At 36.0% G+C, this 72,089-nt stretch overlaps 5 protein-coding genes across 10 annotated transcripts in view; 2 read left to right on the plus strand and 3 right to left on the minus strand.

Annotated features, from left to right (window-relative positions):
• The first annotated feature begins 14,239 nt into the window (after nt 1-14,239).
• Nucleotides 14,240-25,761, plus strand: LOC107768748 (putative serine/threonine-protein kinase SIS8). 5 transcript variants are annotated; one of them, XM_016587892.2, is made up of 15 exons: nt 14,240-14,914; nt 15,200-15,528; nt 17,115-17,552; nt 18,401-18,501; nt 19,480-20,468; nt 20,578-20,796; nt 20,894-20,934; nt 21,559-21,627; nt 23,078-23,178; nt 23,376-23,454; nt 23,552-23,650; nt 23,742-23,810; nt 24,788-24,837; nt 24,963-25,139; nt 25,353-25,761. In XM_016587892.2, the coding sequence occupies exons 2-15, from the start codon at nt 15,283-15,285 to the stop codon at nt 25,510-25,512; spliced, it is 2,838 nt and encodes a 945-aa protein (XP_016443378.2). In that variant the 5' UTR covers nt 14,240-14,914; nt 15,200-15,282; the 3' UTR covers nt 25,513-25,761. The 5 variants fall into 5 exon arrangements, 3 of the variants coding, with proteins under 3 accessions (XP_016443378.2, XP_016443377.2, XP_016443380.1); XR_012704980.1 differs by having other exon boundaries at nt 14,269-15,528; nt 24,788-24,881; XR_012704979.1 differs by having other exon boundaries at nt 14,269-15,528; nt 24,788-24,871.
• Nucleotides 25,762-26,605: 844 nt separating this feature from the next.
• On the plus strand, nt 26,606-32,261 carry LOC107768746 (uncharacterized). Of its 2 annotated transcripts, none has more exons than XM_016587889.2 (10): nt 26,606-26,756; nt 26,862-26,931; nt 27,450-27,517; nt 27,911-27,972; nt 28,571-28,652; nt 28,771-29,004; nt 30,077-30,205; nt 30,290-30,351; nt 30,434-30,574; nt 31,905-32,261. In XM_016587889.2, the coding sequence occupies exons 1-9, from the start codon at nt 26,706-26,708 to the stop codon at nt 30,552-30,554; spliced, it is 879 nt and encodes a 292-aa protein (XP_016443375.1). In that variant the 5' UTR covers nt 26,606-26,705; the 3' UTR covers nt 30,555-30,574; nt 31,905-32,261. The 2 variants fall into 2 exon arrangements, with proteins under 2 accessions (XP_016443375.1, XP_016443376.1); XM_016587890.2 differs by having other exon boundaries at nt 30,434-30,550.
• A 24,365-nt stretch (nt 32,262-56,626) lies between these two features.
• On the minus strand, nt 56,627-57,399 carry LOC107768745 (calcium-binding allergen Ole e 8-like). The gene has a single exon (XM_016587888.2). The coding sequence runs from the start codon at nt 57,225-57,227 to the stop codon at nt 56,754-56,756; it is 474 nt and encodes a 157-aa protein (XP_016443374.1). The 5' UTR covers nt 57,228-57,399; the 3' UTR covers nt 56,627-56,753.
• A 3,783-nt stretch (nt 57,400-61,182) lies between these two features.
• LOC107768744 (phosphoethanolamine N-methyltransferase-like) lies at nt 61,183-65,992 on the minus strand. The gene is made up of 12 exons (XM_016587887.2): nt 65,622-65,992; nt 65,196-65,311; nt 64,340-64,477; nt 64,028-64,165; nt 63,309-63,452; nt 62,804-62,914; nt 62,570-62,711; nt 62,169-62,449; nt 61,867-62,028; nt 61,711-61,764; nt 61,534-61,608; nt 61,183-61,426 (listed from the first exon to the last, which is right to left on the minus strand). The coding sequence occupies exons 1-12, from the start codon at nt 65,650-65,652 to the stop codon at nt 61,328-61,330; spliced, it is 1,491 nt and encodes a 496-aa protein (XP_016443373.2). The 5' UTR covers nt 65,653-65,992; the 3' UTR covers nt 61,183-61,327.
• A 2,372-nt stretch (nt 65,993-68,364) lies between these two features.
• LOC107768743 (protein C2-DOMAIN ABA-RELATED 4-like) overlaps nt 68,365-72,089 on the minus strand; it is a 3,759-nt gene continuing 34 nt past the window's right edge. Inside the window, exons 1-4 of the mRNA XM_016587886.2 lie at nt 72,000-72,089; nt 70,921-71,282; nt 69,028-69,123; nt 68,365-68,874 (exon numbers count right to left, since the gene is read on the minus strand). The exon at nt 72,000-72,089 is cut by the window's right edge and continues 34 nt beyond it. Coding sequence (XP_016443372.1) covers nt 68,587-68,874; nt 69,028-69,123; nt 70,921-71,031 — 495 coding nt within the window. The 5' untranslated portion in view covers nt 71,032-71,282; nt 72,000-72,089 and the 3' untranslated portion in view covers nt 68,365-68,586. The remainder of the gene's footprint in view (nt 68,875-69,027; nt 69,124-70,920; nt 71,283-71,999) is intronic.

The raw sequence follows: 72,089 nt of genomic DNA on the forward strand, positions 1-72,089 counted from the left end.
TGGGATGCCCTCAAAGGCTTGATGATGTTATGTACGCATATACCTATGCATGGTATGACATTTATATGCATATGCATGGCATTGTAAATATTAATGATTCACATAGTTATTCAGACTTACATGTTGAGTCTTTTACTCAATGTGTCTCTCATGTCTACTGTTTACTGATTTTTATTCATAACATACTCGGTACATTATTTGTACTGACGTCCCTTTTACCTGGGGACGCTGCGTTTCATGCCCGCATGTCCCGATAGACAGGTTGAGAGTACTCCAAGTAGGCTATCAGCTCAGCGGAAGGTGTTGGTGCGCTCCATTTGCTCTGGAGTTGCTTATTTGGTCAGTACGATTAGGACATGTATTGATTGGTATGGCGGGGCTTTGTCCCAACCTTTATGATATTTATGCACTCTTAAAGGCTTGTAGATAGATGTCATGTATACGAATACTTGTATGGCCTTGTCGGCCTGTGTTTTGAGTATATAAAGGATCATGCCGGCCTTATAGGCCCGTACATCATATGTATAAGTCGGTATATCAAGTTGGGTCACCCTATATTGAGTATTCCCTCATGCTTTATTCTAGTCATCTCATGATAGTCTTTCTAGTTCATTTACCTATGATAATATGATACGGAAGATATGTTACGTTGGTACTCGGTTGAGTAAGGCACCGGGTGCCTGTCGCGGCCCATCGGTTTGGTTCGTGACATATAGACAGGATCATACTAATTTGAAAGACACACAAAGCACATATGAGGCACAGTTTGTGGTTGTAACTCTAGAAACAGAGTTTAAGAGCAACATGATTAAACAAAGTTCCAGGACAAAAGTATGGTTCAAAACATCCTAAGGAACTTTAAGCAGTGGTTTGAACAAGGAAATCTAGCAGTGTCATAGACAAGACTAGTAAGATACAGACTTAACATGGAAGCTTCAACATAAGAGCCTAACGAGAATAACTAATTTGCAGGGCTTAACATATGGAATAGTCAGGCAAACTCAGTTTATCAATAAGTGAGCATTCAGATGAGAAGAGGCTGACTTTCAGGTAAATAAAGTAAGCAAGCACTATGTGAAGAGAGGTAAACAAGACATGGATTGAAATTCACCCTAGGAGTCTCAAACGATCAGTGAGCACAAAACATCAAAGAAAAGAGCAAGTATGCATGGGCATTGCAACAATACTGGCATATAGAATTCATATGATCACAAGTTGGTTTCAGGGAATAGCAGGTATGCATAAAAGATTTGGCATAGACATATTTCAGTAGGTCCTAGGCATGCATTAATTTCCTAGGAGATCCTAAGTCATGGTTCATGATAAACAAAAGTCTTGTGTAGTCAATTAGGCTTAAATGTGAAGATACTCAATCAGTCAACTTGGTCATCTACAATAGGCAAGCATGGAGGCTAATAATGTCAAGGAAAGCATACTAGGCTAAGCATTTATACAATGTCATCACATAGTTTACAGCAGGATAGCAGGTGATGCATAAGGGATTCAACAAGAAGAAAACAGTTCCGGGCATGCATAATTTGCCAGAAATCCAAACAAAATATGATAAGCATTAATCAGGTTTAACAGCAGACCAAGTAAACATCATGCATCACTTAGCAAAAAGTCAGAATTAGAGCAGGCTTGAAGTGTCATAACATTAAACACCCAAAGAAATGCACACAATCAGAGAGTAATGAGATTACGCGAGTATAACATACTAACCAGTTGCGAACAAACTAAATAAAGGATGAAGAACTCAAAAATCTCACGAATAGCTGTAATTACTGAAGAATAGTGAAACCCCAGTTCCCCAGTGCTTCAGAGTTCACAGGAGTCTCGAAATGGACCCCGAGCAGTGTTTGCACTGGAGGAAGGTTAATGAACAGAATCCGGTGGCCTTGGCTTTCGACTGGCCAAAAATCAAAATTCTGAATTGTATAGAATGGATGATAGTGGGAGAATAGTGGTAGTAGTATTTAAGTAATGAATCCTTAAGCCCAAGAGGGTAACAGGAAATGGGGTTTATATAGTGGTAGAAGTTGAACGAACAAACATAGAAGACAGTCAATTAAGCACAAAATAAAGAAAGAAAATATCACATTGATGGTAGGCTATAATCTTGTATTTTAGTCGTTTATTACATTCCAATTTACAGCACTTTAATTGAGTTTGAGCATTAATTGCTAGTGTTTTGTACTAATTATGTATTTTATGCCTTGTAGAAGTGATTTCGAGCTATGTAGATGTTAGGGAACTAATTCGAGCTAATTAGAGCTTTGAAGTCTGAGTAAAAGCCCAAAAGAATAAGTCGGAATCGTGTTCGGGGATCGAGGATCACTTCTGGGCATCAAAATTTAAGGAAGAATAATCTGCTGAAAAAATACACTGGTATGGCGCACTGGGCGACGCACTGGGTGACGCATCAGTGTAAAAATCTGTCAGAAAATAGCAAACTTCAGAGACTGGATTTTTGGGGTCTGTCAGGAAAAAGCACTAATGCTACGCATCCTGCTATGCACAGTGCGACGCATGAAAAGCAATAAGTTTGCAAGTTTTCCTATTTCGGCTAGGAAAGGGTGATTTCGTTTGGGCCCGACCCTACTTGGTATAAATACATGAAAAACGGTATTTTCTGGATGTTTGACACATCTAATACCTAAGGAGGCTAGAGAAAAGGTGGAGAAGACAAAGCACAAGGAATACATCATTCAATCCTCACTCAAGACAAGAGTTTGGATCGCTTAATGCTTTTTTTTATAGTTGTGATGAATTACTCCATATCTATGGAGTAGTTCTCTTTAGGGATTGATGGATTTGGTGTTTTGATTTTTGTTTGTGGATATCAACTCTAATTTTTATGTATTGAATTGTTTTGGGTGATTTAATTATTACATCTATATTCACATGTTCATGTAATCGAGAGATGCATAACTTGTGATGTTTTTACATCATCTTGTTAGTTGAATTCATTGATTCTTCTTACTAATAGAAAGAGGCTAGTTGAATTATTGTTTAGACCTAGTTAGGAGGATAATCAAAAGAGGTTAGTTGAATTATTGTTTAGACCTAGTTAGGAGGATAATCGAAAGAGGTTATCCTAAAGACCAATCCACTCCGAACTCTTGCATATCTTCACCGAGTTTAAATTGGTTCACATTGTGAGGTTGAGACTTAATCGAGAGAGGAGTTTCTTCTAAACATTTGAACTAATAATTAAGTGAATTTGAGAGACTCACTTGAACATTAGAAGTGAATTAACTAAAGTTAAATCCCAAATAATTATCTTGCACCTATCCAATCAATCCCTATTTTCTCCCATTGATATCTTCTTTGCTTACTTTTGTTTCGATTGTCATTCATCAATTAGATTTAGATTCTTAGTTAATTTTAGTTTTTAATCACATAATTCTCAATTGTTGATCATCTTGGATAGCAACCAAGCTATAAACTACGAAAATACTGTTTAACTCCAATCCCTGTGGATACGATATTATATTATACTATATTCGACTAGCGAGCATATTTAAGTGTGTGTCTTGAGCTCGTCATACGTGCAATCAATAATAGAACCGTAAAAGAAGAATCATAATCCAACCCCCAGTTGGAATCGAACTCAGTGCAAATCGTTCGCAAGCCCCAATCACGACGGAATCAACGAAGATATACCATATACAAGTGAGAAATTTCTCTTCTCCGGTGTGTAGAACCACAATCGCACATAGAATCATAGAATCAAAGCTGGATTTGTGAGAATAGAGCTTGCTATAAGTTTAATGGTAACGAAAGATACCATAAATGAGCGATAGTAGCAGGAAAGGTAAGTATAACCCGCGTATGAACGCGTATAAGGAAAGAATAAGAAAGGATCTCCATGGTCGGGTAGGGTTTAGTGTGAGAGTAGAGAGATGAGAGAATGCAGAGGCAGTTGGGTGGGGGAAATGGTCTCTAGGGTGAAGGATATAAGGAGAGTGAGGGTTTTATTTTAGGTCGTTGATCATCTGAGATCAATGACCAAGATTAAAAGAAGGTGGGACGGGTCGAGAAAATGGGTCCCCATCAGGTCGAAATAAGGGGTCGTTTGGTTTGGGCCAGGAGAGATTGGGCTAAAGTCTGAGGTGTTTGGGCTGCCTATTTGATCCGAAGAAATGGCTTGGTTGGGCCAGCTTTAAAAATAAAAAAATTAAAGAAAAAAATAAATTAACAAAATAGCTAGATAAGTATAAAAAATATTATTTAAGCAAATAAGTACTTTAAAATAATAGCTAAAGGTTGTAAACATGTAAAAAGTTATTTTAGCTCTAAATAAAATAATAAATATAATGAATTGCAAAGTGTAGGCTATTATTGTAAAAATATGTAATTATCATAAAAATACAAATGTAATTATAGAAAATGAAGTAAAATATTATAAAACATACATGTAAGTGTAAAATAATAAATTTGGTTGATTAAGTCATCACAAAATAATTTTAAAGGATAACTAATAAATATTTGAACAATTTAAATGCAAAACAAAATCAATTTTAAAGCCTTAAAAATTATGAAAAATTACTGAAAGTCCTTATATGACTCTTGTAAATTGGTGATGATGCAGAAATGATATTTTGAAAGTATATATGATATTTATAAAAATATGAGGACAAAATTAGGTATCAACAGTCATACCGTTTGCGGGTGATCGACCGCTGAGTTTGTGAGTAGTGGTGAACTTTATGCCATTGACAGAGGCATCGTCACCACCTTCGATGATCATGTTGATGGTACGAGGTGGTGATAGCGGTTTTGGCGGACCATGATGTTCACGCCCTCTAGAGAAGTTGGTCCTCCCCTTATCGCTTAACAATTCTTTGAGGTGCCCTAGCCGTAACATGTTTACGACTTCCTGTCTGAGGGCGATGCAATTTTTGGTTTTGTGCTCGCATTCCTGGTGGAACTCATAGAAGGCGTCAGACTTCCTGGTGTTCGGGTATGATCTCATCTTTGGTGGCCACTTTACTTTCGGTCCGAGTTTCTCTAGAGCGTAGACGATCCTTGTAGGTGACACACAAAAATTGTGAGTACATAATAAGGGAGGCATACCTCTTTCGTTCCGATGAGTTCCCGTCCTTGGCCTAGGCGGGCCTTTTCGTAGCGGAGGGATGGTGCAGCGACCGTCCTGATATATGGTTAATGTCATTCCCTGTTAGGTCGTGGAATTGGATTATCTCTTCTGGCACTGTCTCTTTGATCTTTTCTCGATTCAGCTTATACCGAGGTTAGTCGGTGAGTCGGCCCATTGAGGTCGTCCTCATCTGCTCGGACCTTGGCACAATAAGCATTGTCGATTTCGTCCCAAGTGGTTGGATGATACTTTATCAATTGGCTCAACAGTTTTCTAGTTACTCTTGAACCATCTCTACTCAGCCCATTCTGGAAGGCGCGACCGCCATCCCTTCGGATACGTTTAGCAGAGTCATCCTTACTCGCTTGAACCGAGCGAGGAAGTTCCTTAGTACCTCACCCAAGGATTGCCTGATAGCAAATATGTCGTTTACTCTTGCCTCGGCCTTTTTGGCTCCGGCATGGGCGGTTACGAACTTATCGGCCATTTCTTCGAAAGTTTCTATGGAGCAGGTTGGTAGCTGCGAATACCATGTTAATGCCTCTCCTATGAGGGTTTTGCCAAACTTCTTCAGCAGAATGGAGGATACTTATTCCTTGGCGAGATCGTTGCCTTTCACGGCGATGACGTAGTGAGTCACATGATCTTCAGGATCGGTCGTTCCATCGTACATCATGAGGTAGAGTCGCATTTTGAAGGTATTTGGTATGGCATGCATCATCGTTGTACGACTGCTCTATGAACCTATCGGCGTCCCTTTATGGTAGCAGTTTAGGAGCGCCTGGTATCTTTTCAACCGTTCTTAGTGTTCTTTCATCTTGTCTCGAAATGCCTTATTTTCATTCTCCATTTCTTCCATTCTTTTTAGAATGGCGGCGAGGGCGTTATCACCTGCTCTATCAATAACATTGTAAGTTATACCTATCGTTGGAGGGAGGGGTTGGTTGCAGTGCTCATCTCTTTGTTGTATCGTGAAATTCCTCATGGTTTCTGCAGTCGCGCCTGGAGCGGTTTTGTTGAGGATGCTTGTTAGCAAGTCGGTTATCCATGCTTCGAGGAGTTTTTCACATCTGGGGGTGTCCCTTCCTCTGCAGACGTGGAGGCCCCTTTCCCGTTGGGTTTTGTTATGCTGCAGTGTGGGGGCGGTGATTGCTCTCGCCTAGGGGACGCACTGGGCATCGTGTCTTCACCTACCGTTTCACAGCTTTCGTTGATAACGTTTAAGAGGTTGGTTAGGAAGCTACCTGTTATCCTCGTCTTTTCCTCTCGGTTACCTGCCATGTAGGGTTTTGCACACACAAAGAAGGAAGATCTCGGGATTTTTGACGTTAGTGACTTGGGTCAATTGTTGATCTAGAGAAAACTAAAAATTTAACTAAGAAATCCCCACAGGCGACGCCAAATTGTTTGACCAAACAATGTAGATCTTGGTTTAAATAATTAAATTTATGTAAATAAGGGTTAATCCTAGCTAACAATAATATCCTTAGATGAGATTTTTTAAAGAAGCAATAAATATCGTGTGGATCTGGTCGGATAATGGCAATAACATATAATAAATGTTCTAAAAATCAAGAGCAATAATGTAGCATTCAATTATAATGAATAACAATAAATGTCATTTAAGCAAATAGGAGGGATGATTCCCCTCAATAAATGATGGAATAGGTGGATCTTTTTTTTGACAAAGAAAAGTGATAGACAATCCCTTGATTGTTTGAATTATTTTTGGATCGGGTGGAAAAGTATAAACCAGAATCTTAGTGAAAAGATGATGTTTGTATCTTAGCAAATGAGATCTGATATTCTTTCTCAAGTCAAAGTGTGTGCTTTTACAAATGAGTTTCACATGTCCCCTATCATTGTCTCTTCTCCTATTTATATGGGACATATTTCTAAAAAAACCCTAATAGTACAAGTATAGAGAATATCCACTAGAACATTCTCTTTAATACCCTATCTTGAAAACTAGCCGTTACAACTCTGTCAACGGTACTCGACCTCGACTTCGACCTCGACCTCGACCATTGTTGACCAGTGGCGGAGCCACCTTATAGGAAGGGGTGTCAAATGACACCCCTTCGCAAGAAAAATACACTGTGTAGCTAGGTAAAAAATAAATTATATGTATATATACTATGTATTGACTCCCCTTAATTTCCTGGTATGTTTACTTTTATATATTTTGACACCCCTTAACGAAAATTCTGACTCTGCCACTGTTGTTGACACCTCGACTACAACTCTCGTTGACTCTTCGACCACAAACTTCGCTGCTTCTTGGGGCCATTTAGACGACCGATGACTTGGGGACTCTTCCCTTAATACTATCTTGGCTCAAATATTCTAAAGACAGATTTTGACCCGTACAGAAAGGAGCATAAAAAATTATTTTCTATTTTCTAAACAAACACTAAAAAATATTTTTTGGAAAAAAAATTTTACTCACCAATCAAACGTAGGAAAATAAGTGATAAATTCACTCCAAAATGATACTGATAAAAGTCTTCTGCACAATAAATATTAAATACATGTTCAATTTTTCGGCTGCCATTTTCCAAAATTTCTACTTCCAGTCCTCATTTTTTGTAACATGAGTGGATTTTACAAATACTAATTCTTAAATGGTGAACGTTTATCTCTTCAATACGTAGTACGTAGTTTATCATTGGCTTTGAATTTGTGATCTTGATGTTCAATTGTTGGTCAGGATGAGGGCCTACCGGAAAATACTATATAGTCGAGAAGCAGCTGATGTGGGACGAATTCCAGCCATTATTTGACGAGAAATAAAGGATTAGGATGCTTGCAGCTTAGATTAGAGTTGACCAAAATCTCATATTATAATGGAAATAATTAGCTGGAGAGTAAGTGATCTGCTGTAGTGGTATGACGAGGATGATCAACCCATGACATAAAAATCATTTGCCATTTAATTATCTTAGCTCCTTTTTTTGGTCAATAAAAAATATGTACTAATTAATTTTTTAACCCAACATATACTTTCTAGTCAGTCTCTTATTGTATCTAGTATAAATAAACAATGATGGGATATATTATTGATAAAGCATTTACCACCGAGAATTCAAGATAAGAGAGCACACGTATGGTCAGAATATTTAAAAGGAATTATTTTGAAAATATATTTTAAACCATAACCATAACTACGTAGGGTTGGGTGTCCCCAAACGTGAAATAATGAAAAGGGAGAATGGATGAAGTGAAGGTTAGCATCTGGAGTCCTGTGTGACAAGAGAGTGCCATCGATATTCAAAGGTAAGTTTTATAAAGCGGTGGTTAGACCGGCCATGATGTATGGGGCTGAGTGTTGGCCCGTTAAGAACTCACATATCCAGAAGATGAAAGTAGCAGAAATGAGGATGTTGCTGTGGATGTGCGGGCACACTAGGATAGATAAGATTAGGAATGATATATCCGGGAGAAGGTGCATGTGGCTCCCATTGATGACAAGATGCGGGAAGCGAGGCTTAGATGGTTCGGACATGTTCAGTGGAGAAGCCCAGATGCTCCGGTACGGAGGTGTGAGCAGTTGGTTGTGGATGGTACGAGAAGAGGTAGAGGGCGACCTAAGAAGTATTGGGGAGAGGTGATCAGGCAGGATATGGCGAGGCTCCAGATTTCCGAGGACATGACACTTGATAGGAAGATGTGGAGGTCGAGTATTAGGGTTGTAGGTTAGAAGGTAGTTGAGTCGTGCCTTACTTTGTACCATTGTGGGACTAGCCATGTAGGGTTTTTGTCTAAGATAGCTATTGGCAATGTTGTGGCTTACTATTTCGCTTTTCAGTGCATGTCCTATTTACTAGCTATCGCTTTTGCTTTGCATCTTTCTTCTAGATTTCATGATTTTCCTATTTTTATTATGATTATTGTGGTGATACTAATATTTACTAATATTGTCTCCCTTTGCTTTGCATCTTTCTTCTAGATTTCATGGTGTTCCTATTTATCCTATGATTGTTGTTGTGATACTAATATTGTTTCCTTTTTGTCATTTTGTCTTTTTATTTTTTTTGAGCCGAGGGTCTTTCGGAAACAGCCTCTCTACTCCTTCGGGGTAGGGGTAAGGTCTGCGTATACACTACCCTCCCCAGACCCCATTAGTGAAATTTTACTGGATTGTTGTTGTTGTTGTGTGGTTCATAATTGATAAACTACGCCTCTCTTTTGGAACATTAGGTTGCATTTTCATCTCTCTGAGTCTTTTGCCTATAGCTCTCTTTATTTCCTTTTTTTAGAGTGTCAGATAACCTTACTTTTGGGAACCAAACTCCTCCTTCTATACATTAATAATTTACTGTATCCGTTAATGTTGTATCATTGTTTCAGTCACACCGTACCATCTTATCTGCAGAAAGTATGATATAACTTTCATGAAAGTCTTTTTGTTTATTTATTTGGTATTTGGAACTCACTTATCTAACTAATTTGAATTCTCACATAATATGATTTATTAAAAAGAGAACGCTCCTTGTAACAAGAGATTCTACATTCTCAAGGCTCGAATTCGATAGGTTAAGAGTGAATGGATCTTGCTCATCCCTCATCCCAACATACCTTTTGGTGATAACTTTCAACCTTTTGGTGATAACTTTCAAAAACTATTGTATCACTACCTAATTAGGTGCTGTCACACTACAGATATATTCTGTGGATAACAAACTATTCATCCATAATATAATGGAGTATTAAATAAACTCCTATAGTGTAATAGGCGCGAGGATAAAAAAAGAATATATAGGTCCTCCTTCACTAATCGTTGATAGTACTATAATATTAAATAAATTAATTGTTGTGCACGCGTTGCACGTCTATCCCATATAATTAATTAAAAAAAATTAAAAAATTATATCATTTTATACCTGGATGGTAAAACACTTTGAATCACAATTGCATTTATAAGAAAAGGATTGCACTTATAACTAGAAGCTAAGAAAAATAGAAGGAGAAGATAAATATAAGAACTATAAATGTTAGCTCAAAAAAACTATTATACGTATGGTAAGAGCTTAACTTTGTAAAGTGAAGAATTTAGATATATGTATACTTTAGTAAATTCTTTGATAATCCCAAGTCAAATTTAATATTACAAAACTAACTTTTGTTATAAACATTGAAGGCATTATTAATATAACTTTTAAGGGCATAAAAGTCCAATAATATTATAGGGTTATTTTGGTCAAACATATTCAATTTTTAATCTTCATACTTATAATATATTATTATTATATGATTATGATTGTGATTATGATGTATGATTATGATTATTGTCTTCGATAAATTTACTAAGGGGCAACATATCCATGACCACTCGGATTATAATACATTTAGATGATAGAAATCATCTCTTCCCTCCCCAAAATTTGGATTAAAATTAAGCCCTACTTTAAACTACAGAATGTTACTATGTGTTTCTTTTTCTTCTTTTTTGGTGAAAGGTGAAAAACTTTAATATTTATGTTAAAAATAAGAATCTTAGTTAAGTCAAATTTGTATAACTTTTACGATAGTGTTCCAATAAACTTGCTCACATCTTAACAAATTCAACGGTTACTTACTATCTTCTACTAATTCATGTGTCGAATCACTCTGCTCATCCATGCTTAATTTGTGCAATATACTCTTATTGAGATGAAATTAATAAGATATGAATTCAGAATTCGTGTTGTTAATAACCCAAGGCATGATTATGAAACAAACATTCACATATCAATCTTATTCTCTGCATCAAAGGTTCTCACCCAAGTAGGACTCTAGAAGGAAAGGGAGTATAATACTGATAGTTATCCAGATGAGGCACTTTTTTCTCCTATCCTAAGTTTGGATAAAAAAGGAAGGCATCACAAGCTTATTCAGCCCTATAAAGCTTTTTAGGGAAAGTCTACTGAAAGTAGGCATAGCAAGTGAACTACAAGTAGAAACCTTTGAAAATTGCACACAATCACATGTCAAAAACATACTGTTTTCGAGAGTCAATTTTTTATTTTTTATTTTTGTAAAAAGAAATTTATATAGCTTTTAAATACTTTAAATTATTAATTATTGTAACTGATTGATAGTACTTTTTTCGTAGTTTTTAGATATGTAAATTTTATTTCAAAAAAACTTAAAGATTTTATGTCCAAATTTATGATCAAAATTAAAAAGTTTGACTCTCGAAATTTAAATTGTAATACATAAATTGAGACGGAGGGAGTATCTTATTTTGTTTCTCACTCGATCTCTAATACTCGCTTTGGCCCAGACGAATCCAATTTGCATCACAGATAGGGTCCATTAAAGAGGAAGTGTTCCTTATTAGAATTTTTTTTTCTCGAATTTGATATATTTGGTTAAGGACGGAGGGATTATATTCATCTCACGACGACTTTTAATAGTAAAAAGAAAAATAAGAAAGAAACACACTATCATTTTCATTTATATTTACACAAGTTTTTTTTGTTCTTTTTGGGCATTTACAACCACACAGAGTACTTTCACTATTCGTATTCTCTTCCAAAGTTTCTACTTATCATTTTTATCCTTCCAAGAAATAATAATGAGAAAAAGAAAAGTTTGGCATGAGGACATAAAGGACATTCTTTTATTGTTTTTTCTATTTCGGTTGGTGGGTGTGATGAAGTAATTTTTAGATAATTTTATTTGTCATTTTCGAGTTTTTCAATTTTTTTAACAAAAAAAGAAAGAGAGAAAGTTAGTGGCTTAAAATGTATATATAAATGATAAAAGTAGAAGAGGGGTGTGTGTGTTGGGGGGGGGGGGGGGGTAACTATCTTTCCTTCAATTCCACCTTGCGTTGATTTTTCATATTTATCGTCGTTGTCTTTTTTTGACTAAAATTTCTTTATAGCAGATTGTGTCAATTCACACTAGGGATAAATTTGGAATTAGAAACTATGTCTTTATAATGTCTCAATAAGACATCCTCAAAAAGAAGAATTTTGAGTTATACTCACCTAATCATTTTAGTTGACGCCGCTACTAAAAATAATCGATCCAAAATACATTTCATTTTTAAAAAAATCAAGATATAGTTAGTTACATTTTTTTCCATTTTGTCTTTAAAAGTAAAAAAATAAGATTAATCACTTAGCATAGAAAATCTAATTGAGAAAAATAAATAAGGGCATAGTAGTTAAAAGTACTTCATATTAATACTTAATACTTTTTTAAGAGACGTGTAACATGACAACTAAAATGGATCAGAGAGGATACGTAACAAAACTTGCACTTGACCTCTTACTATAAAATTTTGTGAAAATCTATTATGATTGAATACAATTATAATTACACTATTAACTAACTATTGAGATATTAACTATATGAGAAACATCCTTTTTTAAACTATCGTCTCTATAATCTATGAAATAATAAATTTGCATATTTACATACATATTTTGATTTAAATTGAACAATCAACAACAACACCCAGTATAATCTCACTAGTGGGTCTGGGGAGGGTAGTGTGTACGCAGACCTTACCCCTACCTTGGGGTAGAGAGGCTGTTTTCGATAGACCCTCGACTCCCTCCTTCCAAGAACTCCCCACCTTGTTCTTGGGGTGACTCGAACTCACAACCTCTTGGTTGGAAGTGGAGGGTGCTCACCACTAGAGCAACACACTCTTGTCTTTAAATTCAACAATCCTATTACCAAAAAAAAATTTCCTTTTACACAACCAATTAGGGAAAGAGAGAGTGTTCAACTATGTTAGGATATGAGGATCATACTATTTGATTTTAAGTGTGAATTCAAATAGTTTTTTTTTTAATTTTTTAAAAAGTAAACTTTACATATTTCAAAGTTACGTAAAAATATGTACTATAATTAATAAAATCATGAATAAAGGTAGAATATCTTTGATTGTAAACAATAATTGTGTCATGCAAAGTAGAATAGAGGAGGACGAGTTTTGGCCGTTCATTAATAGAAATAGTACTACAATAAAGAAAAGTTAGTTTCTTTTCCAATATCTCACTCTTACATCAAGTATACCGCTTATTGCCACTCTTCTACTTGCAAATTCCTAGTACTATGCCGGGAACAAAAACAGCCAATAGCCATTCACCATTCAGTAGGGAGAGAAAATTCTACTCCGGTACTATTCTTTATTCTTGTAGATTTATAATATAAACCCTTTCAATCTTTCAAATATGTTGCTAACTATAGAAAGATTGATATTTTTTTAAACGGAAAATGGCTAAATACACCCCGAAACTATTTGAAAAAGTTTAAATATACATGTTCAAATATATCCATGTCATTATATTATTGGTTCAAATATACCTATTTTTCATTAAGTTTGTTCAAAGTGTGGACATCCAATCTTATGTGTCACTGACATTTGATGAGGTAGATGCCACATGGCTTGCCACCTCAGTACCCCTAATACATTTTATCACCACTAAAATTCCCTTCCCTTCCACCGCTATTGTCACCATTACCGCTACCATAAAAAATAAGTATTATATTTCAAATTTTAATCTTTTATATATGGATTAGGGGCGCTGAGGTGGCATGCCATGTGGCATCCACCTTGGACAAATTTAATAGAACAAGGGTATATTTGAATCAATAGTATTACGACATACGTATATTTGGACCTAAGTTATAACGAAGGGTATATTTAAACATTTTCTCATAGTACAAAGATATATTTGACCATTTGCTGTTTTCTAAAACAAGTTAAAAATGAAAGATATCTAAATTGAAACGAAAGAGTAAGAAATTTTATCGAATTTTATAAGAGGTACTTATGAGTTAATTGAGTTTTGCCTCTACATTTTATGGAAACGTAACGAGTTGTGCTTTTCCAATATTATACTACTCTTTTCCAATATTATACTCTTTGTAGTTATAGCAAGTTTACCACTTACGGCCACTTTCTAGTTAGATATGGAGTTAGGATTTGAGCTTTATGAGTTCAAGATTATAATCATCTTAAACTTATGAGTTTTAAATTAATAATTTTTATATATTCATTAAATTTTTTAATACAAGATTTGAAAAAAAATTACTGGGTTTGATCGAACCCACCTCCGCCCCTTTCATGCAAACTCCTGGTACTGTATTGGGAGCAAAAACAGCCAATAGCCATTCAGTAGTGCGCGTGTGTGTAAGAGAGAGAGATCCAAAGCAGGCAAGTTGGTTTTCTTCCCCAGCAAAATACTTTAGTACTAGACTACTAGTACTCACTACTCCATTTTTTATTATTACTTGTAGTACAAACTTTTTTCTTTGTTTTCTTGGACACGGGAATATAATAAGTTGGTGTTGCCAGTGGTGGTACCTTAACCTCAGAAAAAACCAAGTGGGTCAGCTCTGATTATTGAGGTCCTACTCCCCACTAGTTGGTCTTTGCTGTCTTTGCCCTTACTCCCTTTCCCAATCTGACCACTGAAATCCCTTTTCACTTTAATTACATTTATTTCGACTATACAATTAGTCTTTCTTCCCTATGTCCATTTAAGCACCATTTTCTATATCTTTGTTGCATTTTGCTACCCCTTTATTGGTTTGCTCTTATTGTTAAGGCAATAAAGGAGAAACCTTTTTCAAGATTGTCGATTGGTTGTGTGTATAGAATATATGAGTATTCTTTAGGGTGAATTCTTAAATTGTTTTCAAGATTGAGTCTTTTTGCTGCTCAGGAGAGAACTGACAACTGGGGTCTATTCAGAAGTGAAGCAAAGTTCGGTTCTTGGATTTGATTGGTCAAGTTTTTGGATGCTGACTTTAAAGGTTTATTGGAAGAGCTTAAACTCTGCACTTCTTGTTATTGCTTGTTTTAAGGTAAGTGATTTGTAATTGAGATTGATTCATGATTGGAGTGCGACAATGGAGAGGTTTATGGCCAGCTTTTTTGTTTCTTTAGTAGTATAAAGTATTGTGGTTTAGCGTATAGTGAATTCAACATGAAAAATTTTCTCAAGAAACTGCATATTGGGTCAAATCAATCAGAGGATTCAGAAGGGTCAACCTCATCCTCAAAGAGCAAGAGACTGAGTGATGTTTCATCTCCTGAAAGGAATTCAAACTCTAGAAACTCTCAGGGGTCTGATAATAAACCTTTTTCAGCAATTTCAGGATGGTTAAATTCAGTTACAAATCGGAAAAGTCCTAGTCCTCCGTCTTCCTCGAATGTGAGTAGAGGGAACAGAATGGAACATTCTGACTCTGTGACTATTGGTGAATTGGATGCTGCTTTAGATGCTGTACAGCGTGATTCGGAGTCTAGCAACTCAAGGGACCCCGGTGTAGAGGAAGAGTATCAAATTCAGTTGGCTCTGGAGTTGAGTGCGAAGGAAGACCCCGAGGCGGTGCAGATTGAGGCTGTTAAGCAGATCAGTTTAGGCTCTTCTGCCCCAGAGAATGCTCCAGCAGAAGTTGTAGCATATCGGTATTGGGTATGTTTGTCGCTGTCTATTTGGTTCCATACATATTCCAACTCTTAGTTTACTTTGCTTTATACACTTTAAGGCATAGCTTAGTAATCTTTTAGGTAAATATATTGTATATCAAATTCATTTCACCAAAAAATAAGAAGAAGAAAGGAAATGGCCATGTCATTCAATCCCTTATGATCTGACTGAGCATATATTGATTTTACTTTGATGTGATAAATTGAGTATGCCTTTGAAGTTTGTATATCTTTTCTGTGGATTTTGGTTGAAATACTGCTGAACAGGCATCTAGTTTTTAGTTGTATATGTAATTCAGCCTTTAGAATTCCAGCATTGTAAGTGTAATGGTAATGGTAGTTGTCTTGCTGCTGATTGTATTTGTCATTCCTCAAGGTGTTGGTTATTAGATTCGTTAATCCTAATGCTGAAAAAAAGCACTTGGGCCCTCGGCTAAGTCTGGGGATGGCCTCAAGCTGACTTGAGCATGAATTTTACATAATCCCAACAGAGACAAAAACCACTAGGTGATTTCTTCCCATCTTGCTAATCCTTCATGGGCAGAGTTGCTCGGTACCTATACTGGTGGGAGGTACCAAGTATCCAGTAGAGGTGTGCGAAAGCTGGTTCGTACACCACGGTTGTCACCAAAAAAAAAAGGAAATTGAAAGAACTAAAAAGAAAAGTTCAATTTGCAGCAATTAGGAGGTATACTGTCTTCTCATTGAAGGAAACCAACACAAATACTCATATCATGGGGTCCTGGGTTGTGTTATGGATGAGAACCTATTAGTAACACATATAAGTTACTGGAAATATTAGAATTCAAAATGCTGTAGTGAAAGTAGCGGGAAAAACCCGAGTTTAGCTTGACTGAGGAATTATGTGACCAATGAGTATAAATAGTTGATGGATATAAGTGAGGAGAGAGAGATGCCAAGTACAAACTCTACTGACATTATTGGACCTGAAATTACTCAACAAAATAGAAAAGGAATAAGCTTCGAAATATGGGTTTAGAGGAAACACTGTCAACGACTACACATGGAGAATACAAACTTTCTGTGGCAATGTTGACATGCCATCTGGGAAGGTTCGCGTTCGCAAGAAATTTCCATCTTTTACCTTGGTAGTACTGGGAGGGTAAGCTTTGTTCTGGTCACACTCAAAACCCACCTTGTCACATGTTAGGCGCCATCTCAGTGTAGCGTTTCCTGCTAGCTTATATGATAGGTGATTCGCAACACATTACAAGCACCTTCATTTGCCACAGGCAAAAGTCTATAGTTCGAATCTATATTGTGCTGTGGAGATATCATAGTCATTGCTCTGCACATATTTCCTTTTTTTTGTTTCCATATTCTTTGTCTGGCGTGAAAGTGGTACCAATAGGTTTTCTGTCTTTAACAACCAGAAAGTGGAATTGTAGACAGCTAGATTGTCTGAAATGTAGAGAGGTTTATTTTGTGGTGTATAAGTGCTCTGTTGTATCATCAAATTAGTTTCTATTTGTGCAAAAAATTCCCTTTCTAGTCCTATTCCTCTCTAACACATGACATATCTCATATTATAGATTTATCAATGCTTCACAGAATTACAATGCTCTAAGTTATGATGACAAGATCCTGGATGGATTTTATGATCTGTATGGCGTCCTGATGGAGTCCAATTCTTCAAAAATGCCATCCCTCATTGATCTGCAAAGAACAAAAGTATCAGATCATATCAGTTGGGAAGCCATCCTTGTCAGTAAAGCTGCAGACTCCAAGTTGTTGAAACTTGAACAGAGAGCTCTAGAGATTGCTGTTGGGCTGAGGTCAAAACTTATAGATTTTTCAGACAGCAGTTTGATGCAGAAGCTTGCTGTGCTAGTTTCTGACCACATGGGGGGCCCAGTTGCGGATCCAGACAGCATGTTGCTTGCATGGCGAAGTCTTAGTTTTAATCTAAAGGCAACTCTAGGGAGTATGGTTTTGCCTCTTGGTTCTTTGACCATTGGACTGGCTCGTCATCGTGCACTGTTATTCAAGGTACTAAGCATTTTGGACTCTAAAACCTACAGCTTATTTGATTTTTATTTGATTGTGATGGATTTTTTTGTTCTCTTGCTTGTTGACAATGAAAATGCATGAGATATCTGAATACCCTTATCTCACTTCCAAAGCCTAATTAACTTTTATAGTTGGCTAAGACTGTGAATGTATGACGATGACCTTCTTTGGGTTGGTGAAGAAGATATCTACTCATCACAAAAAATGATTGGTTCTGCGGATGGAGAGTGTACAATCTTAATATAGAACAATAAACTCATTTAGGCAGAACGTCAGCAGAGGGCCTTGGATACACCATTAGATCTGAGTTCACTTCTAATCTGAGTTAACTCCAGTATTTGTCCCCAAGTTCTCGTTCCTTCCAACTACTTGTCAGTATTCTATATCCATTGCTTCTGCCTTTGTATCTCCTTGTTCTGTTTCATCCTTTTTGTAGAGATTAGTTGTGTCTGTACGATGACATTCGTCCACAGGTTTTGTTTATGTTTGGTGCATTAGCATCTCAAGGGTGCTTTTATTTGTCAAATGGAATCTGCTAGATATCCCCTTCCCCTCTGTCCCACTTCTTTTATATGTACTTTAATTATACTAATTAAAGTTTGAGCCATGAACAACAAAGAGTCCTATTGCTTTGCAGATATAGTGCTTTTGACTGTTTTGCATCATCATCATCATCACCATTTTCATCCTACATGATCGTCATCAACATTATTATTTTTATTTTGGATATTTTCTCTTCCGCTTGCTACTGGTCAACCTTACCCTTTCATTTTCTACGATTTGACTATAATGCCATAACATTCTTTTGACTTCTGAAAATTGTATAGGTTTTGGCTGACAGCGTGGGGATCCCTTGCCGATTAGTAAAAGGAAAGCAGTATACAGGTTCAGATGATGTTGCAATGAACTATGTGAAGATTGATGGAAGGTTGCTGCTATTCATCTTATCTTCTTTCCTTGATGCTATAGTTGCGATCTTTTTCTATTATGTTTCGTCAGCAGTATACATATTGGGACTTGGTCAGAATTTTCACTTTTCTTGGATATTCTTCCTTGGCTGGTATGCATTGCATGAATACATCTTATGAGTTAGTCAGAGCAAGCATCAGCCTTATAACACGAAATGTAGTAGCAAACTGCCAAGGTAGGAGCAACTTAAGATGCGTGCTTTAATGAAGAAAAGGCACAGAATGAAGAAAAAAACTTTTACATAATTGAAAAGAAAAACTATAAACGCAAACACCACTAATATTAATAGGAAAGTTGAAAAAGAAGTGGAATGAAGTGAAATGTATGAAGTAAAAGCCTTCTTAAGCTTTTGATCAGATGCAAGATACCGTTTTAAGTTTCTAACTAGTAACTAATTCTCTTGTACTGAATTTTAAAGTTCCTCTTGCTAAGGTACTCATTTATAAAGTTTCCTTAAAATTGCTATATCGTTTCGCAAGCTTCATTTACTGTTCTTTCCAGGCCTCTGAGGCTCATATATTACCCTAAACTTTTAAAAAGCAGTTGTTTGACTGGTTTAAGGTGCACAACTTAGCGCTTTCACTGGAGCACCACCCAAGCCAGGTAATGTGCAGAGCTTGCCCTGCGTCTCACTTTAGGGCTTAAGCACCATTTTGACAGCAATAGGAAGCATAATGTTCAAAATTTAAGATAAAATTCTTGAAAAGTTTGTTTGGTTTAGTTGATAAAACGTTTCAAAAACCTATAGTAATTAATTTGGAATGTGAATATGTTTCTCCAATTTCCTTCATAATCAGCATGTCATGATCTTAAATTGGTGCTGTTGTTTATGTACTGCAGGGATTCGTTGAATACTTTGTTTGAGATTATTTTTGGATAGTATAATTTCTTCTGAAGTTGTCTCTTTCTATTTACAAAGTAGATGATACATTTGCAGGGAGTATATTGTCGATTTGATGGCTGACCCCGGCACACTTATTCCATCTGATACATCTGGAATTCATGGAGACTATGAAGAATCTATTCTCTCCATCAGTCCGTCCTCTAAAGATGTTGATTCTCATCCGGGTTCCTCTAGCAATGGTATTGCTTCATCATTGGAAGATCATTCAGATTATGGAACGGCAGACAAGAGATCCAGGTTTGCAGAAAGCACTACTGCAGGAAATGAATCTCCCTCTTCTAGTAATTCGGAACAGCAGATAAAAGCAGAGAAAGGATGTTATAAAACTTTCAATGATTTTACGAAGGAGCAGGGACAAGAAACTTCTTCGAGAGCTGGGCATGCAAGATCTCCTTTTACACATGCAAGATCTCCTTCATGGACAGAAGGTGTTAGCTCTCCAGCTGTACGCAGAATGAAAGTAAAGGATGCTTCGCAATACATGATTGATGCCGCAAAAGAAAATCCACAGCTAGCTCAAAAACTTCACACTGTTTTACTTGAAAGTGGAGTTATTGCACCACCAAACCTGTTCGCTGAAATGTATCCAGAGCAATTAGATGTATCTCATGTAGAGGGAAAATCCAGACTAGAGGAAATAGAACGTAAGGAAAGAGGCGAGTTCCAATTCAGGGGTCAATCTGATGCGAATCGTGCCCGCTTCTTACCTCCTCTGCCTTATCACGGTTCATACTCTAAGGGCAACGCATGTGGATCATTTGAACCTCAGCCAGATGTGAGAGAAGTTGGGGAACAGCAAGTCTCCAGACAGAGTGAAGTTGCTCCGTCGAAACCTATGAAACAAATGCCTGTTGCTGCTGCCGCCGCTGCAGCAGCAGCTGTTGTTGCTTCTTCGATGGTAGTAGCTGCAGCCAAGACTAACTCTCATACCGACCTCCCTGTAGCAGCTGCTGCCACTGCCACAGCTGCAGCAGTGGTAGCAACAACTGCAGCTGTCAGTAGGCAATACGAGGCACTAGGAGGTATATACAACTTGTCAACAAATTGTTTGTTCCATTTTGGTAACAACATGAAAATTTGGAGAGATGTGCCATTCACCAGTTAATCCTGCTGTCTTCCTTAATCATGTAGACTATGGAAGAGTTGATGGAGATGCTGATACTGCCATTTATGAGCACCAGCGAAGTGGTGATCAAGAGCATGAGGCGCTAGGAGCAAATTCAGAGGGTGAAAGAATATCAGATAGGTCAAGCGGTAATGATAGCGCTAAATCAGATGTGACACTTGATGATGTGGCAGATTGTGAGATTCCATGGGAGGATATCGCCTTGGGTGAGCGTATCGGACTTGGTATGACCTGCATTATGTTTTACCAAACTTGAAGCTTCTGTTGTGTAGGTGATTTAAACTCTGTTATCTGACACTTCTCATAATCTTTATGTTCTAGGATCCTATGGAGAGGTCTATCGTGGAGAGTGGCATGGAACTGTAAGTTCATTATCCTTGTGCCAATTGGGGTTTCATTTAATTTATTTTGCGGTTGGTTCAAAAGAAATTTTACGTGGTATTTGTTTCCTTCACGCATAAAAAGGCAGAGCAGAGCTTTCTTTTTTTATCTAGCCGAATAACTAGATTGATTGCAACTTAAAGCTAACAGATCCAAATTGCGGGTCAAATATTCAAGAACTTAATAATGAGAAGATTCCTTGATCTTTTGGCGACTCTCTTGTGGATCAAATTTGCATTACGTTCTAGACACTGTTTACACTTGAGAATCTGCTTAAATTTCTGTATTTCAAATTTGATATGATGGGCCCTTCCCCAGACCCGCGCATAGCGGGAGCTTAGTGCACCGGGCTGTCCTTTTTATTTTATTTTATATGATGATGTCTCTGTTTTTTCGACTGCTGAGTTATTTGCTGAACCTGTCCGGTTCTGGGTCAATACATTTGTAGCATACACGTAATCTTGTACAATAGCTTCTGTTATTCATTCATTCATTCATTCATTACAGTCATCAACTATAAATGAAAACAAATAGACTGCACTTAAGTGTTCCTTATTTTCTTCAACTTGAAGTAATACAAAAAGATTAAGCCTTCTTATTTACAGGAAGTTGCTGTGAAGAAGTTCCTGGATCAAGATATAACCGGTGACTCCCTCGAAGAATTTAGAAGTGAGGTATTACCCTTGTCTAACATAGGCCACTATCAGTGTTCTTAAATATTACAACGCTTGAAACTATCATCGTGCCCCCAGAGATCTTACTCTTGAATAAGTTTTAAAAGCTGATGGCAAAATCTTGGAGGGAATAATTTTCAGTCAAATGCACAATTAGAACTATAGCTGCAAGCCTGTGACAGATGCTCTAGTTTTCAGTCAAATGCACATATTGAGAGAAGCATTCACATATTCAAAGGAAAATGTAAAAAGAAGTATGAAATTGTATGATCAATAGTACCTTTTTAATTCTTATCAATTTTCTAGTCGACGCCCCAGTGTCTTGTTGCTCAGCTATATATACCAGAGATCTCGAGTCTGCGTTCGTACTCTTGCCTTTTCTTATAACTAACTTGGATTATTAAAAGAAACTACACTATCAAACACAGTAGTAAGTTTAAGATTTTAAATCTAGTCTAGTATTGCATAAAATGGAAGAAACAACAGTCTTCATGCATTGCATCACCGCTGGAATCCGAACTCCTCCTCTTGCGTTTAAAATCACACTCGTATTCCCTGTATGCCCTAATTAATCCTTTTCATTAATTTCCACATAATGTGAATTCCTCAGGTACAATTTTAGCATAATCTTAACTTCCTGAAAACAGTTTTGTTGCTTTTAGCATACTCCTATCTGACCAGAGGATTCTTCTATCTGTTAAGCAAAAAATTTCAAGGGACAAATACGTACCAGATACTTTATCCGAACTGTATTCCAACATTACTTGGAACAAATATATAGCAATACACAACCTGATATTTAGTATTCATTTCTGTTTTGGTTGGCTTCATCAAAATTTCAAGTTACCAGAAAACTGAAAAACTTTTGTCACTTTTTTTTCCTAACTCATACCTGATGAAACATAGGTATTTAGTTCTGCTTTTCCTGATCACGTTTATAATCTCCTACGGGCTTTTCTTGCTGTAAGTCGTGGTAATGAATTATCAAATATATATACATAGCATGATGTCCGGTCATCATTAACAGTTCTGCCGTATTATTGTTAAAGCTGGCGAACATTTTGTTCTTGAGGTAATTCGGGTTTAAACTTTAAACTGTCTTCTGGATAAGAGATAACTCTGCAAGGAATTATCATTTGTATCATATAGCAAGGCGGTATAATTATTTATTTTAACTTCAAAGAAAAATAGTTTTACTTTTTTATAGTTCTGCTGCATTATTAACAAAGCCGATGAAAGTTTTCATGAGATTTTTTTCTGAAGGGCGTCGCCGAAGGTATTGTGTGCAACAATCCATTTTAATCACTTTCTGAATTCTGACACTAAACCAATCCAGTTTCCCCTAGCTGTGATGATAGCATTACAGTGCTTCATCTTCTGATGTGTTGCTTACCTTAACTTCTGGATTGCAATTTGTTGTATACTCTAAATTCATCTTGTGGCTTGCAAGGTGCGGATCATGAAAAGGCTCAGGCATCCTAATGTTGTTTTATTCATGGGGGCTGTCACTCGTTCTCCACATCTTTCAATTGTTACTGAGTTTCTTCATCGGTATGTTAAATACTATGGGAAATTTAGAGATAATTGAAATATACCTCACTTTTATGGTGATTTTGGTCGTCAGTTTATGTGAAGTGGTGGTTTATATGTTAACCTGGAAATCTGAAATAGAACCACCAGTCAGCTGGAAATTTGGACTGTGGTAATGATAACTTGGATTCAATTTTATTTTTTTTTTTGGTCTGCAGAGGCAGTTTATACAGATTAATCCATCGACCCAACAATCAGTTAGATGAGCGAAGAAGGTTGAGGATGGCTCTTGATGCTGTATGATCACACTTTTTTCATTTTTAATTTCTCCATATGTTAAGCCATTTACATTAGTTTTTGACTTTCTGATCTGTGTGCTTTACTAAACTAACAGGCTCGAGGGATGAACTATCTACACAACTGCACACCCATGATAGTTCATCGAGATTTGAAGTCTCCAAATCTCCTAGTAGATAAGAACTGGGTTGTGAAGGTGGAATTCCGTTAACTCTTAAAACTAGGGAATGTTGCTGCTTGCTTTTCACTAAGAATCCATGTGATACGTTTTGATTTTCTGTCTCTAGGTATGTGATTTTGGACTGTCAAGAATGAAGCACAGCACATTTCTTTCATCCAGGTCGACTGCTGGGACGGTAAGCAGGACAGTTGAAATCTATTGGTTTTCTGTTTGAACTTCAATATACTTGCTCCTTGTTGCATTCTAGAGCTGCTGGTCTTGCCAATATAACTCAAACCGATGATTGATATTTCTCTTATATATTGTGTTTTTTGTTCCACACCATGCCTGGGTATTTCTTTGGGGAGCCTTTCTTGATGTAAATTGTAATGCTTCTGTCCTGTATACTGGCTAATAATTGCACATCATTTTATATCAGCCCTTTAGAAGATAAGGTCAACGCTGTTGGTCCTTATACTCTCTGGCCTTTGAAGATGTTTTTATTGCCATTTTCTCCTGAAAGAATGTTGCTATGATCCATCCATGGTTCGGAAAATAAAAATTCATGAGAGGTTTACCTTCAGGGAAGAGTGTCTAGCTACCAATTCTGTATTTTAGATTTTCATCTATATGATTTCAGATTTGTGAAAAAATAATTACAAAGCCAGCTTCTATTTGATATTACTTTCTGCTGTTTTATTGATCTTAGATTAAAAATTAAAGCTTCTCTGGATATTTCAAGGTAATTAGCTACGTTATAGGAATATACTTGCTCATGATGGTGATTGATAAACATGCCAATTTTGATAAGAAACAAAGCTGTACTATTTGGTATTTTCGTGGAAGACACTGTGTAGTTAAGCTTTTTGCAGCACACATTTGCAATAACGAGGATAGAAAGTTAACAATGGCAGTAGTACACCAATTTCCTTTAGACCTGCAGAGGTGTAGCATGCGATATTTTTTCTTTATGAGTTAACTTAACATGCATCGAAGTATAAAATTTTGGTTATTTAGTGCAGATTAGTCACTGTTATGCTTGCTTAGAGATCTTTTAAGTGTTTTTATGTACTTTTGGAATGTGAAACATTTGATTGGTTTCTATGTTTTGCTATATATGTAGTGATTTTCCACATCAGCTCTCATATTTCTTTGAGTCATTTTGTTTCTCAGGCAGAGTGGATGGCCCCAGAAGTGCTGAGAAATGAACCTTCCAATGAAAAGTATGTCTAAACAAATGGTTTAGAAAAATTCCAGGCAATAAAGGGTGACATTTTCAAAAATAAATTGTGTGTATTTCTTCCTGGTGTATGATGCTGATGTTGGACTATTAAACTGTGTGCTGCAGATGTGATGTATATAGCTTTGGCGTCATACTATGGGAGCTCTGTACTTTGCAGCAACCATGGGGAGGAATGAACCCGATGCAAGTTGTTGGTGCTGTGGGATTTCAGCACCGACGTCTTGACATACCAGAGGATATGGATCCGGCTATTGCAGACATTATCAGGAAATGCTGGCAAACGTGAGTATCTATAATGTTTCGGTCCTGTGGCGACCAGCTTGTAGATTTTTTCATTATCTTTTTCCGGAATTTCGGCCAGCCATCCTGCTGGTTATAAATTTTTAGTTGATGCTTTTCTGAATACAACATAAAGATACAGATGATTCATATAGCCGACCACGACTAGTTCAGGATAAACATAGATGATTAAACAATGTGCTTTTTTACGTGCAGAGATCCAAGGTTACGGCCTTCATTTGCTGAGATTATGGCTGCTTTGAAACCACTACAAAAGCCTATAAGTTCCCAGGCACCAAGACCACGGGCTGGCAGAGGTCCGATAAAGGGTCAGCCATCGCGAATCGTAGAAGATCCAACTGCAGATCAGGATTAGTGAAGGAGGAAAGGGGAGTATCTCTTGTTAGAAAGGATGACAAGTGTAAATTTGTGCACAAGAAACTAAAGGAAGGCATCAAAAGATCCTGACAAATACATTACTTCATATTGAGCCAATGGTGATTCTTTTGTTTCATCTTTTTAGTATTTTTGGCAGTGTTCCCCGGTCTTGAAAATTGTCTATCTGCCCTTGTATATTCATTTTGAAATTCTCTTTTGTAATTAAAAAGGAATTTGTTGCTTAAAAGAAGCTCAAACTCTTCTCTGCAATAAGCGTTTAACTAACCCAAACGCAAAGATTGCACTCCCTCCGTACCAAGTTATACGGCAGTGTTCGGATTTCTCGAGTCTCACAATTGTCATTTACTTTTTTAAATTTTTTTTTTTTTACGTAGTTTTCAAATATGTAAATTTTATTTTAAAATTTTTAAAGGTTCGACAGCCGAATTTACATCAAAATTGATTCTCGAACACATAATTGGGGCATAGAAGTAATAAACAATGGGGTAATATGCATGTTATATTTTCTTAGGGGTCGTTTTGTAGGGCGTATGAGAATAGTATTGAAATGTTGGGATTAGTTTTACTGTGATTAGTTATAGTGAAATTATTTTTTATCCACTATTTGGTTTGGTATATTAAAAATAATATACATTGTGTAGGGGTGTATACATGTTTATCCATGTATTAAAAATTATGGTATTACTAATATCATGTATTAGTTATACATAAGTTGAAAAACACTACCATATAAGAGATTAATAATAACAAAGCTAATACATATACTACTTATTATTTTTCCGTAATACATCCTGCCAAACGACCCCTGAAGGACAGAAGTGAGGCATTGGAATCAGTAGTTGCTAAAAATATAGAGTACCATCTTACATGCTCATGATATCCAAATCTTTTAAATGAAGCAGTGTAAAACAAAAGGAAGGAATAAAAGTACCAGCTAAGGTAAACAAGGAAGGAATAAAAAATCATGAACGAGAAAATTAAATGAGAAAAGATTTGGGTAGACAAGTCAAAAGCAGCAAAAATTCAACAACAAATCCTAACCACACAAAAGGCAGTAGATTATGAGGACAATACTAGTGGTGACGTAGTACGTATTTTGAAGATTCTCAATTACCCAATATAGTAAGGATTCCATTAGGCATTAGTACGTACCAATTGTTGGAAGAATTAATGGGGACAGTAATCGACTCCCATTTCTTGGGACTAACTGCCATTGTTACAGTAACCACCTCCTTACTTTTTCTTCATTCTTTCTTCCTTTACACCCTTTACAAACAAATAAAATCTCTCTAATTAATTCACTCTTTAATATCTTTTTGTTGGCAGGTTGGTTACCAGTTTATCTTTTTTATAATTACAGCACTCCTCAAGTTTGATAAAGTGACTGACTTCGCGGGTAAGAATGTTTGTCCTCTAAAACTATGTTTAGTGTAATCAATATAATAGTTTGGAATTTGTTTTACTTAAAGAATAACTGCTTTGTGCCTATCTTGGAGCTTTTCAAAGTTAAGTAAAAGGTTTGTTGGTAGCAAGATCAGCAAGCCTTATTCTTTGAAATTTGCATTTAAGAATAAAGAATCCATTTTTGGGGTGCAATAAGACTTTGTATTGTCTATCGGAAACAACCTCTCTACCTTCACAAGCTAGGGTAAGGTCTGCGTACACACTACCCTCCCGAGCCCCCAATCGTGAGATTTTACTAGGTATGTTGTTGTTGTTGTTGTAATAAGACTTTGTATTCTCGAATATATCATAGGGATTTGCATTTATTGTGGAAATTCTCAGGGGATATCAAAGGGATTTACATTTATTTTTGAAGTTCACCATGTTACTGCTAAAAGAAGCTCAATTATGAACCATGATTTATCACTTTTTGTTAATGATGTCTGTCATTTTCTCATTATCTTCACACAGGAGGTACAAATTTCATTGTGCTTGCTGCTTTAACTTTGATACTAAAGGGTTCATGGAATTTTCGACAGGTAAGTCGTTTTCTTCAGTTTCTGATTTAATTTTGCAGTTTGTCTAATTTGTTCAAGTTATTTTTGTTGACATATCTCCCCCAGCCCCTACACAAGAGAATAGAAAGAAAAGCAGCTTCCTTTCCTCTTTGTCCCATCTAACTTTAGTCATTCGAGATGGGAACTTTGCTTTCAACAAGCACTTCCATGCTTTGAAATGGACAGCATTACTTCTCCACTTTGACAATTTCTTGCTCCACTGAAGTCAATCTTACGAGCTTTTAAGTTTTTGTTGCACATATTGGCGGTGTTTTGTGCATATTTGGATCAAGAATGAGCTTAAATACATAATTAAGCATGCCCCAAAGTTGTTGCATATATATTTTTTTAAACTCTATTTTGCTTATCTTTCAGGTGGTTTTGTCTGTGTTTGTCGTGGTATGGGGCCTTCGACTCGGGCTATTTCTATTAATGAGGTAAGGCTGCCATTTTATTGTGTGTCATGTGTTAGTATTTTCAAGAAGCAGATAATTGCTCTTTTCATATTAGAGCCTAATTCTGTCTTCTCATAATTCCAGATTCACAAAATCCCCTTACCTTGTTTCCATGCTCTAGTTGTATGTATAGCATCCTATTTTTGTAACTTAATGTTACACTGTGTGGATAGTACTGAAACACCACTCTGATAAATACTCTTAATGGTACCACCTCCACATTTAAGTTTCTGTCGAAATGTTTCCTCTGCTTCTTTACAGCACGAGCAGTCGAGCACTCTCTATCCTTTCCTTCTCAACTTCATATACTAGTGTCGACTTTCACTTGCACTTCTAGGCATCTTTCCACATTAGTGAATGTTTTAATCAGGATATTACAGTGGATATATCCTTTTTTCTTTGGAAAAAAATAATTCACACATCTTAAAGTCACATTGGAGGTGTGTTGAATGCAATAGCTCAATCTTGCACAAGTGATATGATATTTCAGTTTGCTTGATTACAAAATTATTGTGTTCTGTAGAAAAAACAGAGAGGAATGTTCGTAACAGATACTAATTGGCCTTTTTGTTCGAATCAGGATATTACAGTGGGGCGAGGATAGACGTTTTGATGATAAGCGTGATAATCTGGGTAAATTGGCAGTATTTTGGATATTTCAGGTTCTGTTTCCTTTTCAAAACCATCTTACCAAATTATCATGCATATCCTGGTTTTATGCTTACAGCAAGATAAGATTTTTCTCACTTAATGTGAATCATAGTTTCATTTCCATTACAGGCAATCTGGGTATGGACTGTTAGTTTACCGGTAACAGTTGTTAATGCAAGTGACCACCAGCCATCTCTTCAAGCAGTAGACATTATTGGTTGGATTATGTGGTCTATTGGATTTTCAGTGGAGATTACAGCTGACCAACAAAAGTTGGCATTCAAGAACTCCCCAGAGAATAGAGGAAAGTGGTGCAATGTTGGAGTTTGGAAGTATTCCCGTCATCCAAACTATTTTGGCGAGGTCAGACTCTCAATTTTCTCTTTATATTGCTGGGATATAGAAATTTGATATCCTCGGGGCTAAACATGTCGGATCTAGAGTTCTCTTGCTTCTGTGCTGAGAATGTTTCATACACAAGCATTATTGTACCACAAAGGAACGTTTTGATCTCTATATGATCCTACTTGTCTTCCTAAGAAATATTTCCTTCTTCAAATATTGAAGGGGAGCCTTGGCATAACTGGTAAAGTTACTGCCATGTGACCAGGAAGTCACTGGTTCGAACCGCGGAAACAACCTCTTGCAATATGTAGGGTAAGGCTGCGTACAATAGACCCTTGTGGTCCGGCCCTTCCCCGGACCCCGCGCATAGCGGGAACTTAGTGCACCGGGCTGTCCCTTATTCAAATATCGAGGTCCTACTTCCCTTTTTGGTTGGTGGCAATATGATGTCCATTTTTCTTAAATGGAATGTTTTAGATTAGAAGTACATGGAACATTTCAATCTTCCTGTAAGGTAATTTTCAACTCTACAGCTCTACTATGTTTACATTTTTTAGAATACCATAGTTTTTAACTTTCTCTGCCCAGTCAACATAGGACTAGTAACGTGGGACAATGGGAATAATACGAATTCATAGCAACAAGTTGTCAATTTACACAGTGCTGTGCACAAATCAAATCCTGAAGCTTACAACTCATTGGTTTCAATCACACAATATTTGTTTATCCTTTCTTGATGTGTTTATTTCATGTCTCGAGCAATGATACATTGCCACTTTTGGCGAGCAGGGAGTGGTGAGGGGTCCTTTTTCTGCATAATGAGCTGAAGTGGTTATATGTCAAAAAATAGAAAGGATAGAGTTTTTTTGGTTTGGTTGGTTAGACGGCAGAGGCAAATCAATAAGATTTTCTGCTTTAGGCTACCAATGTAATTATGTTTTCTCCGCATAACAAGTGTTGCATTTCACATGAAGAGTAAGGAAACGCTTATTTGAATTCTTGAAATCTTCATTTCTTGGTTGTATTTTTTCATCTTTTTCCAGTTTCATCTATCATTAAACTACATCGTGCTTTTTTTACTTGTCTTCAGATCCTTCTGTGGTGGGGAATATTTGTGGCTTCGACACCAGTGCTTGAGGGTGCTGAATGGCTCGTTATTCTTGGACCAATATTCTTAACATTGCTGCTTCTTTTTGTTAGTGGCATACCCCTGCTTGAGGTGCTATCGTTTACTTATTTCTTTTGACTACCGCATGTGCCCCTTCAAACATTAACTTATACCATTAAAGTGTACATTAAACAGGAATCAGCAGACAAGAAACATGGAAATGTAGCTGAATATAGAGTATATAAGAGGACAACAAGGTCAGCACATAGATTCTAACTGCTTTTTTCCTGATTATTGATGGAAAATGTAACATTGATTTGAAAAATTTGAATGTTTCAGCCCTCTCATTCTGCTGCCCCCTGGATTATACGGAAAGCTTCCTCCATGGTTCAAAACTGTATTCCTTTTTGAGTTTCCTTTGTACAGTCGCAATCTTGCCCAAGACGAGTTAAGCTGGTAAAACTTCAATCTTTTACCATGGTAATTTTCATGGTTTAATTAAATATGGTTATCTCAATTAATTTCAATAGCTTCGTATATTATTATGATCTCTTTAGGTTCACTTCAGTTAACGGAAAGCACTTACTTTGACTTGAGAGTCGAGTAAAATTGTCTTTTGTGTGCTCTATAAGTTTGGTAGCAATCTTAACCTTCTTTGAGATTCTAATGACCGAAAGCTTTTTTTGAAAGAAATTTGGTCCTTCTCTAACACCGTGATAAGTTCCGGAAGCATATCAGATGATAGAGCTTGAAAAAATAGAAAGATGATGAGTGTTGACAAGATAGACTATTTACCTGAACTAGTTTAGCTGTTGCACATATCTGTTCTAGAGCAAAAAGATATAAAAAGAAAAAGAAAAAGGAAGAGAAATAGTCTGTGCCAAGCACACAAGAGATGTAATAAATGGAAATTCTGTCTTAACATGCTTTCTAAAAAATCCAAAATGTTGCTTGTTTTCTCTCTTTAGTGAAGGCTGCGTACAATATACTTTTGCAGTCCGGTCCTTCCCCGGACCCCGCACATAGCGGGAGATTAGTACACCGGACTGCCCTTTAGTGACTTGAGAGCATAACAACCCTCAAGAGCGGCTCAAGTATATACATGGCCTAAAGCCAAAATTTAATGAGGCTTAAATTTTTAAAAGAAAGTTATACGATATGTTTTTATTTGAAATCTATTTTTCTAACTTTTTGAGATACAAAGTGTTAATAATCCTTTTTATAGTCGATTTTCCCTAATAATTCATTTTCAATTGATAATATAGCCAACTCATTTAATCTTTCTTGAGATATTGTTAATTTTAGATAAGATTTTATAGAGCAATAGAAGTATAGAACTATTGGAAGCTTAAAAATATGAAGATATCGGGAAAAGAAAGATTGACTTGGAGAAATTAAGAAAGGGAGAGTAAAATTTTTACACGTTATCTAATGAAGGAGTAAGAAGTGAAAAATTGAAACGTTGGGAAAACTATTCATCCACCCATGTTTAAATAAGTCAAATTATTACTTTATTTATGTATCTAAAGAGCTTTCTTTCCTTTTATATTAAAAACTCTACTTTTGTATTAAAAGTACTAAATATTATTTTTTAAATACCTATAAACCTATTATTTTTAAAATAATGGAGCCAAAATTTGGGGGCCTAGGGCTCAAGCCTTACTACTAAACACATTAGAGCCGGCCCTAACAACGCTGATACTTTTAGATACTTTAGCTTGTTTCAACTTGCGAATTTGCATCCACTGCATTAGTAATTTGGTTCATGTGCTTCTGATTTTGCTTATTTTCTACATCCAACTTTATGCAGATGACCTTCTTATGAAATTATAAGGGAAGTTGATATTCTGTGCGAGGTACAGAACTGAAACTTGCACGTTAGCATTCAAGACAGCAACTCTGCTTGCTGAGTTACAACTGAATTCTCAACTACTATATATTCAATAGTTTGTTTTTTTCATTCCACTTCATCTTCTTTTTGGTTCCTTTTGTTTACTCTCATCTTACTTACCCTCTTTATTCGTCATTTGTATATCTAATTTTGCTTTTACATTTGGTATTGTGCAGTTACTTCTCTGTCATTGTAAGTTTGTTACTTGAAATGTTTTGTGTTGGAAAACTAATTCAAAGTTGTAGTGGGAAATCAAAACTCATTTAGGGTTTGGTATTTGCAAGTTTATTTAATTCATGTTTAAATATGATTTGTAGTCAGAATTGTATAGGAATAGGTTTTCATGTTTCTAGTTGAAATATGTTTCGTACTATTATAAATAGGGGTGTTGGAATATTAGTAGCTTATTTTATATGTGGAGATTTATGGAGAACTTGCAGAGATCATTCAGAGATTTAATAAAATATTTTCTTTCATTTTGACTAACAACTAAGCAGGCAGCAACAATCTTTATGAAGTTTGTAAATGCTGTAACAGTAAAAGACATAACAAAAAGCAAAAAAAATAGACAATAAGAAGTCAGAGATTCCTAACCTCAAAACTTTAACTTGCAAGAAAAAGAAACTAATTGCAACTCTTACACAATATGAACACTGAAATAAAACAAAATGTTATAGATCCAATCCTAGAGTACTGGAGTAGTAATAAACTACTTAAAATCAATTAGACGTACAACTAAAATTTAAAAATAAATGTGAGGAAATCTATTGATGTTCTCCAAATATACTTAGCCAAAAATTAACTGTCCTCGGCAGCAGAGCAGCAATTCCAAATAAACATGAGGCTGATTCTCACAAGAAGTGTAATTGCAGAGATTTTGAGACATATATTTAACATATGTGGTAAACAAGTTGGTGGTTTGAATGCAACATAACATATGAAACTGATTACAAATATTTCAACCAGCAAAATAGAAAATGAAGTAAAGGCATGTGAGAACGAAAACCAAGACCAACTGTTGCACAACATTCATCCTCTATGTCTGACATCTTTATTAGTAGTAATTATGTATATATTGTTGAGAGCTGAGATTTTGAGTGATATTTGTAAAAGACTTAATTAAGGCCACATTTATAGTTAGCAGCGGGGTATACAAATGAAACCGATAAATCGCACCAACCCGATAATCCGAGTCAAATCGAGAAAAAAACCTCGACTATGGTTTGGTTTGATTGGTTTGGTATTGGAAAAAAAACCCGACGATGTTTGATTTGGTTTGGTTTTAACTAAATAAAGTCAAACCGAAACCAAACCAACCCGACATTATATGTATAAAAATTTTAAATAATTTTAATACATAAAAATTTTTATTGTAGTGTAGTTTATAAATATTTCTTAAGTTTTTTCATAATTTTATCTTTTAACGTATTATTTCAAGTTTGGACTTATAATTTTTGGATGCGCCAATAAATTTTATAGTGCATAAATGTTAGTAACTCAAATAAATCCTAAACCAAAATCAAATCAATACTAATGATAATAAAAGACTACATTCAATTCAATTGTAATACGAATGAAAATAGTGTTGGATATCTATTATTTAATTTTTTTATGTTTTAGATAAAATGCATAACTTATTTTTCTTTTAATGTTTAGTCACGTAAATAATAGTACTTGTTAGTCGTACTTATTTTAGCAACTTATTAGTAATTTTAAATTATGTTTGTTTTCATTATGGCTTATTAATAATATTTATTTTATGCGATTTTCTCATCTTTATTATTAAATATTTTAGTACAATACCATGAATCATCTCATATTTATGTTATTTTATTAAAAAACACCTTATATAGTTCTGCCTTACTAGGATTAAAGAAATATTTGGAGCACAAATTCTATGTTTTGTATTGTGAAGACTTTATGAAAAACAAAACCGAAACAACCCGAAAATCCGAGAAAAACCGAGATTTAAAAACTCAACTTTTATTGGTTTGGTTTGGTCTTTAGATTTAATAACTCGATATAATTAGTTTGGTTTGGTAATTAAAATATCCGAACCAATCCGACCTATGTACACCCTAGTTAGCAGCAATAAGCCTAAGGGTGGCATGTGGGCCGGTTAGGACCGGGACCGGTCCAGGACCGCAAGCCCACATGGGTGGTGGGCCTAAACGGTCCTAACCGGATACGACCGGGATCGTGGGGTGGTGAGCCGGGTAGTGGGCCGGTCTCATAGGCGAGGCCCGCGAGACCGGGACCGTTTGGGACCGGGACCGACTGAGAAGTGGGCCGGTTCAAGCGGTCCTAAACGGTCCTATTCGGGCCCAGCGGATAATTTTTTAAAAAAAAAAAAAATTTGACCATTTGGCCATTTAAAAACTAGCCGTTTGGTCTGCCAAAATAGCCGTTGGCTATTTGCAAAATAGCCATTTAACCCCCCAAACTTTATCTTAAGCCATATTCGATAGTATATAAATATATATATCGAATATAGCTTATATATATACTATACTATATATACATCTTAAGATATATATATATATATATATATATATATATATATATATATATATATATATATAATAACGCATTGCTTTGAATATCTCTTTATAATATTTTTGTCTTTAAATTTGAATTAAAATATTTAGGTGACAATTCTATAATATAATTTACTAGGAATTGCCTTAGATATTTTTATTATCATTTTTTTTTTGTCTAACTTGTATAAAAATAATTTTAAAAAAAGAAAGTATCTGTTGGGCCCGCTTAGGATCGTTTGGGCCCGCTTAGGTCCGGGACCGGCCCACTTAACACGGGATCGTTAGTTCATGGTCCTGGTCCCGGACCGGTTCCAACAAGAAGCCCGCGAAATCCGGGACCGCTTAGAACCGGTCCTCCTAGGACCGGCCCACTTAGGACCGGGCCTGGCCCACATGCCACCCCTGTAAGCCGAACGACTTATGCTTACAAAAATAGAAACCTAATCCCGTACAACTTTGGATTCAACTAATTAAACCGAACCTAAAAGAATTAGGCCTCGTTAAACCTAATAAACTTTGGACACGGAATTACCAAATTACTAAAAGTATAACTAAGGGAATAAGTATGAGCTTCCTGTCCATATCCTTCACAACTACTGGAAAGTTAATATTTAGTCCAAGAACAACAAATAAAAAATAAAGTTATGTAATTTATGAATTATTAACGCACAAATAAGGATAAAAAAATAAATATGAAGTATTTCACTTTTGAACTTTAGGAAACAATAATCCCTTTCACTATTTGAATGAGATAACAAACCTCCGGATATTAAGCTAGCGTTTGGACATAAATTTGATTGAAACTTGAAAAAATAGTTTTTTGAAGTTGTGTTGTAAAATAATTTTTAAAAGTTGAAATTGTGTTTGGACATGCATTTTATTTGAAGAACAGCTGAAGTTTTGTGAGTGGAAGAAAAAATATCACCCAAAAACTGCCCTAAACAAGTTTTTGGGAACTTGAAATTTTTTAATTTTTATTTTCCAAAACATGATCATATTTCACAAACAAAAAAAACTTTCAATTTTTTTTTTGAAAAAATGAAGCCAAAATCTATAGCCAAACGAGAGCTACTCAACAGTAAAATATAAGTTGGTTCATTGCCTGTATTTTTATAAGTGTCAAAAAATGACCTTAATTAATAATGTTGTTGATCATATTGAAGGAATATTCTTCGAAATTCAAGTATCCATATTGCAGATACTTCCAACTTCCGAGAAAAATTTAAGTTATATATTACTCCTTCCGTTTACTTTTAATCGTCCATTTTGGATTTTTCATGCCAGCATTACGAACATAGCTTTGATTATTTAGGCCATTGCCAAAAATGTTCATCACGAAAACTAATTGTACGTGACCTCTCCAAAAAGTGTCATATTTCTGCAATTTTTTGGAGAGGGGGTATAGAATGTAGTGATTCTTTTCTCATAAAAAGTACGGAGTATATTAAACGCAAAAATAAGAAGAATTAAGAAATTAGTATGAATTACCACAAAAATTCTAAATAAGGAAATAGGTATAATGAATAAATAAGGAAATTTAGTGTGAATTACTAAAATTTTAAATAAGGAAATAAGTATGAGTCTCTTTTATTTTTTCTTTCTCAACTATTGTAAAGGTAACAATTTATAGCAGTTTGTTTACTTCGTTAAGTTAATAAATTTCCGTCTTGTTCTTTGCTTCATGAGTTTGTGAATTTTGTGCACAATTTCTGTAATTTAACAGGTTATAGTAAATTATGTACGACTTTTGCTAATAATATTATTTCAAATTACTAATTTTCACAACTTTCAATACGACCAGTCACTTTAGAGTTCTAAAATTAGATTTTCTAAAGCAAAGCAAGAGTAGATTTTCTTAGATGGAACATTCAATATTAATTGTCTGTTACCAATTAATTAGTTGAATGCTCTTTTCCATTATCTCCGGCATTAATCGCCTACCTTTTTCTTTATGTTGACTCAATAAAAGTTACTGTTGTTTAATGACTTGATCAGGAAAAAACAAATCAAGAAGAGTACGTATAGGCATAATTACAATAGCTTCGAAAATCTCTCCATAATAAGATAATAAAACTAAATTTGTCGTAACCAACTATACTATTACATAATTAAGTACTCTTAACCTCAAAACATCAACTTGCAAGAATAGAAACTAATTATAACTCTTACACAAATTGAATGTTGAAATAAAATAAATAAAGTATTTTAGAATCCTAAAGTAGTAGTAATAATTAAACTACTACTTAAAAATCAACTAAACCTAGCTACTAATAACATACGAAAAAGTAGTCTAGTAAATCATTGATCTTCTCTTCTCTTCATACTTTGAAATCTGCTAGCAAAATAATCCTCCGCAGAAGGATTGCCAAATAAAAGTGAGGCCAAGTCTCACACAAAGTGCAATTGCAGAGGTTTTGAGGAATATATCTAACATATGTGGTAAACAAGTTGGTGGTTTTATTGCAAGGGAACACATGAAACTGATTGTAAATATTTCTACCAACACGAAGAAGATGAAGCAAAAGCATGTTGGAAAACCAAGACAAACTCCTTCACATCCTTCCTCTATGTCTGCCATTTTTACTTAATATTGAGAGCTTAATTAGAATTTGAGGGATATTTATAGGAGAAAAAGAGTCAAGAACGTACGAATTAATTAGACGCATAAATAAGAGGGAAATAATTAATTAATAATAGTATGAATATGGAAGTAAGGAAATAAATAAAAGTATAAATAAGGAAATAAGTATATATGAAGAATAGATAAGGAAAATTTGTGTGTATTACAAGAAAGAGTAAATAAGGAAATGAATATGAATCTCTTTTCTCTGCGTAAGGTAACAATTAAGCAGCCGCTTGTTTAGAGACTAATACTTCATTAATGTTACTTATACTCCTTCATTAATTTGAAGGGGTATTCCTTTTTTGCTTCATGAGTTGGTGTAATTAATTGCTTCTTTCATCTTTGGTTCTATACTTTTTCTGCTCATAATTTCAAAAAGACAAATCTGCTAACTTCCTATGACATACACGGGCTTTGGCCCAGAAAACTGGGCTGCTTCTTCAAATAAGATCTTCACATCTTTGGACTGGAACTGAAAAGTAAGCTGAAGTCCAACAGATCAAGATGCTATGTATATATAAATCATATACTAAGATACAACTACGAATTTTTGACCTCTTATTATTATTATTATTATTATTACTAATGTTTTATTATTATTATTATATAAAAAACAAAAAAAAAAGGTCGTTTTAATTCAAAATCCCAACTGTGACATCTCTTTGTTCCTTTTACTTGTGATATGGGACTCTTCAACAGATACATCCGTGAAAGATTTAAGTTATATATTGTACATAAACTCAATGTAAATAATTCTGTACACAAATCTTTACAATTTAACATGTTATATGTTATAGTAAATTATGTACAACTTTTTTAGATTATTAATTAATACTTAATGTAAGAGTTACTTACGTTTCATCTCATTGTGTAAAATGTAAATATATTGATAATGTATACAACTTTTCTGATCTTCCACACTTCTCCAAAATACATAATTTGGAGAAAAGTAAAGCATAGCTTTGATTGTTTAGGCCATTACCAAAGATATTCATCACGAAAATAATTGTACATATGTTTTTATTCTGCCTCAATTTATGTAACGCTATTTTTCATTATTCCAAGTCGCCGAACTTAAAGCATATAAATATTTACGTTAAAATAACCCATACTATTAAAGAAAATATCAACACAAGGTGTGCTATAGTAATTTTGGATTCGAGCTTGAAACTAGATGAATTAGTATCCTCACCTTATAGGCGGATCCAGGACTTAAATTTTATTGGTTCAATCTTCAAAGTTCTTACCATTGAACCCATATATTTGTAAAGTTATGGGTTGATATCTATTATTTGTTGCATTTTTCGTGATATTTTACATATAAATTTTTGATATGCGCCGAAAGTACTGGGTTTAGATAAACCCGGTGACAACAGAGGTGTCTCTAGGTTAAGGAGTATGGGTTCACGTGAACCCATACTCCTCTCCCAAAATCATGTATAACAATATAATGTCATATTTCTTCAATATTATTTAAATATATGTATGTCCACCCATGTTCAAAGACACCTATATGATGCAATTATTATTGAGTGCACCTCTACAAGTGATATTGGCAGTTCAAATCCCACTCCAAATGGTCTTGTTTTCGGTACAGAGTATAGATATATATGTGAAACTTACTAAAATTTTAAGAAGAATATAATTTTGAACGTATAATTTCAAAAGTATAGTGGGTTCATGGTAAGAGACTAAAGTTAAACCTATCAAGTATAAATTCTAGATCCACCTCTTCACAACAGTGCATCCGCATCCTCTTAAAATCTTGGATCCGCCTCGGGGTGACAGTTAGTTGCATTCGCCCCTGGCTATAGAATGAATAAAGAGAGACTTTATTCATGATCAAACCATTCTTATACTAGTTCTTACCGGGGGCGGAAGGGGGTCCCGAACCCCCTTCGTGGAAAAATTACATTGTACATATAAGACAAAATTCGGTTTACACCTCTATAATTTATATTTTGAATCTCCTTAACATAGTCAAAAAGCATAGTTTATTGGGTTTAAAACCTCTCGTAAAGTTGCAAGTTCAATTCCAGTCACAATCTTTTTGAATTTTTTAACTTTTTCTTTTTTTTTGAACCCCTTTAACAAAAATTCTGCCTCCGCCACTGATTCTTACCTCACCCTCCTTTCACTTAAAAGGGAAAGCCAAAGAACGGGACTTGCTTGAACCCAGCCCTTGCTTTCGGCTCCATGCAGAAAATGTCGATTATAAAATGACATTACCACTATATATCATTTCTGGTAATATGAAATTCTATATAATACTGATTATGATAAGTATATTTTAATATTTTTTATACTTATGTTCTTTCTTTTTTTCTTCTGTTATACTAGCGGCACAAATCTTTATGATGTTCGGCTATAATTCCATATTTTAGTATATTATTTATCTTACATTTTAGGTGCTTTAATGCCAAACTATACTTTATTTGCGCGTAATGGAGTCTATTTTATGTGTAGGTACATTGGAGATGAAATTAGAGCAAAAGGGAGATTTAAATTATAAAGCGTGCTCGAAAACAATTGGAAAGAAGAAAGAAAGAAGTGAGCAGCAGAAAAATGAAGAAGCTAGTGAAGCGAACTATGGATCTCGCGTTAGAGCTGGCAAGGTGAGCCTCTGTGTTCGTGTGGGAGCAGGCGACGCGAGGGGTAAGGCGAGGATGAGTGCGCTGAATACCTGGCGCCGCACGGTCTGGGTCGAGATGCATCTCGCGTTTTATCTCGCGAGGCACAGTCTGAGGCGAGCCTGATCCGGATTTTGAAGGCTTATTTCGTCTCCTTGTTTGACTAGGACTTGGGCTATGTCATTTAGGTCTTTTCCTACACATATAAATAGACATTAAACACCACTTTTGAAGGAGTTTTGCAACCGGAGGCAAGAATAGCTCGTGGAACAGCCGTTGGGGGATAGAATCATCGATTTCTACATTCCTTCATCTTTACTTTGTAATTTATTTATGATAAATACTTGGGATATTGTTGCTATGAGTACTTCTAATCTAGGGTTTTGATGGAACCTATTGGAGGATGATTTTCCTGTTACGTTAATATAGATTTGCCGTAGCTTTTTCTCTATTTGTTCAACTACGTTTATATTGTGGTTGATTAAAGAGCTCTCAATCAACTGTGCCTATTTAGTGTGCATTACTCGAAAGAGAGTGCATATTTAGGTAGTTGTTGAACAACATCACTCCTAACGTATATGAGGGATCAATAGGGAGCGTTTAAAGGTGGGATTAGGAATGACGAAGCCTTGGTGCGAATCGAGTGAGTCGTAACTTAGTGCTAGCTAGCGTAATTCGGAAGAATATGTCTAGTAAATTATGGTAGTTACTCGGGAGAGAATTACGACACTCAGAGAGCTCATGATCGGTAGAGAAAATTTAGGCAAATTTATAGAAAACGTAGCAGAAAGAATTCTGACAATAGGGAAAATCAGAATCTTAGACCATTCCAATTCTTGTCTACAACTTGTTCGTAGTTAGTTATTAATTACTGCATTTTCATTACGTGATATTTAGTTAGTAAACATCTAATCTGTTATTTAAATATTTTTGAATATTGATTGCGTGAATTTGTGTGAGTCTAGTAGCTGTGCTTAATATGTTAATTCCCTGTGGGATTAGACTCCGGACTTGTTAACCAGAATATATTTGAAACGACCGCTTAGTCCTTTTTATAAGGCATAGTTGGGCGTGTTCAAATTTTGGCGCCGTTGCCGAAAAATTTACGGTGTTATTAATTGCAGCTAAAAGAAGTGCTAGAATTCTTAATGTAGTCAATTTTCTTCATTTTAAACTAAATACATTGAAATTCTAACGTTTGTAGTCTTGGGTGTTACAGTTGCATGCCTAGAAACTCCTCAAGAACTGGTGAATTATTCGACGCATTATCAGATCCTGAGAAAGTTTTCAAGGCACTGAATCGTGCAAACAAGAAGGGCAAATAACAACAGAACTCAATAGAACAAATCGAACTAAACATGGATGACGGAATAGAAAATCCAAACAACAGAAACAATACGAATGACCCGAACAATCAGGGTGTGGTGCCTCTTGTGCCAGAAGTAGCATTGTATGATTGGGCACAACCCACCACCGAAAATCTGGCAACCGCAATTGCAGTCCCTAAGATACAAGCGGAATCATTTCAAATCACAAACAACATGCTACATTTGTTGCAGGACATGGGACTCACTACTAGAAATTCGGTAAAAACCGACTAAAAATACCGACCAACGTTGGTCGGTAATGGCCAAAAACCGACCAAAACGTGATCATTTACGTGTGGACGGTATTTTTGTGGTCGAAAAGGAATACCAACCAAAGTTGGTCGGAAATTACCGACCAACTTTGGTCGGTCAATTAAATTCAAAAAACAAATATTGCAAAAAAAATCGACCAAAGTTGGTCGGTTTTTTCCGACCAAAGTTGGTCGGTATTTTAATTATGTAATAAAAAAATTCACCATCTGGGAATCGAACCGGGGTCTGTACTGTGGCAGGATACTATTCTACCACTAGACCATTGGTACATTTTGTTTTAAGATTGTCTTTTATTTGATTTATACTCTTTAATTGTATTTTCGCACGAAAATAACCGACCAAAGTTGGTCGGTTTTATTAAAAAGTAAAATTACCGACCAAAGTTGGTCGGTTTTTTTAAATGACCCGCCGAATTAACCGACCAATTTTGGTCGGTTTTTTTAATATTAATTTTTATTTATTTTAATTGAAAAACCGACCAAAGTTGGTCGGTTTCTTGAAACATAAATTTTGCGGGACTCAAAAATAGTTTCCCGCATTTTTGCGCCAAAGAAAACCGACCAAAGTTAGTCGGTTTCGTAAAAAAAAAATTAATTTTTTTTTTTGAAAAATCGACCAACTTTGGTCGGTTTTTTGGTCGGTTTTTTGACCGACCAAAGTTGGTCGGTCAATTTCTAGTAGTGACTGTTCTCAGGGTCTTACACTGAAGATCCTCAGCAGCATCTGAAAAATTTCATGTTGATATGTGTCACGCAAAGGCAACCTAATGTGACATCGGAAGCAATAAAGCTGTTATTGTTTCCATTCTCGGTGATGGGAGAGGCTCGGACTTGGCTTAATTCACTCTCTATAAACTCCATCACTACTTGGGAGGAATTAGTCAAGCAATTTTTGAACAAGTTCTACCCACCCAATAAGACTGCCAAACAAATTGATGAGATATTGAGCTTCAGGCAGAGACCAACAAAAACACTACAAGAAACGTGGGAGAGGTTCAATGGTATACTAGTTAAGTGTCCACATCATGAAATTCCAGATCAGATGTTGGGGCAGAGGTTTTACATGGGATTGGCAGACAGGTTAAAGGCCAATGTTGATGCTTCAGCAGGTGGAGCATTTTTGAGCAAATCATTCAGAGAATGCAAGATCCTACATGATAAAATGGCTCAAAACTCAGGATGGATGACAAGAGACTCTACGATCACTCATATTGTTCACTCAGTGGCTTTGGACCCAAACAATGCCATAGCCGAAAATATGGCCACTCTGATGACGCAAATGAGTATCCTAACCAAAAAGATCGATGAATCAGGCCAGAAGCAGCAGGTACACATAGTTGATGCGACTAATGGGGGCTTATGTACACCATGCATTAACCAACCATGTGTATGCTCTTGGAGTGCGGAAAGTGACAACCAACACTATTAGGAAGATATGAACTATGTGGTCAACTATGGAGGACAGAGGCAAGGTGGTCAGAATTGGGAGCAACATAATTAGCAATATAGACCAACACAATAGCAGTACAATAATAGCAGCAATCCTGGAGCTATGCGACCACAGGGTCAAGTTGTGTCGCACCAAAGGCAACAGGGATGCAATCAGCAAAATCAGCAGCTAGCTTATCAACAATCTTAATAACAACAAATAGTGAGACAAGATGATGGGTTGTCTGAAATTAAAAGAATGTTGCAACAACTGATTGGGTCCAATGGAAAAATGCAAGAGAGAGTGGATACACATGAATCGCCGATAAAAGGCATTGAGATTCAATTAGGACAGATATCAATTGCTCTGAATAATCTCCCCCAAGGGACATTACCTGCAGACACACAAGTCAATACAAAAGAGCAGGTCCCGAAACAGCTTATGGCAGTGAATCTAAGAAATGGTAGAGACCTAGATCTAGAGCAAGGAATTGCTCGCGAAAGCCAACCAACTGAAACACTTGTGCCAGTACCCATTGAAGTAGATGATTCAACAGGGTTAACTGAGGTGTCGATACAACATGCACAAGAGAGCACAAGCAAAGAAAAAGAGGTTGCGAAGGAGATTGAGGTGGCACAATAAATGACAGTAGAAGCAGTGCCTGAGCAGGATAAAACTCAAATCACAGGAAGGAAGCGACCTTCAGCACCATTCCCACAGAGATTGGCCAAATATCAGAAGGATAAGCAGTATAAGAAATTCATGGAGATGTTGAAACAAATCCAGGTGAACATTCCACTGATTGACTCCTTGAGAGAGATGCCTGGGTATGCCAAAATGATGAAGGATTTGATGTCTCACAAGTTTGACTTTCAAGACTTGGCCACTGTTACACTAACCCAGACCTGTAGTGCTGTTGTGACGAGACCCATAGCTGAGAAGTTGTCAGACCCAGGGAGTTTTACAATCTCATGCACAATAGGCAGCTATGCTTTTGCTAAAGCATTGTGTGATTTGGGGGCAAGCATAAACTTGATGCCCTTGTCTATCTACAAAAGCTTAGGCATTGGAAGAGCAAGACCCACATCCATGTTACTACAGCTAGCCGACCGGACAGTGAAGAGGCCATCAAGTATCCTTGATGATGTACTAGTGCAGGTTGGAAAGTTTGTATTCCCAGCAGATTTTGTCATTATGGGTCGGGTTGACGAGGAGATCCCCATAATTTTGGGAAGACCATTCTTGGCCACTGGGAGAGCTCTAATTGATTGTGAAACTGGAGAGCTAAAAATGAGACTGAACGATGAAGATATAACATTCAATGTGTAGAACTCTATGCAGCGACCAAGTGAATTTGCTATCTGCTCTCTGATAGAAGTTGTGGATGTAATTTTGGAGGAGGAAGATGAGACTCTGAACGCTAAAGACCTTCTAGCAGCCTGTCTCATGAACTTAGAGGAAGTAAATGGAGAGGACTTGGCAGAGTGAGTGCTGGCTCTTGAAGGCCAAGGGTTCTGGAAAAGAGAGCTCGAATTTGAGTCTTTGCATTTAAAAGAAAGAAAGACTCCTCCAGCTAAGCCATCGATCGAAGAGCCACCATAGTTGGAACTGAAACCGCTACCACCTCACCTCAGGTATGCTTTCTTAGGACCTAACTCAACTTTACATGTTATTATCTCATCTTGTTTGTTAGATGTGCAGGCAGAACAGCTTTTGCAGGTATTAATAGAGTGCAAAACTGCAATTGGCTGGACCATTGCAGACATTAAGGGTATCATCCCGGCCTTTTATATGCATAAGATTTTACTGAAAGATGGCCACAAACCTTCTAGAGAACATCAAAGACGGCTGAAACCCAACATGAAAGAAGTTGTGAAAAAGGAGGTGATAAAGTGGTTAGATGCGGGAATCATTTTCCCCATCTCCGACAGCAACTGGATTAGTCCAGTTCAATGTGTGCCAAAGAAAGGTGGAATGACCGTTGTGCACAATGAGAACAACGAGTTGATCTCAACAAGAACAGTCACAAGATGGCAAATATGTATGGACTACAGAAGATTGAATAAGGCCACCCGAAAAGACCATTTTCCCTTACCGTTTATTGATCAGATGTTAGATAGATTGGCTGGGAGGTCCCACTTTTGCTTTCTGGATGGATACTCGGGGTATAATCAGATCTCTATTGCCCCGGAAGATAGAAAGAAAAGATCATTCACCTGTCCATATGGCGTCTACGCTTTCCGGAGAATGTCGTTCGACCTATACAATGCACCCGCCACATTTTAAAGGTGCATGATGGCCATCTTCAAAGATATGGTAGAAGACATAATGGAAGTATTCATGTATGATTTCTCAGTGGTGGGAGACTCGTTCGATGACTGCCTTAAGAATCTGAAAAGAGTATTGAAAAGATGTGTGGAGACCAATCTGGTGCTCAACTAGGAAAAGTTCCATTTCATGGTACAAGAAGGTATAGTCTTGGGGCACATAGTGTCAAGTAAAGGCATTGAGGTGGATCATGTAAAGGTTGATGTGATAGAAAAGTTACCACCACCCACTTCCGTCAAAGCAATAAGAAGTTTCCTTGGCCAGGGCGGCTTCTACAGACGGTTTATAAAAGATTTATCCAAAATTGCTAACCCTTGTGTAAACTGCTTGAAAAATATCACCCTTTTGTGTTTTCTGATGACTGTAGGGTAGAGTTTGAGGAGTTGAAGAAGAAACTGATGACTGCACCAATCATAGTGGCCCCCGACTGGGGGCAACCTTTCGAACTAATGTGTGATGCAAGAGACTATGCTGTGGGAGCAGTTCTTGGGCAACGAAAAGATAAAGTCATGGATCCTATATACTACGCAAGTAGAACCTTGAGCGACGCCCAACTAAATTACACAATGACAGAGAAGGAGAGGATAGTTGTGGTGTTCGCATTTGATAAATTCAGGTCATACCTGATAGGCTCAAAGGTAATTGTTTACACTGACCATGCTGCCCTCAGGTACCTAATTGAGAAAAGAGAGTCAAAGTCACGCCTAATTCGATGGCTGCTACTGCTACAAGAGTTCGACTTGAAAATCCGGGACCGAAAGGGATCAGAAAACCAAGTTGCTAATTATTTGTCCAGGCTTAAAGGAGCGGAAAACAAGGTTGAGGTGGAGGAGATCATGGAGACTTTCCCAGATGAACAATTCTTAGCAACGAGCCTCGAGGCTACACCATGGTATGCAAATATTGCAAATTACCAGGCAAGCGGTATTGTTCCCTATGACTTGTCTTCTGTGCAAAAGAAAAAGTTTTTTCGTGATTGTCGCATGTATTTCTGGGATGAACCATATTTGTTCAAGAATTATCTTGATAACATGATCTGGAGATGCATTCCCGAGATAGATCAATCTTCTGTTTTGCAGGCATGTCATGCTTCACCGTATGGAGGACATTTTGGAGGTGTAAGGACAACATGTAAAGTGTTGGAGTCAGGTTTTTATTGGCCGACGCTGTTTAAAGATGCACACTTCTGGGTGAAAAGTTGTGATTAGTGCCAATGGACGGGGAATATTTCCTGTCGACATGAGATGCCCATGAACCCAATTCAAGAGGTGAAAGTATTCGATGTATGGGGAATCGACTTTATAGGACTATTTATTAGCTCATATAACAACAATACATACTTGTAGCGATGGACTATGTCTCGAAATGGGTAGAAGCCATGGCACTTCCAACAAATGATGCAAAGGCAGTTATTGGTTTCCTGAGAAAGAACATCTTCACATGATTTGTTACTCCAAGAGCTATCATCAGTGATGGGGGCACCCACTTCTGCAACCAAGCCTTTGCAAATTTGTTGGAAAAATATGGCGTTCGCCATAAAGTTGCTACTCCGTATCACCTACAAATAAGTGGGCAAGTCGAGGTGTCAAACAAAGAAATCAAGAGTGTTTTGACCAAAACTGTAAATGCTACTCAGACTGATTGGGCGAGAAAATTGGATGATGCGCTATGGGCTTACCGCACTACATTCAAAACTTCGACTGGTATCTCACCGTACAAATTGGTGTTTGGAAAGGCATGTCACTTACCGGTGGAGTTAGAGCATAAAGCCTTCTGGGCATTACGACAATTAAATCTGGACTTGGAGGCCGCTGGAACCAGTAGAGTCACAGAGCTGCATGAACTTGACGAGTTCTGTTACCATGCTTTTGAGAGTACAAGGTTATATAAGGAAAGAATGAAACTGGTGCATGACAAAAACATTCTTGAGCGAAATTTTAAGCCGGTAAATGTGGTATTATTATTAAATTCGAGATTGAGGTTGTTTCCGGGAAAATTGAAGTCAAGATGGCCAGGACCATTTTGTGTGCTAAAGATTCACCCCACTGGAGCCGTAGAGATTGCTTCAGAAGATGGCTCTCTCAAGTTCAGAGTCAATGGTCACAGGTTGAAACATTATTTGGGCATGGATGAGACGAAAGTAGTATCGGTGACTCATTTGCTAGAGCCAACAATGTTGAACGAGTTTTAAGTCGATTGCCTGCGTCATGTTGCGACGTTAAATCAAGCGCTTCATGGGAGGCAACCTATTATAATGTTGTATTCGTCATGCCGTGACGTTAACTAAGGCGCTCGTTGGGAGGCAACCCAATTTGTAGTTGATTTTTAGTGTAGTTAGAATTTTTTCTTCTCGTTTGTAGGAACTAACATGTTTGCAGGCAATTTCGGCGGGTCGTGCACTGGACCTCATGTCGCCTGGTCCCCAGCGAGCTGGGACAGGTGGAAAGCCTCGCGTCGCCAGATCAAATTCTCGCGTGGGAGCTCGCCTCACATGGGTTACATCAAGATGCATATCGCATGGAGTCTCGTGCCGCGCGCCCCAGAGCTCGCGTTAAAGCTCGCCTCGTGAGGGGTAAGGCGAGGCAGTAACCTCGCGTCGCCAGATAAGTGATTTTTTGGTTTATTTTAATTTCTTTTCCTTTGTTTCTTTTAACCCCCTCCCTTAAAACCTAACTTAAACGCCCAAAACCTCACTGCTCACAAAAGCTCACACATTCACGCCAAGAACACACTGCCAAACCCCCTCCCTCACAAACCCATTGAAGACAAGCATTCCTATGCTCTTTCCTTCACCTGCAACATCAATTCAAGGGCAATCCCTCCTCTTAAACATCTAAGGTATGATTTCTACCTCCATTCTTTGGCAATTTCAAATTGGGTGAATGCATGTCATTGGATATAATTTTTGGGGTTGTTCTTTATTGTAACAATGTGTTTGTGTGTCCCAACCCCATAAACCCCATAGGAATGGTGTTGTTATTGTGTGAACAAGTGGTAGCACGGAACTCCCAAACCGATTTGGGAGGGTGAGGCAATCTCTCATCCCTACAATCACTCCCATGGCACTAGTGCATGCTAAGTGTTTGTCATAATGCCTTAAAGGCATTCTTTGTCCCCATTGGAGCCCGAGTCTCCGGGATTGTAAGACTAGTGCTATGTAGCCGTGCACCAATTTAAAATTTTAAGTGTGGGGTGGCACACTAGTAGCCCGATGCTTCGAAATTGGAGGAAGCACCCATGTGTCATTGCTTGATTCTCATACTAAGAAAATATGAGGTGAAGTCTGAGTAACCTCGGAAATTGTTAAAAATCATGTGTTGAACTATTAGGTGTGGGGTCGCAAGACCATATTTTGAATTTTGCAATGCGTCCTAAACTGATTAATGTATTTGTGTAGATACAAACATGCTTCCAAGGAAGGACACCGGTAAAGGCAAGGCCACATCCACTGCTCCGTCTAAGGCTAAGGCTCCCTCCACACCTACACCGAAGAAGAGAAAAGGGGGGAAGCTACTTCCAGTTAGGGTGAAGGACTGCAAGCTGTGGCAGCTATAGCAGCCACTCACCCACAACCTCAAGGACATCGAGAGTATGGACTCAAGAGCATACCTCAACATGTTAAGGACTGGTACGAACGTTGTAGGCCGAGACATATACATACGTAATCTGGTATTCATGAGCGTCGCCTACAAGCCAAGTACCAAGCAATCTAGAAAGGTATTAATGATTTGGGGCTGAGTTATGTGTTCAAAAATACCGGGGATATAAATGTCAATCTGGTTCGAGAATTTTATGCCGGTTTTGATCCAAAGGATCTTGAGCAGCTGGTGCCCATTCGGGGAAGGTTGATAGATTTTTCAACCTCAGCAATATGCAATTTCTTAGGTGCTCCAGATGTTCCTCAGGAACCCTTGGAAAATTTCATCGCCCGTCCTACATATTGAGAACTGAGACACACTCTTTGTGGTGTCAATTATGTGGCGGCTTGTGTTCGGGACAAGAAAACCAATCGTCATAGAAAATTCTCTAAGAAGAAAATGAGAGCAGAGGCTCAAGTATGGCTGAAATTGATTAATATACGACTCTTACCTTGCAATTATGACACTCTTATTAGCCGTGAGAGGACGTGTGTGCTATATTTCCTCATTACAGGCCAACGGGTGAATGTGGGCCACCTGATCCGATACTAGATGTCCCTAGTGAGAACTAGTAAGAGAATTGATCGAATGCCCTTTGCAAACATGTTAACACAATATTTGAGACAAGAAGAGGTTGAAGATGAAGCAGTTTTCGATCACATCATTGATCAACCCCTACGACTAATGGACATTAAAAATGTCCGGGTTAAGGAGGAGACTGCTATACCATCAATGACAGGTGTCGAGCGCAATGCTCGCGATGACAGCTTTATGGCCCGTTTATATGGAATGATAGACTTGCAGCTTCAGATTGGGGGACGGCCGGCCACTACAGAGGAGAGGGACATATTGGAGGAGCGGTTCCCGCTCAATGCTCATGCTCAACAGCTGGTTGGGCTTGTTGATGGATACAGACTCTCAGAGGATGAGGATGTCAATACACCTAAGCAGTCCGAGGCCGAGTCGGAGCAGTCAGATGATGATGAGGAGGAGGGGGGAGGAGGAGGAAGCACAAGATGAGGAGTGAGTAGCCTCAGAGGAGGAAGGCGATGATGCAGCTTGATCAGGGAGTTTTCATACACCCTACTCATTTTTTTCTTGTTTTGTCAGTTTGTGTATGCACTGAGGACATTGCATGCAATAAGTGTGGGGTGGTAACTTGTAAATATTAGTCTTGTTTTAGTTATTTGTTTGGTTAGTGTCGTTTTAGCCTGATATAAAAAATAAAAATAAAAAAGAGTAGAAAAAATTGGACTCTTCCCGACGATAGATCTCCTAGACAGTTTTCTTGAGGGAATTAAGTCTAAAGAATAAAAACCAAAAAGATTTTCTTGTAGGTAGTGTAGTAATGTCCCCTTTTTTTTTGTGTGCCGCGGTTCTTTTCCGAGGGTTTTAGTTGAATCAGGTGTAGTTAGTTTTAATTTTTAGGAGTAGAAACCACTGTGCTATGAATTGAATTGCAGTTATATCTCTCGACTTTGTTATACCTTGAGAATAGTGAAGTACTCTGGTTGTGACGCTTCAGCTCAGTGTTTGACTCTAGTATAAGCACCTTAAATCATAGATTCTTAAATTTGCTTAACTGTTTTGACTAGAGTGTCATGATAAAATCAATCCTGAGTGAGTTATGTGTCATGTTTGTGTGAGGTTTGTATGTATTCTGTGCAGTGCAGTTGATGTCTAGAACTTGTCCCGTGTGTGTGCAAAGAAAAATAGTAGTCTTGTTCAGTCTGGGAAGTGATATAAGCATTTCTTTGTTGAGCCAGATATATATAGTTTACCCGCCTAAATGTCATATAACGTAGTTAACCCCTTTGAGCCTATAATCATGTTTCTTTGGTAACCAGATTACAAGCCTCACCCCTTTATTTGAATTGACCATATATTTGGACCTTGTCACCTCTCATGAGCACTTGAATTATGATGAATTATGTAAAAGTTAAAGTGTGGGGTGGTGGTTTGGCTTTTGAGTGGAACAAATGAAATAAGGAGAAAGGTGCACCGTTTTGAAAAGAAAAAAAAATATCAATAAAAGCCACTTGGATTGAAATAAAAAGAAAAAATATACATATAGTTGTATTGTATAAAAAAATAATTCTTGATTATGGTGGCTAGTGATGTAATTGTGCTTAAAGAAGTATGGGGTAATATACATTGATGTGAAGGTGGAGTTTTGGTTTGACATAAGTATGGACTCGAGTGTTAAAGTATATGTATTAGAGTGCTTAAGGGAGGTGTAGTCACTCATATCCAAATGTATCCTACCGATCCGCAGCCTACATGACAACCAGTTAAAGTCCTACTTGATCCTAGACTGAATGAGCTTGATTAGTAGAGTATTACACTACGGGCAAGCCTATGGTGCATCATTTGTGGCATATGAATGTTATTTCTGAGAGCGAATGAATTCTTCCTATCTTGAGTTCCTACGGTCTTAAAATTTATTGTGTGTGGAACTAATCTCTTTTGTTGTGTGAGGGCACGTGATTCATGATGGAGAGATAATATCGTTGACCTCCATGTTAGAGTAAGTAAGTGAATTATGAATAATGCATGGTATTTGTGAGCCAAATCTTGAGGTGAGGATGTTACACCTTTGTGCTTAGTATATTTTAAAGATTCTCGGTGTGACGAGTTAAGGGAATTGCTTATAAAGGTCATGTCTATAAGTGTAGTCTGATTGCTCGAGAACGAGCAATGTTTAAGTGTGGGGTATTGATGTTCGGCTATAATTCCATATTTTAGTACATTATTTACCTTACATTTTAGGTGCTTTAATGCCAAACTATACTTTATTTGCGCGTAATGGAGTCTATTTTATGTGTAGGTATATTGGAGATGAAATTAGAGCAAAAGGTCGATTTAAAGTATAAAGCGTGCTCGAAAACAGTTGGAAAGAAGAAAGAAAGAAGTGAGCAGCGGAAAAATGAAGAAGCTGGCGAAACGAGCTATGGAGCTCGCGTTAGAGCTGGCAAGGCGAGCCTCTGAGCTCGCGTGGGAGCAGGTGACGCAAGGGGTAAGGCGAGGATGAGCGCGCTGAATGCCTGGCGCTGCACGGTTTGGGGCGAGATGCATCTCGCGATTTACCTCGCGAGGCACGGTCTAAGGCGAGCCTCATCCGGATTTTGAAGGTTTATTTTGTCTCCTTGTTTGATTGGGACTTGGGCTATATCGTTTAGGTCTTATCCTACACATATAAATAAACATTAAACACCACTTTTGAAGGAGTTTTGCGACCGGAGAATAGCTCGTGGAACACCCGTTGGGGGGATAAAATCATCGATTTCTACATTCCTTCATCTTTACTTTGTAATTTATTTATGCAAAATACTTGGGATATTGTTACTATGAGTATGAGTAGCTAAACTTCTAATCTAGGGTTTTGATGGAACCTATTGGAGGATGATTTTCCTGTTACGTTAATATAGATTTGCCGTAGCTATTTCTCTATTTGTTCAACTACGTTTATATTGTGGTTGATTGAAGAGCTCTCAATCAACTATGCCTATTTAGTGTATATTACTCGGAAGAGAGTGCATATTTAGGTAGTTGTTGAACAACATCACTCCTAACGTACATGAGAGATCAATACGGGTGGTTTAAAAGTGGAATTAGGAATGACGAAACCTTTGTGCGATCCGAGTGAGCCATAACTTAGTGCCAGCTAGCGTAATTCAGAAGAATATGTCTAGTAAATTGTGGTAGTTACTCGGGAGAGAATTACGACACTCAGAGAGATCATGATCGGTAGAGAAAACTTAGGCAAATTTATAGGAAAAGTAGCGGAAAGGATTCCGACAATAGGAGAAATTAGAACTTTAGACCATTCCAATTCTTGTCTACAACCTGCTCGTAGTTAGTTATTAATTACTGCATTTTCATTACGTGATATTTAGTTAGTAAACATCCAATCTGTTATTTAAATATTTCTGAATATTGATTGCGTGAATTTGTGCGAGTCTAGTATCGGTGCTTAATAGGTTAATTCCCTGTGGGATTCGACTCCGAAATTGTTAACCGAAATATATTTACAACGACCGCTTAATCCTTTTTATAAGGCATAGTAGGGCGTGATCAGTTTACTAAACAACACAACTCAGAATTAATCCGTCCAATAAATTCAGAATATGATCAGCTACTTAAAGCAAAAACTTATTATCCACATTAAAATTCGACATAGACTAGTAGTGGATAAAAGCTGATAGGAAACCAAGAAGGTTGTGCCACTTATTAGATCTAAACAAATTTACACACTACCAGAGGATTGCACCAAAATCCGATGTACCTTAACGTTATCAGTCACTCAAACAACGGAAAAAGGGGAGTAATATATTTTTTTTTTTGGCTCTTTTAACATATTAAATAATTCACCTTTTAGTATTAATTAATAATTAAATTGATCATATTAACTTTAGTTTGCTCATTGTAAATATAACAAATTACTCCTAGACTCTTTACTACAAGAGCAACTTTCGAAAGAAGAAGTTAATTCCTTCTTGATATTTGAAAAAATCAAATATTTTGGATCACAAAAAAAAAAACAAAAAAATCACATAAAGTGGAACGAAGGGAGTATATTAGTAGGCAACAATCAATGTAAAATATTTTGTACACAATATTTATATTCTAACAGGTTATAATAATTTATGTATGACTTTTATTTGGATTACCAGTAATACTTATTGTAATAGCTACTCATGATTCATCTCATTGTGTAAATAAGATGATAATGTATATAACTTCATAAATAATCCTTCTATCTACACGACGCATTTATAATCTTCCACATTCACTACTCTAATAGAAGTACCCAAAACATATAGTTTCACTATTAGAAATTCGATAAAAATCGATCAAAAATATCGACCAATTTTGATTTGTAATGTCCAATAACCATTCAAAACGTGACCATTTACGTGTGAACGGTATTTTAGTGGTCGGAAAGGCATACCGACCAAAGTTGGTCGAAAATTACCGACCATCTTTGATCGGTCAATTAAATTCAAAAAAAATATTGCAAAAAAAATCCGACCAAAGTTGATCGGTTTTTTAATTATGTAATCAAAAGATTCACCATCTGGGAATCAAACTGAGGTCTGTACTGTAGCAGGATACTATTCTACTACTAGACTATTGGTGCATTTAGTTTTAAAACTGTCTTTTATTTGATTTATACTCTTTAATTGTATTTTCGCACAAAAATAACCGACCAAAGTTGGTCGGTTTTATTAAAAAATAAAATTACCGACAAATGACCGGCCGAATTAACCGACCAATATTGGTCGGTTTTTTTAATATTAATTTTTATTTATTTTAATTGAAAAATCGACCAAAGTTGGTCAGTTTCTTGAAAAATAAATTTCGTGGGACTCAAAAATAATTTTCCGCATTTTTGCGCCAAAGAAAACCGACCAAAGTTGGTCGGTTTCGTAAAAAAAAAATTAAAAAATAAAATATTTTGAAAACATATCTTTGAGTGCGTATATCATACGTACATATATGCTATATATTACTCTGCCTCACTTTATAATACACTATTTTTCGTTTTGAGCGCGAGGTATTTTCAGAAACCACTATTGTTTAGTGGCTATTAACTTTCTATATATATCATATACATAATTACTTTCTATAGCTACTATTCAATTTGTTATGGTAGTGTATTCACATGTATTCGTGTTGTTGTATTCATGAATACAACAGTAAAAAGCGCCTAAAATCAGGGTAGTTCAGTTTTACGTGCATGTATTCACATGTATTCGTGCTATGTATTCATGAATACAACAGCAAAAAGCGCCTAAAATCAGGGCAGTACAGTTGTACGCGCATGTATTCACATGTATTCGCGCTGTTGTATTCATGAATACAGTTGTATGCACATATATTTACATGTATTCGCACCATGTATTCATGAATACAGTAACGACAATCCCTAAAAAATAGGTATGTCTAGATGTCTAAGAGAGAGGAAAAGCATAAATAGCGTATTTCATGACTTATTTCATGCCTCATGGTAGTATATACCATAAAATACTTATTTTGCAATAAAATATAAAAGGTAGCTATAGAAAAATATTTTAAAATAATTTTGGTTTATAATAAATATAGTATATACCTTTATTATTGGAGGTAAAATTTCCTATTTAATTTATTGGTATCAGTTTTACTAATAATATTATTCCAAATACTTTTCACGGCTTTCAATATTGATATTTAACCATCCACTTAAAGTTGTAAAACAGCCCATTATCCTATTAGATTTTCTAAAGCAATATAATTGTAGAGAGAAAGATAACAAAACTAAATTCTCCGAAATCAACTATAGTAAACCTAGACTATCACATAAGACATCAACTTGCAAGAAAAAAAACTAATTGTAACTCTTAAACAATTCGAAATCTGAAATAAAAATAAAGTATTTTAGAATCCTAATAATAACTAAAAGTTGTAGTAAATAATTGATCTTCTCTTCATATATATATATATATATATATATATATATATATATATATATATATATATATATATATATATATATATATATATTTGAAGTCTGGAAATATCTGGATGTCTACTAGCTAGCATCATCTTCCTCCGCAGAAGGATTGCCAAATAAAAGTGAGGCCAACTCTCACACCAAGTGCAATTGCAGAGATTTTGACGAATATACCTAACATATGTGGTAAACAATTTGGTGATTTGATTGCAAGAAAACACATGAAACTGCTTACAAATATTTCTACAAGCGCAAAGAAGATGAGGCTAAGGCATGCTGGAAAACCAAGACAAGCTGCTTCACATCCTTCCTCTATGTCTGCCATCTTTACTTATTGTTGGAGCTGAGAATTTGAGGGATATTTGTAGGAGAAAAAGAGTCAAGAATTAATGTATGAATTAATTAAATTCATAAATAAGAAATAAGGAAATAAATAAAAGCATAATAAGGAAGTAAGAAAATAAATGGACAACTAATAAAGAAGGAAATAAATAAAAGTATAAATAAGGAAATAAGTAAGAAGAATAAATATGGAAAATTAGTGTGTATTATAATAAGAGTAAATAAGGAAATGAATATGAATCTCTTTTCTCAACTACTGCAAAGGTAACAATTTAAGCAGACGTTTGTTTAGGGGCTGTTACTTAATAAATTTCCTCTTTTTTTTTGAGGGGGTGGGCTTCGTGAGTTGGTCTAACTGCGTCGTCCATCTTTGGTTCTAAGCTTTTCCTGCTCAATGGCACGTATCTTTACTCTTATACAGCTTTTCTCAACTTCCACATTTTTTCAAAATACATTGTTTGGGAAAATAGCTCTTTTTAAGAGCCAAAAATCTATCGGAAACAACTTCTCTATCCCCTCGGGTAGGGGTAAGGTATGCGTACACACTATCCTCCCCAAACTCTAAAACTCTATTTCTGATATTTTACTTGGTCGTTATTGTTGTACTTGTACATAGTTTGGGGAAAAGCAAAACATAGTCTTGATAATTGCCAAAAATGTTCGTCACAAAAAAGTAATTGTACGTATGCATTTATTATATAACATTATTTTCGATTTGAGCATCCTAAATTTAGAATTTGGTATCGTTTGCTAATAGTATTATTCCAAATACTTTCCACAACTTTCAATTCAACCAGCCACTTAATTACAGTTCTAAAACAGCAAGCCCCACCCAATTAGATTTTCTAAAGCAAAGCGAGAATAGATTTTGCAATTTTTGTTAGTAACAATTTTTTTAAACGGCGGAACAGGAAGCATGTAAATATTTACATTATATTAATCTATTAATTAATACTAGACAATGAAATGAAAGCCGATGGAAAACCAAGCGCCATTTATTAGGTCAAAAGAATTACACACTACCGGAGGATGCACGAAAATTCGGTGTACCTCACCGTTATCAGCCACTCAAATAACGGAAAAAGGATGAGAAAAAAAAGCATCGCTTATTTTTTACAATTATTACACATCATCTGCTTAAACTCCTCAAAGCTAACGTTACCGTCACCGTCAGCATCAACGGAGGTGATCATTCTAGTACAATCCTGAACGGTACAATTCTGGCCCAAACGGTTGAGGATCTGGTGAAGCTCCGCAGCAGAAATCAAGCCGTTATGGTCCTGATCGTAAAGATCAAACGCTTCCTTGAGTTCCTTAGCACCGCCGTCAACGGAATCGTCACTTTTGCAAAAATCAGCAAATTCCTGTAGGTTAATGCAGCCGTCTCTGTCGGTATCAATTTCAGCCATCATACGTTCAACTTCGTCCGGCGAAGTGTCGGATCCTAAGGCTTTCAATACGCCGGAAAGCTCGTCGCCGGAAATCATGCCGTCGCCGTTGGCGTCGAAGCGCGCGAATACTTTTTTGACTTCCTCCATGTCTTGAAGGTAAACGGAAGGCTTGGTAGCATTGGTAGCCATTGTTGTTTTCGATTGTGTGTGAGAGAAGAAAGAAAATTGAGAAAAGGCGTTATATGTGAATGGAGACGTTATAGGATTAATGGAGGGAGATATATATGGGGGATTTATATATATAGGGGGAGAAAGATTGAGAGGTGCAGAGTTTAGATAAAGAGGTGTTTACTCGTGGCCAGTTGAAACGAACGGATTTGATTATATTTTCCTATAAAGTGGTACGGTCGAGGAAATAAAAGGGAAATACCACTCGTTGTTCATTGATCGCCAACTTTTTTATGTGTCTCGTAAATATTTTGAATGGTTAATTATATGATTTATAGTGTTTTTTATATATAAATATAATATAAATTTTATTTCAAAAAATTTACATATTTTATATTCGAATTAATGATTAAAATTAAATAGTGAACTCTTAAAATCCGAACTCCTTCACGTAAGTTAGAACAAAAGGGAGTACATAATTTGGGCCCTGATTAATTTGAGTTCTCGTCAACAAACAAAGGGCTCCTATTGAAAGTGACTCTATTCTCGTGACTCGACTCGAGACCTCTTAATGTATACGCTTGATAAATATTTTCTTTACATACAATTACATTTACACAAAATAATAAATATATATTTTTATCTTAATTTATTACTTTAAAATATTATTTAATATCATTTGGTTTAGTATTGCTGTCGAATAAGTTTTTTTTCTTCATATTTTCTCCTCCTTGTTACCAAATAAATATACTTTCTTCGTGTAAGTTATATTTGGTGTTATCGAATTGCATGCATTATTTTATTAAAAGGAAAATTTTTGATAACAACATCAAACTTCGTTCAATGCAAAATAAATTGGGTACGGTTACAAAAATCGTTAGTAAACAATGTGTCTTTTAAGTACATTATTATTTAAGTTAAATAAAATATCAGAAGTCTTGGTTTTTAAAGCTTCTACGTCACATTACTAAAGTAAAGTCTTTATTTTCTAATTTAGTGAGATTATGACAACTAATTAATGTCAAGAGAATATTACTGTTATTCCATGAAACTCTCCTCTATTCTATTTTGAAATTAACGGAAAAATTGTTCAAATTGATGAACGGAAACAAAGTCCCCAAAGGATGGGGCAATGGTGGCTCTTTGACAAGTGGAAAACCGCATTAGACACGTGTTCGGACTTAGGCGTGTGTAAGACGCGTTGCGTCCCTTTTTTGGATTTAATTTCCGACGACGACACCACTTGAATTGATGCGTGTTCGTACGTGATATTTTGTTTGAGCTTTAACAATGTAGTTGCAGAAAACCCAAAAAATTATAATTCTCTTTCCTATTTTTACTATCTTTATTTTATTTTTATTTTAAAAAAAACGCTAAAACTGATACCAATAAGACTTATATTAAATTGATTTTTGTGTTTTATATATATATTTAAGAAACTGACTAAGTTGACTTGGTATTTTAACAGGACTCAAATCGAATTGCAAAAAATACCTCAAATTGCAGATCGAGCTCCTCAGGTACTCATTAATAATACTTAATGCATGATTAATTTGCCAAATTTACTGCTGAATAAATAATTTTAAATTTAGCCCTCTCAACTTGAAATCTAAAGGTAGAATGTATTCTTCATTTATATAGTGCATTTGGCCTTGCTCAGCTAATAAAATATACCAATAATGTGAGAAAATTTTACACGTGTATATGAGTTAAATTCATAAAGTAATTAGATCAATATGACAAGCATTGATTACTAGTGACATGCTAATAATGGTCACTAACTTACTATTACGGGTCAAACTAAATTGATAGTGCAGAAAAAAATCTTTGTTGCATCAAACTTAGATCCTTTCAACATATATGAAAAAAAATATACTCCCTCCGATCCATTTTAATTGATTTTTTGGTTATATTCACACATATTAAGAAATTCACATTTTAATATTAATTAATGATGAAATTGATCATATTAACTTTTACTATCTCTTTAATTTGTTCATTGAAAATATAACAGATATTTTGTGTAACACTTCTCAAATCTATAAAAGTTTCAAAACATGCTCAACATAGAATTTGTTTTTTCTAATCTTAAATTATACTTTTATTACGGATTTAAACCCTTATGTTTGATTTTTGAGTTACTTCTCTATTTATAAATAATTGGATATACAATTAGAAAAATATTAATAATTTTAATATTATTAAAAGTAGGTATAATTAAATATTAATTAAGTCAACAAAAAAAGCTAAGACACTTAAAATTGGGCCTAAAGCCCATAGGATAGTCTGTACTTAAGGGCAAGGAAAAAGGCTTAAATGCCTTGGACGAAAAGGGGACAAGGGATTGGGTTTCAAAGAATACAAAGCAACCAATTCAATAATTAGACTTTTAAGGACAGAAACAAAGGCAACAAGTTCTAGCGACTATTCACGCAGACAAGGAAATTTTTAGGCTTCTTTACAAATAACTAGTTCTTGAACGCAAGTATATAAAATTTCGTATTCCCAATTATCCTATAGTATAAGAATTAGATAGTTAATTCCCATCTTTTTCTGTATCAACAGTAGATTCCATGTTTAGATGTGAAACTTTGAAATTAATTAAAATGAATGGCGTTTGCAGAATCGATTTTTTGACGGGTAGGAGTTTTGAGATGAGTTAATATAACCCTTTATTAGAGTGGTTTAACTCACAAAAGTACGCATATAAGGTGTTTGATGAATTGCTTAAAAGAGTTAATATGTACTTAATTGGAGCGAGTGAGTACCTATTAACTTAGAATTGTTCTAGCTAAAGTTTAGATGATTTATTATGATATATGTGCATAAATTTTTAGATTTTTGTGTTATTCTTATATGCCATTTTCATGTTGAAAATTTATGAAGAAGCAAGAATCTTTAAAAATACTTTTGAATGTTTATTTCATTCTAAAGTCATGCTTTACATTTAAGGATACCAGTATGAGTATGTATAGGATGTTCCAGAAAAGATTTAGACTTAAAAAGTCACAAGAAGAAGTTTTAGAAAGCAAAGATTTTTGGGAGTATTCTCTATTCTGAGAAGGGGTCATCGTCCAGGCCGAGGGTCCTGACCAAGGCATTGACTTCCTGAAACTACTTGTGCCAAAGTAGGGAGCACACGAGCCGAGGGTCTCATTGCTGAGAATTTACTTAGCCAGGCTAAGGTATGATAAATGAGCGCTGAGAACCATGAAGCGAATGGCACCTCGTGGATTGGGCCTATTCGATCAGGTTGGGATCGAACCCGTGCCGATCACACGGTGATTAAGACAGAAATAAGTCAGGATAGTTGGAACTCTCGAAGCATAAAGTGAAGTATTTTTTTAGATAAGAAATAAAAAGAAAATAACTTCTTTTAGAAAATTCATAAACTGCTATTATGCAATTATTTTAGAATTGTTCTTAGAAGCTTTATGTTTTTTTCCATGCATTTAGAATCTTTGTTCATAATGTATATTTTATTAAAGTTTTGTCCCCTGTCGTTGAGACTCACTGAATACAATGGATGGTACTGACGTTCTCCTTTGGGAACCTACGTTGGTCTACGGTACAACATAGGAACCGGTTTTGCAAGGGAGCAGGCTACAGGTTAGGACTTCCCTCTCTTCCAGTACTATTGGTGAGCTCCGCTTTTGTTCATGGAGTATTCCTTTGAGTCATCTTTATTTAGTTATTTCTTTGTTTACTTGGAGAACTAGCCAGACAATCTCATGTCCTGAGCAGTGCGTCAGTTATCAATAGAGGCTTCATAAACACAATCGGTGGGTTGAGATTCAGGTGTTTTTGGTAATAACTTAGCAGTATTTCATTGGTTACTACGAATAAAATTTTAAAATTAGTTTATTTTAGATATTTAAATTAATTAAAAGTATTTGGTTAAAGTATTGCCTTGTTGAATATAAAGTTTGATCGGGTGCAGGTCATGACTTGTTCAGAAAATGGGACAATTTGAGTCTCTTTAGTACTCTAAGGACAACTTTGGGAAAAAGACAGGTAGATGATGATATTACATAGGACAACAACACAATATATTTAGTACTAAACCAAGAAATTCAGATTTAAGTGCATGAAGTAACACAAAATATCATGCACTTGGACAATCACTTCTTGGCAATGAACAAACCCCATCTCTGCTCACCAGATGAAGTACTCCTGATTAGCTTGGCCTTCCAACCTCCAACTATATCATTGTAATCTTGCTGTAAAGTTAAAATCAGAAATAAAAATAAGAAGAAATCATATATCAACAATCATTAGGCATTTCAATATAGGTGCATAATGGAGTATATGATAATAATGCACTCACTTCAGAAAACTCTTGGATAAATGACTCTCTTTCCTTCTCCACAGTATCTAACTCCTTCTGTAGAACTTTAATGAACTGCAATCCAAGTAACATACACTTTAGGTTTGTATCAATGTCTTCAAAGCGAAGCACTGCGGAGTAAACAATATTTACACAATCAAGTCACAGAAGACACACCTGTTCAGTTCGATCCTCGGCAACAACTTCATTGAAACCAGCATCTCTGAGCATCTATATTGTGAAATTATAAAGAAGCTCTATCATTCTAAAACCACTAGCAAAGAAAGAGGATGGGAGTTGGGACACATTAGTATGTATGAGATTAATGTATACCTGGCCATATGCTTCAACATCATGTAAATCATAACCTCTTTGCTTGATATACCCTGCAAATTCTTCTGATGCTGGTCCTGCCCTTTTGCAATAATCACTAATGAGGACTTTGCCTCCAGGCTTCAGCCACTTATAGAAAGATCTGAACAATGCAGGTTTGTCCTGCAAACACACCATTGTTCAACAGTTAGGCCGGCTAAGAATGTGGTAATGTAACGATTGAGATTGAACTAGTCAGTGACAATATTGAAGCTTCAAAGAGGGACTGAAAATCACATCCGAATAGCAAGACTGCTAAATACCTGGATGTGAAGGATAGTGTCCCGGCTGTATATCACATCAAATGTTCCCTCGGGATACGTTGTCTTTGTGCAATCAGCGACCTCAAATTCAACCGCACATTTGCGACCAATAGCACGCTCGAAAGCCAAAGAGATCATGTTAACTGAGAGGTCAATGCCAACAACATAAACATCATACTTCTCAGCCATGTAAAAGTCACCTCCACCGATACCACAGCCAACATCAAGGACTTTTTGGCCAGGCTGAAGATCCAACATAGCTACAAATTCTTTGGTAGTGTCTACTCAAGAAGAAATACAGAATCAGAAAACTCTAGATAAATCCTAGGATTAAATAACAGTGAGTGGAAAGAAAGAACTAGAACGACAAACTTGCAATTGATATGTTAAGAGAACCACACCTATTCCTCCGGTGCTCACAAAGCTATGTCCAAAGACACGTTCATATCGCAGTATGCCATTAGACTTGTACTGAACAGTGTCCAAGAAATGCTGGAATCCCCTGTCATCTGCAGAATGAACCTTTTGCCATATCCAGCAAATCTGCAAGTCGCAAGCAGCAAGAACACATTGATTGAATTGTTGGTTTATTCTATATAACAAAAGGGGTAATGATGATAGCAATATTATAGTACCTCATTTTGATTCTTTTTGGTCCTTGCATAAGCTCCAATGCACTTAAAACCAATGAGTGAGAGTTCACATGATTTTCCAGCGTCGTCATTTAAATTGCATTCATTGAAAACCTGCATTAAGTTATAATCAGAAGAGTATAACAAAATAACCGACTCAGGTAGTTTAATTTAAGCAAAGAAAACGCTTATGACTCTTTTGGAGTGACATTAACCTGCATGCAATCTTTTATTTTGTTATAAACCAAGGACTTGAATGACAAGATGACTAGACAAACTGGTAATTGAGCGTTCATCATTAACTTCCAACGCACTTATGACTTAAATAAAGCTATAAACTTATTGTGATTTTTTTAAATTTAAAGTTGCAGGAAAAATTTCTTTATCTAGGATTTTCCAAGAAAAATTGTTTCCTTTCCAGGGCAAATTTGCTAGGAAAGGAAAAAAGGAAAGAAAATACACATAGAAGCACTGTTGAGTGTGAATGGAAAAGCACTTTTTGGATGACCTTTGTATAAAACCTAGGCTCCCGATAGTGTGTTGGGTTGTTCTTTCCCTTGTTATCTCCTGATTGATTGAAGCATGTCTCTCTAAAAAATATATAGCCACCAACTTTCAACCATTTGACCATTCTCTCTGCAAGGTCCTGAACCTGCAAAAAGGGGAAGTTCAAATGTTAAACAGTAATCAGTCAAATTGGAATTGAAAGAAAAATGCATGAAGAACAACGGAGATCCTTCAAAATTCAGTTTACTATAATCATCATACATGGTAGATGTTCCTATCTACATTTGGAGTAGTATTCTACTGAATCTAAAATGTTGCCTTATTGGGAATTGTTTATGCAAATACTCCAGTTGCTAGACGCAGACACTGCGAAAAAAGCTATTGGACATACTTCGGACATGCTGTTAGAATAAAATTGATCAAGCATGTCATTTTAAATATCATGTGTCATTGATATAGTTTAGTATGTGCCTATCATACTTCTTTTTTTGCGCAATCATAACGTTTACAGAATCTTCCTGCGAAGAAGGGGTGTCAACAAAAGTTTTACCTAGAAGGAACTTAAGTTCTGAATATCTTTTCTTTCAAACTCAACATATTATAGGAATTGTGTCATGCCTCCCAGATTTGAGCCAAATTACTGGCATCAGTTTGTAAGCGTGCAACTTTAGTGAACATTTCATGCAGGAAGCAGGGAAAAATTAAAAGAAAAAAAGATACCTCTTTGTCAGAAAGATACATCAGTAGCCAGTTAGAAAATATCAAATCCACAGATTCAGGTGAAAACGTCAAATCTGGTGAAGTCACATCAGCACACATAAACTTGACATTCTTGTGGTGCCCATTGATGCTTTCATTCTGCAAGGAAACAGATTATAATAGATAAGCAAGTATATGAAAATCCATTCACTAGATTCGTCACCATTTATTTAGCTTGAAGCAACAACAAGTGAATCTCAGAACCAACTCATTCACAGGTTCATATAACAAAAACAGAAAATTCAAACGTCTCAAGGATAAAATGCCTCGAACCTTCTTAATCACGTCTTCAACAAAGTCCAGTGTTGTAAGTTGCCCAGCCTTCTCGGCTAAGCCCCCAGTGAAACGGCCGATACCAGCACCCAGTTCTAACACAGATTTCCCTTCATATGGAGGGAGCAGTGAGAGCACCTACATTACCATCCACACGTCACAAATATTTAAGTGGATACCAATACATGTTCTTGCAGCAAGTCATGTAATTTCACAAAAAAACACCATATATAACCATAAAACTTTGTTAATATAAGTTGGTTTCGGATCAAAATCCCTCTTCTATTTATTGAAGCTCAAATTCCCAATGCAAATAAGCGCATATAATATGCAGGATCAGCATTATAACTTCAGAGCAAGCCTCCAGTAAACATAATTAAGAACTAAGCTAAATGCATCAGCAAAATGCTTGGCAACTATGAGTGAAACAAATTAGGAACACACTAAACCTTTATCAGTGTTCCATGATACTAGAAAAGCAAGTATAATCAAAAGAGGAACACCCTTTATAAATTCATACTCAACTATGAAACAGAGAAACAATCAGGTGTTGATTCTGAACTCCTCAAGTAAAATAGCAAAATTTCACATTTAACAAGTCTTGATTAACTGCCATTTCATTGGACAAGCATGGTCTTTCAAATGCTAATTAAGTGTAGATGCTAAGGATAAATTCTCTTTAGAATATTCCATGAAAATGACTCAGAACAAAGAGAAAATTTATAAATTAAGACAACGAAACTAGGAAAGAGTATGGTTGGTCCAAAAAGAACTGGTTTTTACGCAATCAAGACCATATTAATGGTCGCGGAAGCAATTGAGAAAAAAAAAAAAAAAAACAAGCAGAAAAATGTACCTCAGGTCTATCCTCTTTGTCAAGATCAGATGCTTCTGAGTCAAGCATCATTGCTTTCAAAGTGAGTTCAGCAGCTTGCTCAATCCAATAACTCTTTTGAATCTCACGCTCTTGTTCTAATACACACCACATTAATTCGTAATCAAAACATTAGCAGATCTCCAATTAAACAAAAATCCACAAACCACGAAGTTAACTTGCGTGCACACTCTCATCTAAAAACATAGTAATTAGAGACATGACACATTTATTTATCTTAATCTGCAACACGTCCTTTATGTATGATATGATTATTTCGGACCAATAAATGTGGAAATATTTTAGTGACTGAACTCAAGACTTCTACACGTTCTGATATCATATTAAACCGTGTGTATTGTCTCGTTTAAAAGTTTAAGTTAATAAAAGAATGAAGATTTCTGTTACCTGGAGCAGCAGCAATATCAATGGCAGCCATGGTTGTGAGAACTGTTTGATTAGAAACTTGAATTGCAGAGAATGGAGGTAGAATTACGATAGCAGCGAAAAGCCTTCAATAGCAAGGCGAGATCTAGAGAAGGACCTCGATTTACAATTACAACTTCTACCTCTTTGCTGCATCAGCTAAGCGCAAAATGTTATGAATTTGTTTTGCGGTGGCTTGCTTCTTTATAGGCGGGCGACGACGAAACCACCGAAAAGAGAACTCTGCTGATTTTTGTCTTTGTAAAAAAGCAACCAGCAGAAATTGATTTAGAAAATATATTTTGCTTTAAAACTTATAACGTCCGCTAACACTTGGTTAAATTCAACTTCCATGAGCAAGCTTATTTTTATGTTTGAGATTTAAGTCGCTATGATTTTATTTTTTTTCATTATTAGTAAATTTTAACATTGTTAATATTTTATCAGATATCAATTATTTTTTAATAAGATATTTATGCTGCATTTTGAGCTTTTAATGGTGGAGTGCTTTGGCAATTGCTACAGTTCGCTTGGACCATAAGAAAATGCCATGATAATAAAATTATCTAATAAGTAACTTTATTGTATAAATATTTTTTATATTCATTATGCATAAAACTCAAAGTCTATTTACTTTGCTTTTTTATATAGTGGTACATGTAGCCTAGAGGGCAGTGGCTGAATTTTATAGTTTAAAAGCCTTACATTGGATCAAGAGAATATTATATTTTGTGGTCTTATTTCTCGGGTACAAATTCCAAAGAAAAAGAATCAGTCTTATCATTAGTCTAGATTTTTTTTTTTTTATCATTTTTCATTTCTTTTTAAAATATACCATAAGATTTTTGATTTTGTTTCCCAAGTATTTTAGTGCTGCCACTACCTCCAATGTCCCCAAAACAAACATAGAAAAAATTACTACTAGTTTAGATCACATGGTATTATTAAGTATTGAGATGTCTATAAGTTTTTGAAAACAGTATATGTAGCAAAATAGATTTGAGTATTCCAAAGAGCAATCCACTATACTCCAAATATTTGAAACTAACAATGTCATAAAGAATTATTGGAATACAGAGAAAAACATTGTAAACTTCTTTTTTGGATCCAAATTTTTTAATGCAAAGTACTATAGATTGTCCACTCACACCTCGATGATTCATGCTTTCAAATATTAAAAGATAAATTTGGGTGAAGCACACAAATAGTCTCAAAGCGAATGACCAATTCCCTTTTGTATTTGTCACGTGTCCGTAGACAACACTTTTAACTTTTCACCTTGAAATTCTGCAAGCGAATATTAAAAATGGAAGACCGCACTAAAAAGAGTGTAATTTTTTTTAATAAACTTCGCAAATCAACCGACAACCAAGCCCCTTTTCTTCCTCATTTTCATTTCTCTACTAATTTTTAGGTTTTTTTATTCAGTCTCCCCAGCCTTTCCAGGATGTGTAAGGATGTGCAGAAGACTTTTGGATGGATCCAATAAACCAACCCTTTGGACATAATTTATACACGAGTTGGGAATCTCTCCAAATGCACAATATATCTGTGTATTACTGCCCTATATTCACACTACATGTCATTCATCCACCATAATGTTTGCTCCCTGTCCCATATTTTTAACATAAAAAAACAAAAAAAACTACAAGAAAGCAGTGGTTCTCTTTTTTTGTTTTTGTTTATATGAGTACTTTGTTCAATCATGGCTTACTGGAAGGTTTTGGTATAAAAGTAGCGGCATATATACATGGGTTCAATAATTGGTGCACCTAGTTGTGCAAAATAAAGTTGCAATTACTGCTCCCTGTTCTATCTTTAGATTTCAGCTATCTTAATTGTTTTTTAGCCTTTGTCTTCCTTCTCTTTCTCTCTATGAGTCATTTTTAACATTGCAATAACTTTTTTAAGGTGATGATTACAACGTAGAGTATCAATTTCTATTATTTGTGTTGAATATTAAACATGCGACTATGTTTCCTTTCACAAAATGCATGCTGTGCTACTCTTTGTGCTTTACATCTAAATTTAAGAATTGACAAGTGAGGCCCGCTCTGTTGGTAAAAGCACATCCACCTACGATTGTTAGGTCCTGTGTTCGAGTCACAGTGGAGGGGAAGTGTGAAAACACTATATATATACTCCTAATTTGGGAAAAAGAAAAAAAAATTAAGAATTGAAAATGTTCATGAATTTTAAATTCTTGAAAGGTCATGAAAATAGTATAAAAAAAACATTAGTAGTGTAGTATTATCAGACATTACAGAGCATGTTGATATAAAAAGAGTAATGTCAATGCTCTAATCCTTTATGGGTAAATTAACTTTTGGAAATGTGGCTATTGTAGTCTTCCTTTCCAAAACAAATTACACTAAATACTGCATTTGTATACTTTTAGTATTTCTTTGATTCCAGATCTTTTAGGCATATAACATGCCTAATTTCTAGATGCCTATATGTGTGGACAACTATGTTCATGAGATGACATGGCATACAACAATAACAACTCAGTATAATCCCACTATGGAGTCTTGGGAGGGTAATGTGTACGCAGACCTTACCCCTACCACAGGGTAGAGAAGCTGTTTCCGATAGACCCTCGGCTCCCTCCCTCCAAGAACTCCCCACCTTGCTCTTGAGGTGACTCGAACTCACAACCTCTTGGTTAGAAGTGGAGGGTGCTCACCAATGAGCAACCCACTCTTGGTAAGATGACATGGCATGCTAAATATAATTATATCATCATTATCCCCATATATAACTTAAGCAATTCCAGCAAATTACTAGAGAAGTTGAAAGTTGTTCAAATAATTTACTAAGCTACAAACCTTCTGCATATTGCTGCAGAGTACAAAGGACATATTTATGGAACTCGGCCTATATGTCAAACCACAAACAGTATAAGCAACAGACAACAGCAACCAGAGTTCATAGTATCCTGCGTATTCTATCGCTTGCTGCCAGGAAGATCGATCCACTGAAGTTGGAGTTCGACCTCTCCACATTCCACATTTTTCAATCTCAGGCACATATCTTGCACAACTTTGTTATCTTGCCATACCACTTTAGTCTCTTCGGCCAGACAGTTTGACCTGCACGGCGTTACTCTTGTGATTACTGTGCCACATGGGAGGCCATCTAAGTTCATCTTTAGAGCATCTAAAAATGGTTTGATATCAAATTCTGCATCTCCCATTTTGTCATCCATGCTAAACATATCGTGATCGTATACAGTCTGGAGGCAAACATAAATGCAAAATCAGAATAATTGAAGTGACAAAGGATCATCTCAGAGCATTCCTAAAAGGCTTATAAGACGAGGAATATTATACTCTACAGAAAAGATAGGTTTTATCTTTTACTATCACCAGCAAATAAGAAACTTTACCAGCTTAACAGTAAGATTTGGATCTGAAACAGAAAGGGTCAGATCTTCATTCCACTCAGGGTTAACATCCTTATTTATAACTCGCGTCTTCAGTTTCTGTGTTCAAATTGTAAACATATGCAAGTTAAGAGTTGGCGCAAGAGCAATTATAAAGACTATAAAATATAGGAAAGAATTTGCAATTAAATGCCACATTCCAAGTTACTTATCAATCATGTCCCAAACAGTATGAGATTTTGTGAATCTACTCATAAGAATGATATACATTAGCCAGAACCTTGAATGAAAATAATTAAGTGTTACATGTAGGGGTCCTCTGATTTTACCTTAGTACAAATATAGTTTCTAACTTTCTATATAATCCTTGGCTTAATAAAGCTTAATAGTCCAACTGAAACATGCATTACGTGTATAAGATAAATATTTTGCATCCGGTAGAAGTAACTGAACATTAAGCACATACTTTTCTTCCAATCCATAATTTAGAACATGTAATCACTAAAATCATAGCTGTTTTTTATGGAAACTCAGAGGAGTTCGCCAAAACAAAACAGTGACTTATGTTGCATATTTGCAGCAGCTCTGCAAATCCTAGAATGGCCACCAACAGTTTTAGAAATTAAATTTACTTCTCCCTACCTTTTCCATCATGAAAAGAAACGACTTCTTTCCATCTGTGATGAAAGCCGGACCTTTTAAACTTATTCTGAATCGCAATATATTAAAACAGCCAAAGGCTAAAAATTAAAGTTACGGACGTTTCAAACATATTTTTCTTACTCTATGAGCGAAAAGAACATCATAAAATGTGTTGTACTATCCTAAGAGTAGTAGTGCTTGTTAAATTAAAGGTTTTATCTCTCTGGACACATGAAAGCTAAAAACACTCTACTAAGCCAAGTAAAGCAGTGATAAACCACGTAAAGCAGTAACATATACGGATGAAATAATTTTTCCAGCCACAAATTAAAACTCTGAAGCACTCTGATCCAGATCTATTCTCGCCGTTAACGGGTATCATTGGCTCAAACAAATACACAAGTGAGATAAGACAACATCGTATCAGTTACATAGCCTATTTCCAAAAGGTAAATGCTACCAGGGATGTCAATTTTGAACAATTACTAAAAGCCCATATCTCCTCTGTCACACCTTCTAGGAGTCAATGACTAAAGACGGATAGAAACATGTGAACACTGTATTGAACTCAACAATCCCTTCCCAACCCCCTTTTTACTACAAGTCATAACTTAATTACAGGGCCATCTGAATTGAAAATTCAACAAGAATTTCGAAGCACGACAAGACCACAAGAATAGTTAACGCCGGAGAACATGATCCTACTTAGTTCCAAGTTAATAGCTTGATAATGGTACGCTAATCGTCAGATATGAAAATGTAACAACAGAACTATACCTAAAACTGTTCTAATTTTTACTTAATGTGATTGATAAACCAGTTCTAAAAGTAAACCTCTACAGATGTCACATTCATTGATTATATAGACCCCAGTGCACAAAGATTGGAGGCAAAGTATGGCTTTCCAACAGTTTGACCTTTTTAGAAGCTATGGGTCGTCGGAACACGATAGCTTTGGTCCAAACTATGTATTTATCCTAAGAAATTCATTAAATATGTACAAATTATTAATTTAAAAATTAGTAACTTCAAAGAATATAAATCCTGAACCCGCTTTAAATCCTAGTTACGTAATCAAAGCATCATATGATACATCTCCATGCAAACAAAGTTTAATACCCATTTCGATCCATTTGGACCCGTTTCAGAATTGTTTTTAAAAAAACTAATAATAATAACCCAGACGATTTAAAAATTAAAATGGAAAGAATGGCGAGGATGGAAAAAGAAAGAAGAAAAGTGGAGAGAACCTACCTGTTTACCCATCTTGACAACAACGTAGGGATCACTGCTGCGGACATCGCGTACAGCCAGGTTTACACCTCTCTTGATTTTTATCCTTAAAAGACCCAATAGGTTGTCCATTTAAGGATTTAATTTTCTCTCTCTCTTCTTCCCTCCTCCACTACTGCTTTATGCTGTCTTTGTTGATCTCTTAATCTAACCTCCCCTCTTTATATAATAAAAATAAAAACTAATATAGCCAACTTCTTGATTAATATTAGTACTAGTAATTAATAGGATAAGTCAAATCTTTATTTTTTATGTTTTTGCTTCTTCTTTTTTTAAATTCTTAACACCCTCCCCACGCAAGTGAAAGTCTTCCTCTAGTGAATCTGAAAAAATGGGAAATAACAAGGAGTTATTTAAAAGAACAAGTACGTACTACATATATTAGAGAAAAACACCCCTAATTTAGATACTTTACGAGTATAAATCGAAGATATTAATCCACTGCAGACAAATTAATAAAACAGATACAACATTAATTATAATACTTTCCACCGCATGCAATCAAAGATCAGAAAATGAAAATGTTAATTTGGCTTTTCCCCTTAGGGGCCACAAGTGGCAGGTGAAGAACAAATCCATTTTTAGTCTTGTTTAATGTTGAGGCCTGCACTGCATATTTTAACATGTACGAGACCAAGGACAAATCATGTGGAAGGAACCTCTGATCCAATCCAATTTTATATCCTTAATGATTTATCATTCTTTTATTGAAATCGACCGAAGGGCAGCCTGGTGCATAAAGTATTTCGCGTTTATGGAGGATTCGATGAATGATCGCATTGCAAGTAGTGTGATGAAGACAACTTATTCTAATACAAGCATTAATAGCTGCTTCCACGGCTCGAAGCCGTGATTTATACATCACACGGAGATAACTTTAATGTTGCTCCAATCTTCCCTTCTTTATTGAAGTTGACTCATAGATCCAATTGCAATCAGACGAAAACTTCGGATGAAAATTAAATCACTTGGGGAAGAATATGGCAAACAAATGCCATTTTCATATGTTATCAATCAAATGGTGTTTCTTTCATACTTACATTTTAGGATCTTCTTTATGGATTACGTTGCGAGCGGCTGCCTTATTATGGCCGTGAGGAAGAAATAAAAGGAAGTTGTTAAGGTAATGC

The sequence above is a fragment of the Nicotiana tabacum genome, chromosome 22, assembly GCF_000715075.1.
Source record: "Nicotiana tabacum cultivar K326 chromosome 22, ASM71507v2, whole genome shotgun sequence".
NCBI lineage: Eukaryota > Viridiplantae > Streptophyta > Magnoliopsida > Solanales > Solanaceae > Nicotiana > Nicotiana tabacum.

Excerpts from the sequence above, each read along its gene's own strand:
- LOC107768748 (XM_016587891.2), top strand. The coding sequence starts at position 15,037 with ATGAAAAATTTTCTCAAGAAACTGCATATTGGGTCAAATCAATCAGAG. Across the intron at positions 21,628-23,077 it reads TCGAAGAATTTAGAAGTGAG|GTGCGGATCATGAAAAGGCT; the intron begins GTATTACCCTTG and ends GTGGCTTGCAAG. Across the intron at positions 24,838-24,962 it reads AATGAACCTTCCAATGAAAA|ATGTGATGTATATAGCTTTG; the intron begins GTATGTCTAAAC and ends TGTGTGCTGCAG.
- LOC107768745 (XM_016587888.2), bottom strand. The coding sequence starts at position 57,227 with ATGGCTACCAATGCTACCAAGCCTTCCGTTTACCTTCAAGACATGGAG.
- LOC107768744 (XM_016587887.2), bottom strand. The coding sequence starts at position 65,652 with ATGGCTGCCATTGATATTGCTGCTGCTCCAG. Across the intron at positions 62,029-62,168 it reads ACACTATCCTTCACATCCAG|GACAAACCTGCATTGTTCAG; the intron begins GTATTTAGCAGT and ends GTGTGTTTGCAG. Across the intron at positions 61,609-61,710 it reads CCGAGGATCGAACTGAACAG|TTCATTAAAGTTCTACAGAA; the intron begins GTGTGTCTTCTG and ends CTTGGATTGCAG.
- LOC107768746 (XM_016587889.2), top strand. The coding sequence starts at position 26,706 with ATGGGGACAGTAATCGACTCCCATTTCTTGGGACTAACTGCCATTGTT. Across the intron at positions 27,518-27,910 it reads GTTCATGGAATTTTCGACAG|GTGGTTTTGTCTGTGTTTGT; the intron begins GTAAGTCGTTTT and ends CTTATCTTTCAG. Across the intron at positions 30,206-30,289 it reads GTGGCATACCCCTGCTTGAG|GAATCAGCAGACAAGAAACA; the intron begins GTGCTATCGTTT and ends TACATTAAACAG.